This window comes from Filicampus tigris, chromosome 3 (genome assembly GCF_054856515.1).
Source record: "Filicampus tigris isolate MCC_2025a chromosome 3, RoL_Ftig_1.0, whole genome shotgun sequence".
Lineage (NCBI taxonomy): Eukaryota > Metazoa > Chordata > Actinopteri > Syngnathiformes > Syngnathidae > Filicampus > Filicampus tigris.
In genome coordinates, this window is record NC_141219.1 from 13,436,630 (window position 1) to 13,497,577 (window position 60,948).

The 60,948-nt window shown below is 41.8% G+C and overlaps 4 protein-coding genes across 6 annotated transcripts in view; 2 read left to right on the top strand and 2 right to left on the bottom strand.

The window, feature by feature from the left end:
• ppm1g (protein phosphatase, Mg2+/Mn2+ dependent, 1G) overlaps nucleotides 1-4,141 on the bottom strand; it is a 7,833-nt gene extending 3,692 nt beyond the window's left edge. Inside the window, exons 1-9 of one of the 2 annotated variants that reach the window (XM_086026760.1) lie at nucleotides 4,002-4,141; nucleotides 3,575-3,711; nucleotides 2,694-2,763; nucleotides 2,429-2,514; nucleotides 2,203-2,332; nucleotides 1,980-2,091; nucleotides 857-1,062; nucleotides 579-763; nucleotides 372-503 (exon numbers count right to left, since the gene is read on the bottom strand). In XM_086026760.1, the coding sequence (XP_085882886.1) occupies nucleotides 372-503; nucleotides 579-763; nucleotides 857-1,062; nucleotides 1,980-2,091; nucleotides 2,203-2,332; nucleotides 2,429-2,514; nucleotides 2,694-2,763; nucleotides 3,575-3,685 (1,032 nt within the window). In that variant the 5' untranslated portion in view covers nucleotides 3,686-3,711; nucleotides 4,002-4,141. Of the gene's footprint in view, nucleotides 1-371; nucleotides 504-578; nucleotides 767-856; nucleotides 1,063-1,979; nucleotides 2,092-2,202; nucleotides 2,333-2,428; nucleotides 2,515-2,693; nucleotides 2,764-3,574; nucleotides 3,712-4,001 lie in introns of both variants that reach the window. The other variant, XM_086026759.1, reaches the window with a different exon arrangement.
• Nucleotides 4,142-5,539: 1,398 nt separating this feature from the next.
• mis12 (MIS12 kinetochore complex component) lies at nucleotides 5,540-8,120 on the top strand. Its single transcript, XM_086025654.1, has 2 exons — nucleotides 5,540-6,026; nucleotides 7,684-8,120. The coding sequence occupies exons 1-2, from the start codon at nucleotides 5,634-5,636 to the stop codon at nucleotides 7,933-7,935; spliced, it is 645 nt and encodes a 214-aa protein (XP_085881780.1). The 5' UTR covers nucleotides 5,540-5,633; the 3' UTR covers nucleotides 7,936-8,120.
• A 20,960-nt stretch (nucleotides 8,121-29,080) lies between these two features.
• dldh (dihydrolipoamide dehydrogenase) lies at nucleotides 29,081-36,331 on the bottom strand. The gene is made up of 12 exons (XM_086025541.1): nucleotides 36,278-36,331; nucleotides 35,816-36,124; nucleotides 35,167-35,227; nucleotides 34,384-34,641; nucleotides 33,036-33,096; nucleotides 32,792-32,922; nucleotides 32,495-32,664; nucleotides 32,197-32,413; nucleotides 31,910-32,086; nucleotides 31,093-31,831; nucleotides 30,729-30,990; nucleotides 29,081-30,497 (listed from the first exon to the last, which is right to left on the bottom strand). Exons 1-12 carry the CDS (start codon nucleotides 36,329-36,331, stop codon nucleotides 30,492-30,494), a joined length of 2,445 nt encoding a protein of 814 aa, XP_085881667.1. The 3' UTR covers nucleotides 29,081-30,491.
• An 8,902-nt stretch (nucleotides 36,332-45,233) lies between these two features.
• Nucleotides 45,234-60,221, top strand: fam120b (family with sequence similarity 120 member B). 2 transcript variants are annotated; one of them, XM_086026227.1, is made up of 15 exons: nucleotides 45,234-45,340; nucleotides 45,612-45,731; nucleotides 46,467-46,657; nucleotides 46,800-46,933; nucleotides 47,018-47,140; nucleotides 48,589-48,780; nucleotides 48,885-49,149; nucleotides 49,239-49,422; nucleotides 49,520-49,621; nucleotides 50,160-50,332; nucleotides 51,561-51,653; nucleotides 54,961-55,167; nucleotides 56,265-56,406; nucleotides 59,461-59,713; nucleotides 59,794-60,221. In XM_086026227.1, the coding sequence occupies exons 2-15, from the start codon at nucleotides 45,614-45,616 to the stop codon at nucleotides 59,816-59,818; spliced, it is 2,202 nt and encodes a 733-aa protein (XP_085882353.1). In that variant the 5' UTR covers nucleotides 45,234-45,340; nucleotides 45,612-45,613; the 3' UTR covers nucleotides 59,819-60,221. The 2 variants fall into 2 exon arrangements, with proteins under 2 accessions (XP_085882353.1, XP_085882354.1); XM_086026228.1 differs by lacking the exons at nucleotides 54,961-55,167; nucleotides 56,265-56,406; nucleotides 59,461-59,713; nucleotides 59,794-60,221 and adding an exon at nucleotides 53,438-54,784.
• Nucleotides 60,222-60,948: the final 727 nt, after the last annotated feature.

Consider the following 60,948-nt stretch of genomic DNA (forward strand, 5'->3'; position numbering starts at 1 on the left):
AACTAGTGGCAGAACCCCTTACGCTGCTCACAACAGTTGCGTCACGTCGCTCGGTGTGCGGCGGGCCAAAGGACGGCAGAAGGATATACAGCGGAACTTATGTGAAGTGTGACTCATGATGACATCCCCTATTACTTGTTAGTGTTTTATTTGTTGTTCGTTTTAGGTTGTTACTTTTTGCACACTTGGAAGAAGAATATAATTGTACTTAATCATAATTTTGCCTGTCATATTGTTGAGGCTTGGCGGGGCCTATTTTGAAGCACAATTTAAGAAAAACAACCTCGATAAATCGCAATTAGACAGATAAGACAAAAGGTGTCAAACTGTTCCATAAAAAACAAATTGGAATCTTTCTTCCGGGGACACACCTCCTCTTTGCCGTTCATCCCCGGTAGAATCATTTCCTCCTCATCTTCATCCTCAGAGTCTTCCTCCCCCTCTTCAGTGTCCTCCTCTTCCAGCTCACTGCTGTCAGCCTCCTCCCCCTCTTCACTGCCATTCTGAACAAGAACAACAACATCAGCATGTGCTTCTACTGTCTTGACCAAACCAAGGATTGGACTTTGTTCCCTCACCTCTTCATCGCTGCCCTCCTCCTCCTCCTCTTCACCCTCCCCTTCAGACTCCTCACTGTCATCGAAGAATCTGGACTTGGAATCGCCTTCAGTTTTGGAGGACGAAGAACACGAGGGGCCCGCGTCCACTTCAGCTTTAGTGGCCTTCTCTTCTCCATTGGAGCCACCTGAGCCGTCGCAGTCTGCTGCTGTGGAGGTGCCACAAGCACTCAAGTCCTCAAAACTGAAAGTGCTTTTGAATGAGACACAAAGCGATGACCGGGATCAAGCGATCCTACCTGAGCCGCAGCCTTCGGCGCTAATCGTTCTGCGGCAAGCCCGCAGCTTGGACCCGCATTCCACTCCGTCGCCGTCCTTCTCCGTTCCATTGCTCTCCTCCTCCACCTCTCCGTTCACAATCTCCTCCTTCTTTGGTCCTTCCTCACCTTCCCCCTTGTGTCCAGAGGCCTCCGGAGACTGGCCCGAGGCCTTCTTAGCGGTTGTGCTGGAAACAACAGTATGATTGCCAATGAGAGCAAGCCATTTTCGACATTTTAGATTGGTCAATGATGGAGAGTCTCTGCCACCAAAATGCACAGGTGAAGTCAGTGAATGGTGCAATTGATTATTGCAATCTGCTTCTACCTTGACAGTCATGCCATGTTTTTGTAAATAAAACATACCAGTAAACAGTACAGTATATTCTATGTGGAGCCTCAGAACATACTAAAGGGTCAGTTTTCTCATTGAAACTCATCAATAGAGATATGAGGTGTAGGTTTATAATTCTTAATGCAGAGTAGTTTATGACTATATACACACACACACAGTGGAACCTTTAAATTTGAACGCCACTTTGATATGTCAAAGGACAGTTCGGTGAGCATAGAAAGCATGTTTTGAGTTTCTTTGGCATTTTTTGAGACCGAAAATTACACAATGATAGCTGTGTTTAGTTTTAACGTGGAGCACAAAAAATAAACTCTTCTATATATTTATATCCACAAACATCATCTACCAAAGGGTGACGACACATTTTAATGCTTTTAACCGTAACAAGTTGTTTTTCACAATTTTGAGGGACAAGAATGATCAAATTGTGCTGTGACTTCATGCTCTCGTACACATTTCTAAATTGCTTGGTTATAAAATTAATTTTACACGTGTGCAAAGAATGTTAAAATGTTACTAAAAGTAGTAAAAGGTTTTATGACAGCAACAGAATCACCCTGATGGGTATTAGTTCTATGTATATTATTTCCTAGTGTGGGAGGGTGATGTAATCAGAGGCCAATCAGCGTCACAGTGGTGATGTGTCCAACCTTAGTGGTTGCCCAATGCCTCAATGGATATCAAAATGTAGTTCAGATTGTTTCAAAAGTGATCAATTGAATATTCCTAAAACAAAGACATTGAGCTTACCTGCTAGCGGCGGTTTGCTTGTTAGCACTCTTATTCTGTCCGTAGCGTACGAGCAGCTCCTCGATGGTCATAGTTGCCTCCTCGTGAAGTAACGCCGCCTCCTCTGTGTCCACTGGATGAAGAACAGAAAAGACAGAGAGAGAGAGAGAGATTTTGTCATTAGTAGCACTCTACACCAAGAAACAGGGAGCTGAAACCCCTGGTTATTTTAGGATGCACTCACCGTCGTCCTCGTCTGCCACTTTTTTAGTGGGCGGCTCCTCGATGGGGCGCCCGGCGATCTGCACCAGCTCCTTGATGACGTCCTCTGTGGTGATTCTGCAGTCGATGGCCAAGAAGGCATCCTCCAGTGCCTGGAAAGAACACACACCAAAAAAAAAAGTATTTGAGTGAACTCAAGTGAAAAGCCCCTGTTCTGAAAAATATACTTCTCAGAAAACACTCCCAACCTTTTGTAGTTTGCCATCTTTGTAGGTTTTCTGCTCCTTGATGATATCAGGAAGGTATTTTGAGCAGTAAAGAGCCACCTCTTCTCCTAAAAAGGAAGAGCGGGTCATAAAATCTCAGCAACGGTGATAGAAGAAAGACAAAAACAGTGGAGTAACTTAATATGATTATGACTGTAGTGTTTAACAGCATTGAATAATCTTCAGTGGTGTGTGTAAAATTAAATTGTGGTTAGTGGAAATGAACAGTGTGTTCAACTACACTTACCTCCATGTCCATCATACACAGAAAACATAGCGGTCTCCTCGTCAAACTCGGGGATACAATTGTGAGCATCCTGTTCAACACACAAACACACACAAAATTAACATTAACCTAGACTTGAATGCTGTACAGTATTGGATATCGACTACAAGACTTTGCAATCAGATCATAATCCACTACAGTCACCTTGACTGAATCAAAAATGGATAGTCTAAAATGCTTAATGTACATGTAAAAAAGCTTAGCGTCACTTTGTCAGAAAACTGCAATGAATCGTCACCAAAATCCACATGCATGTGTCTACTCATGCCCACTTCTCTGGAAATATCAGAACAGTTGCTGCAGTGTTTTGATTTTTATGGGCATTAAGCCTAATTCTCACCAGACATTCACGACAGAGAAAAAGCTAAATGTCTCTTAATGTTAGAAAACTACGACCAAATGTCATCAAAATTCATGTGCACATCTCTACCTGTGCCCACATCAATCTCTGAAAATATCTAAATAATCACCTCAAAATCTAAGATTTTATAGACATTAAGCGTTTTCCTCATTAAGCTGTAGTGAGCACCTGTTGAGTGGAAGACGTCAATGTCCATAAAATCCGAAATATTGGTGTGATTGGTTTGATATTTTCAGAGTTGGATGCGAGTATAGGTAGAGATGTCCACATAGGTTTTGGTAAACACTGACCGAACATTTCTGACATCAAGGAAAACATCTTACGCCCATACAATCCAAAATATTGGGGTGATTGTTGATGTCGGAGATTGATGTGGGTAAAGTAGAGATAAGTAATTTCTAATTTTAGTGACGATTGGTCGTAGTTTTCTGAGATTAACCGACGTTAAGTGTCCGTGTTTGATTCCGCGGTGGGGGTTCACCTCCATGGAAACCCGCCAGCCCTGCATAGCGGAGAAGCCGTAGCTCATGGTGCTGTTGCCGCCATCTGAGGAAGTCTTGGTCGTGTTCGGTTGCGACAGATAAGCCCCCATGGTTGCCGGTTTCTCTGGCTTCACACCTGGAGAGAGGACGGCAGGCAATAAACATTTCATTTAGCTTCACGGGTCTGGCTCGGCGCATTCAGTCTTGCCCTTTTTACGGTTGCTAGCTAGCGTTAGCAACACAACAACAAAAAGTGGATGCTCGTCGGCTAGCTAACATTACGATGCTAACAAGAACCGGCTAAACTTCCACAGCGCAATCTTTGCCCCCCCACTCCCCGTCATACAAGCATCTACGCACTAAGCACGGAAGAGCTGATGATGACATTCAATCGCACACATTATTCTGACAACAGGGTGATCTTACACGTGGATTCAGGAGAGGGAGATTCACATAGGAAAGGCTACACGTGTGGAAGCGAAAAGCCGCTACGAGGAGACAATCCGAGAAAAGGAGCACGGAAAGAGTACGAGGTGACACCGCGCATGTCCCTTTTTCCGGCAAGCAGGGGGCGTGTCTGGAGCCCTGCGTCATGCGTGACGTTTATAACGCTTGCCGCTAGGAGGCAGCGGACTGAAAGTGTGACCTTGCCATCTATGCAGGGTACAGTTGAGCAGTGAATTCTCAAAGTGTGGTACGAGTACCACTAGTACATGGGTGTCAAACTCTGGTCCTCAAGCTCAAGGGCCACTATCCTGCATATTTTAGATGTTTCATTCCTCCATTACACCTGATTCAAATGATCAGCTCATCAGCAAGCTCTGCAGGAGCCTGTTAACGATCCTGATAATTTGAATCACGTTTGATGGAATTGGGAAACATCTGAAACATGCAGCATCATGGCTCCCGGGAGGACGCCTGTGCACTTGTGGTATGTGGGCTCCTTCTAATGTTGGGGTCTCAAGCTCATGGCTCAGGAGTCATTTGCGGCCACAGGATTTTATTTTGCGGCCCCCTACTTGACATCAAAGTTTAATGTGAATGCGGCACCCACTTTTTATGCTGTGTTGTTACCCTGGGCGATTTGTGTGTGTGTGTCTGGGGGGGCATGTGTGAATGTGTGCATGTTTGGGTGTGTGTGTGCATGTGTGCGTGCGTGTGCTTTTAAATCACTTATGGGCTATCATAGCTCAGGCTCATAACAGCTTTTGGCAAAACATACTTCTGAAGGGACACCAAATAGAAGGGTGAAAAAAACCTGTCACCCACAGTCCCAATCATATGTCTTTTATAAAACCTGCTGTGAAAAGAAAGATTGGCGACGAGACCAGCCAATTCCAAGAAAAACAGGAGAAAGAATGTTTTTTTGTTGTTGAGTAAAGGAGCACCCCGACAAGCCTTGATTGCACAAAGTTGAAGTGCCTAAAATTCAGACGTGATTACTCATCTAGACATGCTGAGGAGCATGCAGTACCATGGAGATGAAAGAGAGGACCGGGCCACCAATCTTGTTCCCGTTTTGAAGAGCACTTAATGTTCTGAACTGTTACTACTTGTAAAGATTGGATTAGTTGTACTTTTTTGAACACTTGAACCCCTTTTTTTGTGGAATACTTAATGACACACACAGACTCAGCGGCGCCCACATAAATCAGCTTGAGAACCCTGCTGAACTCATATCACTGGCCAAGTACATTTCAGTTGTATTTGACTTTTAGTTCAATACATTTATTTATACATTACATTACAATTACAATACATTACATGTATTTAGGAACACGTTTTATTTAAATATGATGCGCAATACATCTCAAATGAATCATTTTTAAAAAAGAATAAGCTATTTTGCTATATTCAAGTCTATGGTGGTACTTGGAGAGCTAGTGGTACTTGGTAGAAAATAATTTGAGAACCACTGCAGTAGCGCGTTCCTCTCTCAGTTACAATGCCATTCGTCGTCGCTTGGTTGCAGTAGAGCGCAATATTGTTGTCCACCTACTGCCAACTTAACCAAGAAGAAGGAAAGACGAAGGCGAAGCGGGAAAAGTAAAAACAAAGATGGATGTCGGAGAAGATGCCTGCGAGGAGACCGACATTCTCCCCGCGTCGTCTTTAGAACTATACGAGTCGCAGTTTTTCGGCTTCACGCCGCAGACGTTCATGTTTCGTCTCTCCAGCGCCTTCCTGGACTGTCTGAGCGACATATTGAACGTGGTGGAGAAAGTATGTGTGCGACAATTGAGTCAAGGTGAGTCGGACGCGACAACCGAGGAGCAGCTCCGTGTCCGGGCGAGAAAGTGTAGCCGCAAACTGCAAGCGTTTGTGGGGGATGGCTTCAACCAGCTGTCGGAGCGGATGGAGGAGCTGCTGGTCACCCGCTGTTTCTCGGTTCCGCCCAAGGTCCTATTGAAGGAGGACCAGGGTCACATGAAACATGCCCCGGACATACAGGCGAGTCATATCAGTTCAACGAGAAACTCCAGACTCTAGAGTAGATGTCTGTTTGCGTTTGTTTATTTATTTATTTATTTATTTATTCATTCATTCATTCATTCATTTATTCATTCATTCACTCACTCACTCACTAGTGTTTCAACTAGTGGGCCTGCTGGGAACATATCCTTGAAAAAAATATGTTTGGGTTGTTTTCCACTTTAAGTGTTGTGTCCCCCTACACATAAAAATTATAGGGTTAGTCCAAACACGTTATTCTGGCTAATATTGCGTTTGTGGAATATGAATTAACCAACAAAATCCACCCGTGTTTATCCATCTCATCTCATCCCAGTGACATCACACCTGCTCGCGCCTCAGGTAAAGGCCAATCAAGGCTCAGCTTGCGAAAGTCACATGACCAAACTCATAAAACAGGTGAGCCATGATTGGTTGTACGTGATGTGGTATAATTTTCAGTTGACAGCAAGTGGCAAAATGGCCGCCCCGAGATGGATATTTGCTGCTTAATTCATATTCAACAGAGCTGAACTGTCACAAAGTTATGGTCTGCATATTTAGCCAACCCACGTGGTGCCAGTCCGGTTTAATGACTTAGTTTCTGGTCATATAAAATAGAGTTTACTGCTGAATTAAACAAACTTGTCATGTCTTCCATGCATAATTTTGAATGTTATGAGGCTGGACGTCCGCAGCTGAAGAATGACGTTGCTCACGAAGAACACGTCACAGCAAATGAACAAATTTGATTGCACGGTTCATTTTGAACCGAGCTGAGCCGCGGGCGAGGGCGGGCTGCCCAGACCCATTTCTTTCTTCCAGAAAAGAAGTGGGTTTGGCTTCTCAGGCCCGTGTTCCTCATCCCCGACTTTGGGTAGTCACTGGGAACTGTACCGATTATCACAACAACATTGTCCTCCTCATCCCGGGGGCATTTTCAAAACGTCGCTTTTGAAGCCAATAACGTCTGGCGGTTAGTGCCTCGTATAACCACCAACAAGTTCCCATGCTTTGCAGGACATTTTTAACTCATTCACTGCCATTGACAAATTTACTTGTCTTTTCACAGCCCAGCCATTCAATCCCAGGAATTTATTTATGATTTTTTCAATTTTATTTCAAATGTTAGGGTAAAAGAGGGTCTGAAAATGTATGGCAGTAAATGAGTGAAATGTTATGGGGCTTAAGATCGCTTAGAAAGAGGGGTGGTCGCGTGCACATTCAAATAAACCACACTGGGAAACGAAAGCCGTTGTAACAAATACTACCACAGTACTTCCGGTGCTTTATAGGAACTCACTCCCATAATTATTTCTACATGAGTGTCCTCTGGAATGAGGTGGATAGATTATCTTGTGACATAACTCACTGTCATGTTGAAGGTCGACGCATTGTTTTGTTCCGTCCTCCTGTTCTCAACCGCCAACATGCCGCACAAACAAAAAGCGATAACTTGATTGAAACCTTGTGTTTTTAATGAAGAAAATTCGAACTGTACTCCAAAAGAACATAATAAAACAAAAGAGAATATAAGGTGCTAATCTGATTTTATAAAGCATTAAAAAGCCTGTGTATCATTATGGATTTTAATTCATTTCTCCTCTGATGATTTAAAGACCTCACATTCTAAACCAATATACTTCCACACGTCTAGGAGATGCTCAGACAGGAGTCGTCGTTGACGGAGCTGCGCAGGGCTCATGAGGCCGAGGTGTGTGCTAGACATGCGCTGCAGGCTGAACTTGAGGAGCAAGCGGAGGTACAGAAGCAGCTGGATGGCTTCCTGGCCTGGCTCAGGGAGGGAAAGGGCATCTTCCAGGAGAGTTTCCAACCGGTGGCGACGTCCGTCAAGAAATTGCAGCAAGTCATTGTGGAGGTGTGCAACAAGGCGCCGAATCCTCGCTGAACTTGCCTATATACTTTAGTTTGATTGTTACCCCGAGACTTTTGCACTCATTTATTTGAACTGAGGGGTGAGAGATTCTGCAAATTTCCACCCTTGTCTAAAAAATGTTTGTACATCATCAGTGACTAATTACTTTGTGCTTAAAAAATAACATTCAATAAAAATTCAAGACCCGTTTATCACCAGCAGAGGGCGTGTACACCCAACCATTCAAACCAATGAATACGTTCTATTGGAGTAATTGGGAGACAACGACACCTAAGTGTGTTACTTATATTGAGTCTGCTCCGTAATTTAGTTTTGGTCGTCGTCATTGCTGAAAATCCTGCAAAAATTGAATGCCGGAAATGGAAGCAAGGTATACAGTGGTTTGCAATTTTGAAGGAATCATTGTCTAATTTTCGAGCCTGATATGATCAATAACATTTTTGTTCGGTCTCTGTGCATCCCTTTACCAAATGTGCCCAGTAGTTGGGAATTGCTTATTTTAGAGTCTTTAATTAACCTACCATGCATGTTTCTGAAATGTCCGCTGAGAAATAATCATACAAGCATAGGATGAACATGCAAACTCCATGCATAAAACCTGAGCTGAGATTCAAACCAAGAATCTTTGACTGTTAGGCAGAAATGGCTACAGAATATTGGCCAGAGACTGCAATTTATGGATTTGGGATTGATTTCAGTCAAAAATCGGAGGCAAAATATGACCACGTTCCAGGTGCTGTGCTAGCAACACAAATTCAAAATGTCTTAGAAAGTGAGGAACAAGTTGAAAGAAATTGATTATAATGACCACAAATTAAGAAAAAGTTCAATTTCTCTGAAACCAAAGTTGACTAAAGAAAGACACAATCCGTAATATAAAACTCCTTGGAGGTCAAATGGAAACTCCAGAGGAACAGTTCTCTTTCATCATTTGCCAAGTAGCCAGCCCCCTCCCTCCTACAGTTTACAATGACTGAGTGTGATTGTAAACCTCCACCATGTGAAAATCATGTAGATCTGTTTTGTGATTCAACTTTACAAAAAAAATACAATGACTTTGAAGACTACTACTTAATTAAATTATCTACATGGATGTCCGTGCTATGACTCCATTCTTTTAAATAAGTTCTGTTTCCATTTGGGATCTCTCATGCCAATCTGCCCTCTTAGGCTACATATCGTCGCTGTCCTGTGAAAAACACTTATGTCCATTTTTTTTATTTTGATTATTTTCACGCGAATGGTGTTTCCGTATTGCAGACATTGCATTAACATGAAAAAAAAAAAATACAATATTGGACATGTATTTATTGTTTTTCACAGGACAGCGACGATATACTAACTCTACAGACTATAAAGACTGATAATCACTGTTACAGAAAACAGACAAATACTACAAGATCAAATTTTGAGGCCAGCACGGCAAGAGGAAGAGGTAGCATAGGTGGGAAGAGCTTTGTGCTCAAGGGCCACATTTGATTTTTAAAATGGCTATAAGGACCAAGTCATTCCTAGATGTGGTGTGTGGCATGTTTGTACCATAACAGTACAGTATAATACAATTTGGAAAATTCTACAAATAATTCCATAGCATTTTTAAATTGTATTTATCAGTTCAGTTGTTTAATAAATAAAATGTGTTTGACGCATATTTGAAATTGATTATTTTATTAAATGTTTTTACTTACAATAGCTGAGCTAACACATTTAATTACATAAAGCAGAAAAAACATGAATAGTAAAAAATAATGAAAAACACCCCAAAACAGCACGTATTCTTTATAATTGACAAACATTCACGCCACTAGAGGGCAGCCTTTATTTATAGTGTAATAGGCATCATGTCACTATCCAATATGGCCACAGCAATTCCTGCAGAAAGCATCATAATTACGGCAGTACAAGACAAGCAGCTACTTTATTTTCTAAGAGAAGCAATGTGAAAACCAGATTTTTTTTTGTCTTATAGCCACAGTTGGCGTAAGAAAGGTATATAAACACAGGTCAAACGTAAACATTTGTTTTTACCACAACAACATTCCTGGAAGTGCACAAGAGAGAGAGGATCCAATGTGGCTGTATTCAAAATGAAGTAATCACGTTCAACCTCATGTTAATGGTGTCAGCAATGAGCACACATCTCAAGTGCCATGTTAATACATTTCTGGTGTTGTAGTTGGCCCTTCCTGACATTCTGTTTTGATTCCTATCAAAAGCCAGAAGGTTCCGTGCTAACGCTGATTGCTATTTCAAACTGTTCATAATTCCGTCTAACTTGTCTAAGGCTCTAGTTCCAGATGAAGAAAAACAGCCCCAAAGCATGATGCTGTCGCCACCATTCTACACTGTAAGTAAGTTGTTTTTTTCGATGTTGGACAGTTTAGTTTGTTCCAAATATATGTACTGGAATTATGGACATTAAGTTCAATTTTGGTTTCATAAGATCCTATCAAAATTGCCCAAACACCAGTACACAACATTTAGGCTCCTGCTGGAAAGCAAATACGTCAGAAAAATGTCACGGGTAAGAGCAGAACCCAAACGCAGTACACTAGACCGCAGCAGTCATTTCAAAGAAATGCACTGGACAAGGAACACAGTTCAATAAGTTCAGACCAAGAGTCTCATGGACTTGGTAGGTGTTCCAGGGCCTGGACATATAATGTTCTGCAATTGCACTGATACAACAACAGAGAAACTCACACTGCAAATGTTGCAGCATAACCCCAAACAGCCACGGGGACACGCATGCAGTAAGGGCCAAGGCGGAAGTCGTATTCGGGTCCAGAAGGCTGAGGTGATTACCAGTAAAATGACAAGGCAGGGAGGTCAGAGGCAAGGAGAGCTGAAAGCAGGAGATCAATCAATGGACGAGTCCCAGAGAGTCTTGCATGAGAGCGGAAGAACAATCTGCCAAAGAATCAGTGAGCAGGAGAGGCTTAAATAGTGGTTGTTTGCTTTTTAGAACAGTTGTCCCCTAACCAGTGGTCCGCGGGGCACTTGGTACCTGGCCACACAATCCCCCCCTTGTCTTATGAGACTGGCTACAAACCAAACAAACTCATATCTCAAGGCGCCACTGTACTTTTAAAACATACAGGTAGTGCAATGTTATTACTATTTTTGTCTGGAACTGCTTAAGAGAGTCCCAGTAGCAACATGTTCAAATGTCTTCATCTTTGTGTCATCAAAAATGAGTGAAGACAGCTGTCTTCTGTTGCCCCTGTCTTGTGTGGGTATATGACGATCTCGCAGCTGTAAGCAGCTGTCTTGTAGCCAGCGCCAAGCGATCAAGCAATGTGTACAGACGCAAAAGTGTTGGAAATTGAGGGGAGGCTTGGAAACAGACGGCACAAAAAGGAAAGTTTTGCCATTTCAAATGTTCATACTGCAGTCCTGAAATGAAATGAAATATGTGTTTGTTTTGAACCAGATTGGCCTGTGAAACGCAGCATAACACCGGCATAGAGCTTCCATCCAAACTGTCGGAAAATACAAGGAAGATGAAAGAGTAGCTGTAGAACAAGAAAAAGAAGTGTTTGGCTAACTGTTAGCTTGTTTAGTAGCTACATTGTGTTTGCTAACACTCATATTTATTGTGGCGAATGGCTTTGGAGATGTACACCAGTTGCTCCTCTGTCTTGTTTCCAGCAACAGCGTCAGCCTCAGGTTGCTTCGTATTTCATCACAAAGGACAGAAAAAGGTCAAATTTGGCCCAATTGTTGCTATGCGCGTTATCAAACTCACGACATTGAAAAGATTGCACCTGGCTCGTTCCAGTTGCAATAGAAGACGTTTTGCCTGTCATCCGAGAAGGTTTCATCATTTCATGCACATAAGATAAAACAGGACATCTATAGCCAAACCCAGCTACTGGTATTTATTCCCCAAAAGGCACAACCCTGCCATGAACAGTGTAACTCTTATAAGGATGCAAAAAAAAAAAAAAAGCAATAGATTGGGTGGAATCACCCTTGTTGGTGTTTGAAGTTCGAGTCTGTGAAAAAAGAAATTAGTGTTCAGTGTTGGTGAAAATAATAGATAAAAACCCAGTGGGCATCTGATTAATTAAACATCAATATGACATCAAAATCATTCAATCTATGTCATATTGATGTGGAATTGACATCAGATGCCCACAGGGGGAACCGTGTTTCCTTACAGAGTGACATCTACTGGCATGCACATTTCAGCCATCGTATGTGTGTCAACTGACCTGTAAGTGCAGCCCTTCAAGAATGTAAAGATACATTTAAAACCGGCGTTACGTGTAATCGTACCCCTTAATCTGCTCTTTCCATTGGTAGAACTTCATATCCCATTCAACATCTGGCAGCCCTGACAGTGTGCTGTATGTGTTGGTGAAGACTGGTGTGTACCTGTTGGAACATGTGAGTGCACTTGTGCGTGCGTGCGTGTGTAAGGATGTGTGAGTGAAGACAGCATATGGACAGTGCCCTCCCTTCCTGTTAGGAGGGGAACAACGTCGCTGTCTGTGAACTGCCGCTTGACCCGTGACCTCATAGGATCACACATACACAAAGAAAGAGCGATGCACATATAAAGCTTGATACCTACACATGTACACTGCCAGCCAGCTGTCCCCTCTCAGCCACTGTCCGGGGATAGAGACAGCGAGGAGCGAGAGTGACACCCAGCAAAGCAGACGCGATTGTTTTCTCAGGCTGCATGAATGAGTCTGGAATTCCCTCGGATTCTTTTAAACCCACGTGTCGCCCAGCAGGGAAAGCGACACGCACACAGTAGACCTCTCTTCCTGTTTCGATCATCTTTTCCAAATGCTTCGCCCCGAGGAGGTTAGAGGGTCACTTAAAGCAGCTCTTAGGGGCTCGTATCATTTCAGTGTCTTAGAGTGATCCACCTTAAAGTTCTTATGATGATATGTTTCTTAATCTTTGTGATGATGCAAAGTCATAGACCAACCCCACTACAAGTGAAATCCACAATATGGAAATACCTTCTTTACATACTCCCTAGGCATGTTTTTATTGCATTCATGGCACATAATGATTTTTTTAGGTCTTTAAAAACACTTTCAAAATAGCACAAACACATCTATACACATATAATATATTGAGAGCTGGCAAGAGCACTGGATAAACACAAAAATATTGTACCAACAGTGTACTGATCTGTCTGTGTTTACAGTAAACAAATCCCGTATTTCCCCCCCCAAATTAACAATGTATTATCTCACAATAATATTTCCTATTTTTATTCGTTCAAATGTATTTTTAAATTAAGTAGTAAGTCTCCATCTATTGGTCGACAGTGAAATCGCACCTAAAATTGATAACAGTTTGACCACAATAGAGTATTTAACTGTCAAAAAGACATTGTGACAATAAGATAAAATTAACTAAGACAATTTTGCTAATCGGTTGACGAAATGCACGGTCACCCATTTATTGATTGACTTGCCAAAAATATCCTTATAGAAAATGGCTGCATTACAAACATATTTGACTTATTTGATCAAAAAACAATTCTGTAGCTCAAAGCTGAAAATTTGGGTCCGTTTAGCTCAACCCAAACAAAGAGGTTAATTGTACCTTCTGACATCTAGTCTACTGGAAGAGCATTAAAATGGTCTGCCCGTCATTATACGTAGCTGGCATAGACAAATGAACAAAGACATTATTTGTCGGAAATAATTTTCGAAGCAATTAAGTGAAATTGGATAATTTCCCGCGACAGACCTGATGATCTGTCAAATCCCTGCTGGGGTGTATTTATTTTATATTGTGTTTTGAATTGAATTAGGCAAAATGAAGTATACACTGTCAACTAATATAAGGCCAGAAGAACAACGAGACAGCAAAGGCCAACATCCATGCAGTCCTTCAGGCATCTTTATTCTCTTCAATACAACACTAGCAAAAGGAGATTAGAAAGAGAGCTTCTCCATTGGAATTCAAATCGAATTTCAAATAAAGTAATTACATTTCCCACAGTTAATCAAGGAGATTTTGAAAATGCCCATTGCTTAAAAATAAGGATTATTTAAAATGTTTAGAATCATAGATTCGTCCGGTAACACCTGGTCGCCTAATTGGCTCGCTCTTTCAAAGTGACACAGATTCTCCCACCTTCCAGGTTGAAACATATCCTCCACATACCTTTGGCCCTGAACAGTGGTTAAAAGAATAGTACCAAAAAAACTGAGTGAGTTGAATATTGAGGGTGTGAAGAAGGAGATAAGGAGAGGATAGGTTAAAAGAAGAAAGGAGGTGAAGAGGAGCAGAGCAGCAGCTGGCAGGTGTCAGGAGTCACAAATGACCATCTGTCCATCGAGTGCCATCTCCATCTAATACGCATATTTGCACATAAACACATACACAAGCACACGTTTCGCCTTCCTGTTCCCTGTGGTGATAAAATACAAGTTTGAGTTCCAGTCTGGAACAAATCTGCACCTGAATGTGCCGTATGGGTGTGTGAGCATGTGCGTGTGTGTGTGTGTGTGGCATTTTGCTCTCGCGGTGAACCCCTCAAACTTCCTCAACGACTAACCGATACCGACACACACACTGTGTTGACCCCTGACATTTCAACTTAAGCCCGCTCCCTGGGGAGTTTGTATGATTGCGAGCGCTGCCTGGATGTCAAATATCCATGTAAGCAGCGTGGACAGTGTAGTGAAGCGGGGCAAGGGGTGGGGAGAGAGTGGGGGCAGCTAGAAGCCCTTTCGGAATTTTTAAATGGGGCTAAATGCCGTTTAGCTATTGCACAGGAAAAAACAAACTTTAGAGTAATATGTTCAAGAAACAAATGCTGACACTTTTTTTAAGTTAGTGTGAGTTAATTTTGTTACAGATCCAGATAGAGGAATTTGTTTTCACCATTTGACTGGTATTAGAATCATTCCTCACCACAGATACAGATTCCAAATAGTAGTCTCATCCTCCGCGGATTGTAAACATATTTCCTGTACTACACTGCAACCTAATAAAACACAAACACACACACACACACACACACACATACACATACACATATATATATATATATATATATATATATATATATATATATATATATATATATATATATATATATATATATATATATATATATATATATATATATATATATACATATATATATAAGTATATATATATATATATATATACATATATATATAAGTAAATTACCAGAGGTGTGCTTTCTATCAGACTGATGGACTGGTCCATCAATCCGTCACTGACGACGGCCGTTTTGCCGACGAATGACGGGACACCTTCTGAAATAGACGGACTGACGAATTACGGAAAAGGGTTTTCATCCGTCAATGTAATCATCACTAACCGCGTCCGTCAGTGACGGGCCATCAGTCCGTTTCCCTGCCGTTTTTGGGGGGGACCGACTGACGGACCTACGGACTTCTGACTGACGGCTTTAAATGACGGACTGACTGATGGATGGACAGACTGATGATTACAATTCAGTTCGTCACAAAAAAATGACAGACTGACGAATGAGGGACGGGTACCGTGACCGATGACGGATGACGAACCAGCAAAATTTAGTAAAATTCCCATCTCTGTTAATTATTAATAAACTAGTGGCCAGTGACTGATTACTCACAAAATACTAACTGTAGAACCCCGCGCACTTTACAACAGTGCCATTTGGCCGCGTCGCTCGGTGTGTGGAGGCCCTAATTGTATTTTGCCACGATAGCTTTCACCTCTAACAATGAGACTGCAATATGATGGAGTAATACTTGATAGTGATCACTTATTGGGGGAAAAGTGGAATGACCCCTTTGTGACAGTCATCTGCAAGAAACTTTGAAGGCAGCCCGTATATAATACGCAGTGTATTTTTTCAATTTCTCTTATTCCTAATCAGATAATTTCACTCCCCTTTTAACTGTCCCTCCCCCACCTCCCCCCTCCTTCCTTCCACATCCAGTGGACAGAGGGCGGATGCAGGCAAACACTTCCTCACTCCATGAAGTTACTTCCTGTCTCTGGGAATCCATTTCCTGTTCGCTGTTACTACAACAGCATTCCTCGGGACGTCGGTGAGTGTGTGTTTTTCCTTTAAGTGATGGACCGTTATTCCAGTCTCGGTATTAGTGAATGTACAACTCTCATCTAAAATGTTTGTCAAACAGAAAAATACAAAAAAAAAAAGCTAGACAATCCATTCAATAAAATGTATTGTTTCTTAATCGTAAGTAACAAACGGGTAGCTCCAGTCTACCAATTGAGTAAAATTATTTGTAAATTTAATGAACAGAGGGCCTAAGGGAAAGTAAAAAAAATAAAAATAAACTGACACCTTGCATTGATTGAGAGAATGAAGTAAAGACATGGAGAAAAATAAAAAGCAAACTTGGCAGCAAACAGGCATAGTTTGCTTTAGTGTGAACACAACCAGGCTACATTACATATGTACACACACATACACAAATACACGCACACGCAGAAGTCTCGCTTCTAATCAGCGGCATGTTATCAGGGAGGCATTGGTGCTTATTCAGAGGGTTGAACCCACTGACACATACACACAAGAGACACAAGACATACTTTACTTAATGCACTTGAAACTTTTGAATATTGTATTCAGATTTAGACGTGGCAAAATATCTTTTGGCGGTGACAGTCAAGACTGAGCATTATTATTGATTTCTTTTCATTCATTTCTTGCAGTGGATCTCGTTATATTTTGCAGGTATACTGAATGCAGTGGATGTTTAGTCATAAACTGAATAGTGGCACGGTGTATGACAAGTGAGCACATTTCTTAGGTTGAAGGTTTGAATCGGGGTTCTGGCCTTTGTGCAGTTTGCATGTTCTGCCCGTGCTTGCGTGGCTTTGCTCCAGCTTCCTCAATTCTAGAAAACTTGCACGGTGTGTTCATGGAAACTCAAAGTTTGTCCTTAGGTATGAGTTGGCTTTTGGTTTTTATTTTCCATGTGATTGGCTGGCAACCAATCAAGGGCGTGCATCGCCACTCACTCAAAGTCAGCTGAGATTGGCTCCAGCTCACATGCGACAGTAATGATCATAATCACTTGAGTGGCATAGAAAATAGATGGATGGATAAACTAAGTAGGAGACACGGCATTAAATGATTTTTTTTTTTTTTTGAGTACCTATTAAATCAAATTGTTTCCTTCACTGTTTGCTCTTAGCATATCCCAACATGCTCATCAACTATAGTTGAGAATGGTCAAGCATAGCCCTGTAATCATCCGACAGGAGCGTCTGTAGTAAGGCTGCTGGTGTGTTTGTTCATTGTTGGTGCAACCACCTCTCTCCCATCTGCTGCCACCCATTAGCATGGAAACAGGACCCGGAGCATTTTCACACATACACACACTGGCCATTAATCAAGGAGTCAGACCCTAAGTCCATTCCCACACATACACACCACACAGATGAAGACAAAGAGCGTACACACGGACGCAAGCGTCTAATCACGGACACATCCCAGTGCACACTTTACTCCATCACGACCACACCTCTTCTTTCAGTAGAGCCGACCTGGCCAACCCAATTTACTTACTTAAGGGACAACTGTTCCCTCGCGGCACTGTCGCAAACACAAGGGGATTTGTTCCCATCAGCTGTTTGGTGTTTTTATTTATTTATTTATTTATTTATTTATTTTATTGCACGAATGTGGTAGCCTAGCTGGTTGTGACAACACGAATGGGCACATTGGAGAGTAGGGTACATTTAAAAGAAAAGAAAAATGCGGACGGTGAGCAGGTAACGACTGAATTTAGATGCGGGTAGATATCGCTGTTGGAATAAAACAAAAAGCAAGACACATTCCATGGACAAAGGCATCAGGATCGCCTGGCCTCTAGAGGATGTGAAAATGGAAGACAATTTGGAGTTAGTGCTGTAGTTCTTGACGATTTTTCTACAAGATGTTGGGAGAGTGTTTGGGTGTCCATTTATGAGGTCATAAGTCACAGATGCTTGACCCGATAGAGGTCATGGCTCGCCATCTCTGTTGTAGTTCATCCCAAAGGTTTTTCATCTTGGTGTTCCACACCAACCCAACCCAAGCACACTGTACTCTGTCGACCTTGTTTGTGCTACAGGAACAAAAAACAGCCTTCCTTGCGCTGTTGCCATGAAGTGAGAAGCAAAGAATTCCTCATACAGTCTTGATTCAGACTCAGGAATAATTGGAGATTTGGAGGATTATTTGCTTACTTTTACAGTATCCCACACACGTGGCCAAACCAGACTCAACTGTTGCACACTGCCGGGTTCTGCCTCTGGTTTTCATTAGTTTAGCTTTGATTCAAAATGTAATGGCAATGGCGTCGCAAAGTCACGGATGCGACGGCCAATCTAACTTTCCGTGTGGTATCAAATGAGTTTTAACAACAAAAACAGGTATGAAGTGAGATCCAGCCGGCTGCCACCAAGCTAAGTGTGTGTGCGTGTATATAAAGTCTCTGTCGCCAAAATGAATGCAAGCTTTTACAACCCAAAAATACCTTTCTGGATACGAAGCGACATCCTGCTGGCCACCACCAAGCCGTATCAATGTCAAGCTTATTTTTGTCATGGGCCACATTGTAGTTACAGTTTCCCTTGGAGGGCCATTATGACTGTGAAACCATATAAATGTTTACTATTCACCTCTTCATGGTATTACATATACACAACTTGATGGATATCTCGTTTTGAAATCAGAAATCAAGGATAATAGTTTGTTCAATAAGTTACTGCAAAAAGGGGGTTTGGTACCAAAACATGCCTGTAATACCTCAATGTTATTATTTATTAAATATGACAATTTGAATTTTTTTGTAGGCCTACAGATTGCGGCAAGAATCAGGGAGGTTGACACGCATGATTTGCTTTCGCGGGTTACATAAAATGATGTGGCGAGCTGGATCTGGTCCTCGGACCTTGAGTTTTACAACTGTGCAATACATGATATTTACAGTACATATATTGTGTCTTACCATAATACTTTACAATATTTATAATTTCACATGCACTTCTGGCTGAAAAAGCTGAAGTGTGGAGAGTCTCTGTTGCGTAATCGACCAAGTACAGTCAATGAAGGAGGTGATAATTTCCGGCAGCTTCTCAAATATCCACACTCTCTCGTTTTAGTGTTTTCGATGTTTATTTGACGTTATTTGAGTAAAACTAAGTGGTCTAGCTCAACCCATGACTGATTGTTTCATTAACTCATCCAGTGCCAAAGACATATTTATTTGTCTTTTCACAGTCCAGCCATTCAATCCCAGGAATTTATTTATATTTTTTTCAATATTTTTCAAACGTTAAGGTAAAATAGGATCTGCAAATGTCCGGCACTGAATGAGTTTTAAGAGGTGTTTCCCAATATTTTTGTCAAAGTCTCTTTTTCACACATCTGACTGAAGAGTCTGTGTTGGCTGGCGCAAATGTTCTCACAAAGCAAATATATTCCGTCTCAAACCCCATGGCCATAAATCGCAGCGGCACTTTTGTCACGGCTCAACCACTCCACTTAGTCATGACTCCGCCCACTCCGCCTGGCTAGATTAGGGCCTTGAGGGCCCTTTTTTAGATGTGACACTAACGTCCATTTAGACGTGGGGCTGTGGCCGGTGGTCAAAGTCCAAAGGTCAAAGTCACTGTGGCCTCGCAAAAAAACATGTTTTTGGCCATAACCGCCAAATTCATCCACTGATTTTGACCGCATTTCACATTAATACCCGATATGGTCAAATGATGAGGTGATAGCATTGTATATCCTAAAGTTCAAGGGTCAATTTGACTGTGACATCATAATGTTCTGGATTTTTAGGGCTTCTTTTCAACGCTTAACCCATATAAAGTACTATTGCGTGAATTCAAAGTGTTGCCTCACATATATTATGCATGTAAAGTGATTTAAGTCATGTTTAGTCATTACTCCAGGAGCCCATCATTTTAGCAGCACCATCTTCCTCAAAAGTCTGACCTATTTATCATGAGAATGCAAAACTTAAAAAAAAAAATGTGTAAGTTTACAAAAGCTATACATATCAATCTTTTTGTCTAATTTGCGGTCAATGCATTGGGAGTGCTAAACATGAAGAAAAAAAATGTATTTGCTGCTTTTGCTGTAGCAGGTTTTGTACAGTTAGTTTGTTGGTTTGTACCCTGTAGATCCAGATACAATTCCTTGCAGTTTTGTGTCAGAATGGCGCGAATCAAGCAGTCCACCCTGGAAACATAATGGCAGTGTCCATCAATTTTTTCGCTACTGTCCCAATTATTGGGCTACATCCGACGGAGGCTGCATTTGAAGGCAGATGACATAACACTCATTGAAAATGAGTCTTTTTCTTTGTGTTTTTTGGAAGATACATCACTGCAGTGTTGCACAGACTATCCATATCCCAAGATTCTTCCAAATCCAACTTGTATAATCAATTTCCTGATTGGTTGATTAAGTGATTAACAAGTGTGTCTGGAAATGTTCATCATCATACCCGGGCTAAATATCGCAGATTATTTGTCATGTGATCGACTTAGTTTTTAGTGATATGAAGGAACAAAATAGGGAGAATTGTGAGTAAAAGTTGTCAATTTATGGATAACTGCATACAAGATGGGTGATGGCTTAACATATCCAGGAAGTATTCCACACCAATAAGAAAGTTGACCACAATCCATATACAGGTCTCTTCTCACCTGCTGCTCACTAAGAAATACAAATGCAAACCTTAAGAGCTAGATAGACATCTGTTCTCGCTCTGTCTCTCTCTCCCCTCCTGTGTGTCCTCTGTGGCAACATCTGCTTCCTCCACTGCTCGTTCCCATCATGCAGTGGGCGTGCCCTTTGTGTTGCCTTGTGCGGCCTCATTGTTCTAGCCAATCATTGTCCCTTGCCAAGCTGTTCCCACGATGCACCACTAATGGCCAGAAGGCGCTGATGGAAGCTGGTGTCTCTGAAGGAATGACTTCGTCTTTACAACCACTTTAATCCCCCAGGGAGAGATGACAATAAACAACACTTCAAAAAAGAAAACATAAACCAAGAAATTGAATCACCTCCGATGTTGACCAACTCGCCAGAAGGTTCAGGTGCTTTTGGTGATGTACGGATCAAAAACATTCGATAGTGTCATGTTCTGTTGATATTAGTTGAGTATGAGTAAAACAAAAAGTAAAGGAGGAGGGGCAGAGCCAGAATCAGTAAGTCAACAAGAGAGATGGAGCTCTGGGAAAAGATCAGAGTCGAGTCCCTGGGGAATGGCGACAGATGAAGTCGCTGAATAAGCTGTCTGTCATTGTGCGACTCGGGCTGCTGTGGTCACTTCGTTTGTTCACAAGCAACAATGGAGCACGGCTGAGAGAGAAATCTTTATTTTCCCACAAGATTTAGCACTAAAAATCTGGAGCCATTTATGCTGTGCATGGGGATTTGGCCTGGTGACAAGTTGTGATTCTAATAAAATAGTAAATAGTCGCGAGAGGTGCCCAGTCAATGTTATTCTGTATTTGAGTCATCTTCCATTACACCACACAAATTCATTTCTATTTGTAATCTCCATTCAGTTCATTCACAATATGAAATACAACCTCTAAGGTCAAACACAATGCGTTCCATGCTGATGATTGACTTCCAATTTGTTCTTATTTAAAAAAATAAAGTACACATAGGGTTCCATTTTTATTCAAATTTGTCCGAGAGACAAGCTGTCAAAATCATGGAGCCTTTCTTAACAGTACATTTAATTACACAAATCATGATGAGCGTGCATAGGGTGGGAGCAGGCAAGTAGTCTTGGATCCGTGATGCTGTCTTTGCTGTGTACTTTCCATTCTTTTTTTATGATGATTGTCAAATTAGTAGTCAACCTACCTAGTATCTACCTACACACATAATCTATCTGTATAAATTATGGTGTTAATAATTCTGGATAGAAATGTAAAATTTGACATCAAGCAGATCCATTATCTGTTCTGTGGATATCATCACAAAGTGCTTGTTTTGGTTTTTAGTGTAAAATGGCTTACTCTAACTTGGATCTATCGCGGTATTGGGGCCAAAGGTAGAACCCAGGGTGTTTTTCGTTGCCATTAATACTTGCTAGCTAGGATGGTGTGCTTTCTTTTTAGCTAGCAGTTAGCCGGCTAGCTCTCATTCGGGGCACCTCCTTGAAGGTGTCTTTTCAATGAGGCGTATTTCCGCGGAACTGAACTGCGCACATGCAGAGAAGTTATGCGCATAAGTCAAAATGCGGTTGACTATAAACACAGGGTAAAAATCATGAATTAAAAAAAAATAAGTAAATGTGCCATATTAGCAGTTTTAGCTCTTGTTAGGATGCCAGAATAAAGTAAATGGTATGATATTCAAAGATTTGTTCAGAGTCTGAAAATTATGATTTGCTGATAGCTGTCCTGCACGAAATTAACTACAGCTTTGTGCCCAACTCCAGTAGGGGCAGAGGACACCAACAGGTTCAGCTAGTTGATGCCACTGCGCAAATTGCAAAACTGTATAGCTCAACCAAACAGAGGACAAAAAATTTGAATGTCACAAAAATGAATGTGAAGGCGAAGAGTGCTGAATCAGAAATCTTACTGTTTAAAAAAAAAACAGCCATAATACGGAGGTGTCATGCGCCAGCACTTGTGATTCTGAAGGCCTTTGGCAGATTACACTGGCATGGCAACGAATAGAAGCTAAAATATGATTGGACATTTAAAAAAAAAAAATCCAACATACTTTTGGAAGCTGAGCAGCCGCGAGTGGCTATGAAAGGAGGATAGTCTGTTGAAAATAATTTCATAGTTTTATTTGCAAACCCTCGCTGCTATCCATTGGTTGGATGGCTGTATATAGTTTAGAATTTTTTTTTAAAAGAAGTCGTGGCCGCTTCGAAAAACTAATTTTCGTTGGTTCCATTTCTGCCAGAAGCAGCTCCTGGCCTGCTATGAACAGTCAAGTAGAAGAACATGTCAGCGGCAGTTGTTTCCGGGACTATCTTGCTTACTAATACGTCTGAAAAAGTAGGTCACCTTAACCAGATGGGACCAAGTTTCCTCTTTTTGATCCAATCTGTAGTGTCCACTGTGCTTAATTATCTGGTACATATTAACAATGGCAACTATCATGTAGCCATCTTTTTTTAAGCTTGTATGGAGACCTGCTGCTTGGGTCAGGGAGGATAAAACTGGTGGCAAACTCAACTCAACACATGCACCACAGTCAATGCATGATGAATATGAATATATATATATATATATATATATATATATGTATATATGTATATACATATATACATATACATACACATACATACATATATATATACATATACATACACATACATACATACATACATATACATATACATATACATATACATATATATATATATATATATAAAACCCATCGCTGGTGGCGATATCATTGCATTCATTATATATACGACTGACTGCCGCCTTTGTTACTAAGGATGTCAACAAGTCGCAATAATTGAATACCAAAAATGCAATACACCTCTAAAAACAATAGAACCGTAACTATATTACACGCTGTCTGAACAAAAACAACACGTTTATGATGCATAACACAGGCGAAAGTGTTACTTGTAACGGTAACAAAGCATGATGGGAAAGCCTCCTACGATTATTGTACTGTACCTTTGCTGTCTTCAAGTTAGCGTCAGTTGGCTAAGTATTGCACCGGACGTGGTGTGAATAGGTTTCAAAATAAGGGCACTAACAGGAAGTGCAGTGTTAGCTGCCTTAATCTTGCTGGCGTAACAGTGTTTTGCAAACACGCCCTGGTTAGTGTAAAATGTCTTATCCCATGTTATGTATACTTGTCTATTGTTCCCCTTTTGTTCATTTGACCATTTTAACTATTTATGTTCTCTGACTTGTTCAAATGAACACTGATCATGATCTTGTAAGCCCATTCTATTGTAATTTAGATTTTTGATTAAGGCAAAAATGCAGTATGAATATTGTTGGAGGGAAGGGTAATCTATTTTATATTGATACACTAATAAGTTCAATTGTATATCTTCATTAAAACGTGAAGTAAAGTGGGCCGGTCCGTGCCGTAAAACTCCAGGGCTGAAAATTAGTCCCACTCTGGTTTTGAACACAGGCATGGTAAGAACACGCAAACTCCTCACAGGAATGCCGCAGCCCAGATTCAAACCCATGAAATTTAAACACATTTTTGTAAATTGTTTCGTGCTATCTGTGAAAATAGGTTAGTAGGTCATTCATTTTATAGATTCATGCAAAAACAAATGAAAACGTTTTACTCTGCTTTTAAACTAACAATGTCAGACAAGCGCTAATGTAAAACACCTTTAATCCCTTGAAATCATTTTTGTTCATTCTAATAGACCCATCTTTTACCTAAGATACATTCCTTCTTTACGGCCATATGCTTTTTGTTTTACTTGACATCCCATAAATAATGTCTACATCATATGTGTGTGTTTTTTTTTTACTTTTACAATTTCAAGGGACCGTAAAAAAAGGGGCAAATGTAATGCACTGTTCAGGGGAGGAATTCTTCGACATTTTACAAAAACTTTGTGGTTCCATTTTCACTGAAAGTAACAATCACAATGTCATGCAAATACAAAAAATGTCATCTAAGATTTTCTTCGAGGAGAGACACATGAATGGACAGTTTAATCAGATTATAGCAGAGACACACTTAAACAGCCTGTTCTCTGGATTGGATACGGTCCTGCCTACTATCCTCCACAATAAAAGGCGTGTGTGGACTGAGTGAGTGTGCAAGAGAGGGACTAACATAGACAACATTTTTTTTTCATATACTGTAAAACTACTTGTTTGATTTCTGATGCTCGTAATTTGTGCTAATATGCTCTTGATGAATGTTAATGACAAAGATACACTAACAGCCAACAATTCTAAATCAATTTTATTTATATCAGGACATGATACCCCAGAATCATATACAATGTAAATTTACGCAGAGAAGCAACATTAAAAGAATAGAATTGGTAAGAAATAACTTTATTTTATATGTACTGTGAAAGTGATGTGGGCCTTCTCAGTGTATGGTGAAAATAATAAGTAAATCTATAATAAAATTGTCAAAAAGTAACATGGCATGGCAGTAATGCTGTGCTCTTTTGGAGGATGACATTGAAAAACAGTCTAGCAAGCACAATTAGCATATGATGCACAAATGATTGTGCGCCACAAATTCTGCCAGGCAACAACAAGTACCATGGCAAATGTGTAATATGAAAAGGAGGGAAAAAAATCTAAAAATGAAAATAAGCAATTTTATGTTGCTCACCCCAGTATATGGATACCATTGTCTTTTAGTGAAGTTTTACAATGTCTCACAGCAAGTGATTTGTCAAAGGAGAAATTGGAATTATAGAATGTAGTACAGTAATTATAAACTACCTTTCCTGGTATGTAGCCGACCTGGAGTGGATATAAAAAGTCTACACACCCTGTTCAAATACCACCCTGTGCAAATACCAGGTTTTTGTGTACAACAAAAGGAGACCAAGATGAATCATTTCAAAACGTTTACAGTTAATGTGGTCTATAACCTGTACAACTTAATTTCTTCCACCTTGTCTAAGACTCTAGTTCCAGCTGAAGAAAAGTAACCCCGAACCCCAAAGCATAACGCTGCCATCGTCATGTTTCACTGTAGACATCGTCTTCTTCTGGTGAAGGGCGGTGTTAAGTTTGTGCCAAACAGACCGTTTGGAATTATGGCCAAAAAGTTTAATCTTTGTTTCACTGGACAATAACATGTTTCCCACGTGTTTGTGAGATTTTGATAATATTGAATGAGGCCTCTGCTCAAAAGTAAAAATAAACATCAGGAAAAACTTTGAATAACATATGAAATTTATTTGGGGTTAATCAGAGGCCCTTTAAAAGGTGGCAGGTGTGTGCTGACTCCGATTCAACACGAGCTTGAATATGATTTGGTTCATTCTTAATACAGGCACAACCTCATTATTTCAGTTTATTTTTCCTGCCCCCTCTTGATTAAAAACAATCAGTTGAGTTGTACAGGTTATAGGTCACATAAAAGGTGCACAAAGTTTTTCAAGGATTTATCTTGGTCTCGTTCTTTTATGTCACAAAAACTTTGTAGACTTTTCATATCCACTGTGTTTAGTTGCCCTGCCATTTTTTTCTAGCTGTAAAACCCACATACACTATGCCCTTCTGTGTGCATTTTAGCATGAAGGACTGAAGCGATGTCCCTCGGAAGTTCAAAGAGGGCTCTTCTCGATGAAGCATATGGCATCCAGTGACCATGGCTTTGTGTGACTATTGACACCAGAGGGAGGATGCGAGTGTGTGCGGCTGTTCAGGGCCGCAGGACAGCCTAGCAACAACAAAGGACAGGCCCTAAGCCTGTCTCCTGCGATTTTCCAACTCAGCGAAAAAGCTATTGTGGCAGTGAAAAAAAAGTTAAGTTAAAAAGCTCACCATGGTATGTGCTAACAACCGCCCGCCGCTTGTGTAATACAAGCAAATACTTTTTGAGCGGTCACAGTCGCAGTCTTTGAGAGGCAAAACATCCCTCTATTGCCCATAAGCGCCGGCCCGGTGACCGCTTCCGCCTGCTGCCGCGCATGGTCATTTGAAATGTGTCGCATGAGTCACATCATTGTGTGAATGCTGTGATAGTCCAGCACATTAACCCAAACCAATTTCACACAAACGTAAGTTGTTTTCTCTGCATTCTGGCCATTGTCTATAACATTCTTGTATTGTCTGCAAAGTTTTACACTGAAAAATTCTCACCACGAAATGAGTATAGGTACAGTACTGGATGAAGTTTTTAGTTGGTAATGTTTGTGTGAAAATAGTTTTTAAAAAGGAAGTCAACCCAAACATATTTTTCAAGAATATGTTCTATGCAGGCCCACTAGTTGAAACAAGCCATTCTGATTAATATTGCGTTTGCGGAATACGAGTTAAGCAGCAAAATCTCGCCATCTCTGGGGCGGCCATTTTGGCACTTCTGTCGACACACATTGCACATTTTCTCCTCTCACCTGTTCCTGACTGGTGAATTATGCACACACACACACGCACGCACACTCGCGTAGCCCTGCCTGGCACCTGCTTCCAGTCCAACACAGCTTCACACACTGAAAACAATGAAAAAGTCTGAAGCGCACAAACAAACTGACAAAGAAGGAAAAGAAGAAAGAAAAAGTAAAAAAGAATAAGAATATGAGAACACAAAGTAGGACAAAAGACAAAAAACTGTGTGTGGGGGGTGTGTGTGGGGGGGAGGGTGGGCGTGTGTGTGTGTGTATGTATATATATATATATATATATATATATATATATATATATATATATATATATATATATATATATATATATATATATATATATATATATATATATATATATATATATATATATATATATGAGCTGTTCATTGAGGTGTGTGTGTGTGTGTGTTTGATTAAGTAGCTCCATGTGGTGAGCGTCAGCCAGGAACGACGAGTTGCTAGAGTGCTCTCTCCATCTCTCCCACACTCACACACACATACACACAGGCAAGCATGCAACTCCATGGGAAGGAATGCTACAAGAAAACCTATGCATCAAAAAACCTACCTGCAACCTCTTTCCCTTAAAGTGGAAATCAACCCAAACATATTTTTTTCTAGAATACGTTCCCAGCAGGCCCACTAGTTTAAACACGGCATTCAGATTAATATTGTGGACTGTGAGTTAAGCGGCAAAATCCACCCGTTTTTAGCCATCTCAGGGGGCGGCCATTTTGTCACTTCTGTAGACTGAAAATGACATCACAGTTGCTCAGGGCTCAGATAACGACCAATCATGGCTCAGCTTCAGAAAACAGGTGAGCTGTGATTGGTCGTTACCCGAGCCCTGAGCAACTGTGATGTCATTTTCAGCTGTCAGAAGTGACAAAATGGCCGCCCCCAGAGATGGCTAAAAATGGGTGGATTAACTCTTATTCCACAAATGCAAAATTTATCGGCACTCCTTGTTTCAACTAGTGGACCTGCACAGAACATATTCTTGAAAAAAATATGTTTGAGTTTTTTTTTTTTTTTTTTTTTTACTCTAGAATCATATTTTTCGTTTTGAACAGATAAAACCAAGGTCAACTTGTATCAGAATGGTTGAAGATGATATGCATTGAAGGCAAAGTTATGGCGTGTGTGTGTTCAGTATAAGCTTTTTAACTGAAGACTTTTTGTTAGGAAATCAAGACATTATTCATAAATGCAAAACTCAGTTGCCTGATTTCAAGCCAGTAGACCCAAGTTATGTACTTGTAAAACCTCACACATTCAAGCAATTCCATCATGGGGATTTACAGAGGCAACATATAAACAGTTGTCACTGTCCAATACTTAACTGAATATGTGCGCATTTTGTTCATCCAATTCCTTTACCTCGTCTTTAGAAGTATTTATAGCACTTCAAGTCACATTAGTTTCTTTGATGAATAAATCTACACACCCAGTGGTCACCAAATGACATGTATATACACATGGACACATTAAGACACACACACGCAGACGCATACACATACGCACATCATAGTCAGACAGGGGCCACCGGGACTAAATCCAGACTGTGGTTTCCCTCACGAGCTATAAATATCCCTCCGCTTTAAACAAGATCGCACACACTCACACCAACACACGCACACGCACGGACACACACACACACACACACACTTTGACAAATCTGTCAAGACACATAAGTAATAGAATCATAAAACAACCTCTGTGTCGTATGCATGCACGGTCACACACATACGCACAAAGAGATGACTCTGGTCTTGCAAATTGGTCTCTGATTATGGGGTGTATCTTTGTCTCATTTAGTGGTTCCACAAGGAGACAGTTTTCTGCCCTGTTACACACAAACATGCACACACGCAAACACATACCACGACACTATCACTTGGCAACCAGAATTCCCTCTACTATTTGTTGGATTGTCTTGACTCAAGCCTAAAATATCTCGTGGGAAATAAATTGTTTCCATTTCTCGTATGCGTTTTTCTCCACGCGTATAAACAGGACTGACTTCTCACAACGTCCTGCCATTACACTTTAGCCAAGCATGAATACGAGCATTTCAACACAGATATACTAATATTTCCTCTTTTATTTTGGAAAAATATTGCGCTGTTTACCAGTAACAAAAATGACAGGCTCTGTACATACAACTTCTCTTTTAAATACAACACAGTCACAGTGGTCTCAAGTGCCTATCACATACATACATACATACATACATACATACATACATACATACATTCATACATAATCTGTCAAATAAAAAAAACAATCAAACTTAAATTACAACACAAAATATCACACCAAGTTGGAACACAAATAATTAAATTAAAAGAACATCTTTGTTTCAATAATAAAAAATAAGATTAAAAACATGAATCGCATGATGCTAACCAACGATGAGCAGGCAAGGGGCGATGGTGGCTAAACGGTGACTGGCTAACAGTTGAAGACGCAGGTGACCTCGACTGTGCTCATAAACGCACGTTACACGCATACACCCCCGTAGTGCAAGGAGGTCTTGGCAGTTGGGATGACTCCTTCATAGTTTGATGGAGACACAAAACAGCGTCAGAGGTTTGGACAAACAACTCTATAGTGGTAATAAAACATCCCATGAACTTTGTTTGATATTAATTGATATCTTGCCAAAAGCATTGCCCTGTGTATTCAAACCTTCAGGGTCAGGGGCCAGTATGGCCCAACAGGATCCATGTCGGATCAATTTGCAGTCTACTGGAGTCTTCAGTTCGGCACGTTCTGCTGAGAACCAGCTCAGCCGACACAGCCCGTCAGTGCTGCAGACTTAAAGATGTGTAGTCGGGCCACTTGTGTTCTTAGTAAAAAATTCTGTTACCTTTTGGGAAATTGGCTACAGCTGAGACGACTGCGCCGTGGCAAGACTTCCAACCCTTGCCATGTCTACACTCTGTCCTCTGCAGCACTACACAGAACGTACGCTGTCATCTATGACAGCTTTGACACTGTACTTTAATAACGACAGCACATAGCACAGTACTACAACACATAAGTTCTCAGTACTCCAAAGGTACTACTCTGTTCATTCAATCAGTACTCCACGGTACTACTATTTCATCATCCAGGTCAACGCCGCAAGAGCAAACGAATGGAATCCCCCTCGATGCCAATATTATATCTGGAGCTCTTCCGTCGTCCTTCAGCAAAAGTCACTGGATGTCATGAGTACTTGGTCCATCATTGTTTCAAACCTGAACAAGGCCTGCACTACTTCAGGTGCTCGGAAGACACTTCGTAGCGCTGAGCATCAGGTGTGAAACCGACGTCCCCGTTTGAGGTCAGCATTGTCCAAAATTCACTGACTCTGCACTGGTTCAGTGGCACCTTGGCTCCAAGATCCTTCGGTAAATTCCAGGGAACAGCAGCAAACCGCAGGAGTAAAACCTCCTGGAGACAAGCTGAGCTCTACTGCTCAGGGTTAGCGAGGACCACCGTCGTCCAGAGGGACGTGGTTGGAACTTGCTCCAGATGGTATCATACCTGAAAGACGAATGACATTTTTGCAACGGTATTAATTTAAAAATGGCATAAGCTGCAAGCTTCACCTTCCACCCTTTTGGTTGGCTTTGTTATCCTGTACAATTCTGTAAATGGTTGTTTTGATTCAAGCTAATCAAATAAAAATCAATCAATCAATTTCCAACCCAACTTGCAACGCGTCTCTGACGCTATAGGTTTTGTCTACTCGGTATGCACGGAATTGTGTCTCACCTCTGTAGCGATTAAACACTCATCTTTCTGGTCCGACATGACGTATACAGACTGGTATTTGGTGTCCGTGGCGCACTGGTACTTGTTCTCACCACTGGCACTGCAGTGATATTCAACGTCACAGCTTGACTGGTATTTGACATCACTGGAAGACTGGTATTTATGATCACTGGCGGCATGCTGGTTCAGATCATAGGATGATTGATACATGGTTTCGCTGCAGCTTGGTGACTCTTCCGTTTGTTTCTCTTCTGATGCTTCACTACAGGACAGATGAAGGTAAATTCGGAATTTAAGTACCAGTGAATACATATTTTCATTCATTTCTGAGCTTGATTTGAGCGTATTTTTAACTACAAGGTACCTGTTTTGTCTTTTCCTGCATATTTCCTCGATATCAGATTCTTCCAGCAGCTCACATTTCACCTCTAGCCCATCATGGCCGTCATGTTTGCGCAATGACACCTCCTCCGGCCGCAGCTCATGGACGAGGTTGTACTCCACACTGGAGTAGCGAGTCTTAAAGCCTTGCTTGTCCGATCCACCAAGTCCATTAAGCCCGCTGATCCCACTCAGACCACCAAGTGACCCGGCCAGCTCGGAATGGTAATCTGCCTTTTTGTTGGTGTTTTTAATGGATGTTGTCATCACAGTGACCAACTCCTTGTCACTGCGGAGGCAGTTGTTGGTGGTCGTCAGGTTGTTCATCGTTTCGTGGCTGTCGCTTCGGACGCTGTCGCTGCGATGACCGTGCCGCTCCTGCAGTTTGACCCGAGCGTAGACCACCAACACGGAGCAACCGATGAGAATCACCAGAACGAGGAAGACGCCAGCGCACACGGCGGTCCAGGGGAAGCCGCCGTCGTCGTTGTCGTCACCGTCAAAGCTTTCGCTTTCCAGTGAGGAATATCGTCTGTCCGGTCCATCCACCACTGGCTGACCCTTGGGAACTTCTGGTAAGAGGAACTGGCAGTTGTGCCCACCGTAGTCTGGCAAACAGGCGCACACATAGCGGCCGCCACGTTCGTGGCAAGTGGCTCCATTGTGGCAGGGATTGTGAGCACAGCGCGAGATGGGGGAACTGCAGTTTTTGCCGGTATACCCTGCACGAGAAGCCAGTTTTAGGAGTCTGCTTGTTGTATACTCTAAACAAGGAAGTCATTTTAAATATGAAATTATACCTGGAGGGCAGGTGCATGTGTAGCCATTTGCTCCCTCCTGGCATGTCCCGCCATTCTGACAAGGAAAAGACAGACAGTGTCCATGGAGGCTGCTGCTGCTGTCCTCACAGTTAGTACCAGAAAAGCCTTCAGTACACTGACAGAGGTACGAGTTCACTAAATCCACACATTCTGCTCCTGCGGAGGGAAAAGTAGGAAGAAGTCAGCATCAAATCACTCATGTTTCATTTGTCAGTTTAGATGTTGGTGACGACGCAGCATTTACAAGAGAGCAAGAGAATACCTACCATTCAAGCAGGGGTTGGATGAGCAGTGGTCAATTTTTTTCTCACAGTTGAATCCAGCGTAGCCCATGGGGCACTGACAGAAGTAGCCCCCCTCCGGGTTGTCGACACAGCGTCCATCATTGAAGCAAGGCCCATCTGCACAGCTACTGGCACTCAACTCACAGTTGTTGCCATAGAAACCAGGTGGGCAGGTGCACTTATAGCTCCCATCTTGGTCCTATATCGCAGAGAAGGTAAACAATTGCTTAATGTCTTGTTTCAGCTCACATTTTTATTGACAGCTGTCTTTGATACTTACGGAGCAGCTGCCACCATTGCGACAGGGGTTTCCAGAACATTCATTGACCTCGATTTCGCAGCTGGCGCCTGTATAACCAGGCGGACAGGAGCAAGTGTAGCTGCCCTGGCCAGTGTTGGTACATGTGGCACCATTGAGACATGGCTTGTGGTGTGTACAGTAGTTGAGATCTGGAAACAGCAATAAAAAAAAAAGATATCAAATAAAATAATTCACAGCACAGATTTATTGCGAGTTTAATCTCTTGGCATACAAGGAACCATCTTGCAACTGAATGCAAAAATCCAAGACACTCACCCTGGTTGCAGAAGAGGCCGCCCCATCCCTCCTGGCAGTTGCACTGCCAGGGTTGTTGGCACGTACCATGGAGGCAGCCCGGGTAACGGATACAGTCATCACAGTAACGACCACTGAATCCCACACGGCACCTGGAAGCCACCATGAATCAAATGCCGTTAGTAACAAAGCCAGTACAAACACGCCCGACCGAGTGTGAGTGTCCGTTAAAAATGGAAGGACAACAAGTCATTTCTCAACTTACTTGCATTCTCCAGGTTTCTCACAGAAGCCATGATCTTCATCGCAGCCAGGAAGACAAATTGCTGCAGAGGGGAAAAAGAAAGCAAAAAGGTGAGTAAAGCAAAATGTACTTGTCCCTTCATCCGCCTTATCTGTTTGATTGTTCCATGGGCTGTTTTGTGGCTTTCCCGCCATGTCCTTTACATGTTCACCTGTTTCTCAGTCTTTCATTCTATACTTTGAGCCACTGATAGGAGACCAATAAAAACGCAGCTGCCACAGCGCAAAACAGTCAAATAGGGGGAGGAATTAGGGTCAGGAGGCCATTCCTGATAAAGACCACTCACTGCAGAGTTTTAGTTTAGACTGTGCTGCACAATTTGCCGGACTTTTTACCTTCAGGACTTAGCTGCTGTGGTGGCTTTGGACACGACACCAAAGGATGGGGGTGGGGGGGGGGCGCTTTGGTTTCTAAAGCCACCATAGCAGCCAACAGGCCCTCTCTATTAACATGGTTGCTCTCCAACACAAAAGCATCCCACACAAAGACGCCTTTCTCCCACTTGACTGTGGGTCTGAAGTCTCTTTTTCTCACCCTCGCCCACCACCCCCTTCTCACCGACCACCATCTCCACAACCATACACCTATGGTGTCCTCTCCAATCTGTTTCTCCTCCCTTTCCCATCATTCTGTCCTATTTCTGCTGCTTCTTTTCCACTGGCCTTCAGCATCCCTCCTTTCCTCCTCCCATCTCTCCTCTCACCCAGCCCCTCGCCCCCACCCCTCTTCCAACCACCTCTCTCCCAGGGCCAGCTGGTCTGTGTGGAGCTAACCACCAGACAGCTGCTCCATTGTCTCCTTGCACCGAGCAGCTGCCCACTGAACAACAATACACAGCCCCGCTTGGCCAATCACCGGCTCGGGCCACAACAATGCGGGACCCCCACTTGGCCAATCGGGGAGGAGGTTTTGGGGGTGAGGAGGCCCCAGTGGTCTAATGGAAGGCACGCGGCGTGTGAATTACTGAGGAGCCACTGCGGCTCATTAGAATGGAGGCCTCTGGTGCTTGGGGATAACTAACTGACGCCTGTTGCACACGGGCCCTGCATTAGGACATAGGGAGGGGGGGGGGGGGGTTGGGGTCCTTGAACAGTAGCGACAGCCAAGTGACTGTTGGAGGAGCTAACTTTATAAATGACTAACTACTGGATGCCATTTGAAGCCATTATCATAGGTCAAGTTTTGAGGCATAGGCACAACTATTGGTGAATTTAAATATTAGGTATTTTAGTAACAATGACAGGAGGAACATCACTGCATCAGTTATATCCCATGCAGGCGGGATGTAAACAAACCAATAAAGACTTACGTTCGGTGCAGTACTGTCCCTTCCAGCCAGAGTTGCAAATGATCTCGCCACGCTCTCCACAGGTGAAGTGTCCGAAGGCATCGTCTCGGGGCCGACAGAACACAGAGCAGCCCTCGCCGTAATAATGCTCGTCACACAGGAAGCGGTAGGAGTAACGTAGCTCCGTCCTGCCGGCTGTCTGCATGTCTTTGGACCATTCGTCCCCCACTGTCAGGTGACGCTGAGTGGTGATGCGGCTGATGAGATGCTCTGGGTTGTCTGTGAAAATCAACCACACGGCAACTCATTGGTCATTTGTTTTTAATGCAAAGTATTCTGCAGAGTATGACACTATTCAAAACACAGCAGTTGTTTTTAAATGGCTGCACATCTGTGTTTTACACAGTGACCAGCACATTTTCCTTTATCAGCACACTTCTGAGCTGCGGTCAGTTTAGTTAGTCATCATTTCAGTGTTATCATTATGTGATAAGACTTGCAGGTGACACCTGCCCAAAGTGTGTTCTTTATCTCACATCTTCTTACAGCCACATTTATGTTTGCCTTACTAATGCAACACAGTGCGTGTGCCATTAAGACCACCCTTAATTCTTTGTTTGCTACCCTTTAAATTTAGAATTTAGTTATTAATTCAGATGTTATTTTCTCGAATGACAAGTTCCATGTTATTCTTTCAATGAGTTAAATGGGGGTAAAAAATGCCATTAAAGAGGAAAACATTGCCACAATTAGCCTGCTGGTGTGTCTTCGGGTTACACTGCTGCTTCTCTTGCTGTTACCCACCTGTTGCCAGGTCGTCCAGGGAGTCTGTGTGCAGAGCCTCAATGATCAGTGAAAATGTCCCCTGGGGGAGAAAAAAAGAGACAAGGAGAGTCAACAGCTGCTCAGCCTGTAGAGCCGCATAAAGGGGGGGTGGGAGGGTGCAATAGGGACGCCTCCCAATAAACTTCATAGCCTCATTGCACGGTCTTGATTAGGGGCCTAATAAGGCTCACGACTACCTGCTTCCCTTTTACGGCCCTGCTACTATCGCACTAGGACTCCGTCGTGAAGCAAACGGGGCGGAATTTCACGCTGCGCTGCCAATGATGTGCCAACTCTGAGGATGTTAAATTTCCCACCACGCCTGGTCGGAGAGAGGCGTTTGGTGAAAACACCACCCGACCGAACCCCAACCCCCTGCGCCCGCGATAACCCCCACCCCACAAACACATACACTCTACTACAATAGACCTTCTCACACACTACTGACAAAGACCCTTTTGGGAGCATCTGCTGCGTTTTACACTCTTAAGAGCAAATGTGCTCCGATGGAACGAGACGACAGAATTAAGAAATCGCTCTGTTTAAATTCACATTTGCGCGTTAATCCTGAACAATGACAACAAATGATTAAACAAAATTAAACACCACTATTGAGTGAGTCACTCACCGGCCATGTGAAGCCGAAATTGAAACGGATCGGGTTGGTGAAGGTGTCCGCGTTGGTCTCGGGCACCTGGAAGGAGTTGGAGCCCAGAACGGGGGTCACCGCTCCGCCATATGTGCAGGGGGGCTCAGGGGACACGTTGGCCTGGTAGTGCTTCAGACAGATCCGGAAGAAAGTTTTGCACTCGCACTGCTGGTGGCCCGGCTGATGAGCCGAGCCCCCGCTGCCGGGGCAACAGTTGGCGTTCCCCGCCACCCCTTTCTTGTTCAGAAACTCCTGCAGCTTTAGCTCAAACACTCCCGAGCACAAAACCTAAAGTCGTAGCACACATCGGTGGTATTAGAAACAAGCAGGCAAACAATCATAAAGTTGTTGTCATTTAGGCGCGTCAATATTTAAAATCTACAGAAAATCGGTGCGTAAAAACGCAGCCGATGCGCCTGATGCTAATCATTGCTACAGTACCTGGCAGGTGAAAAGGGAGAGAGTGACAACCAAGGGCAGACACAGGCGTCCCATTGTGTTGACAGCCCGTTCAAAACAATCGCTCAAAGCTCCACAGGTTGCTACAGCTCAACTCAAAAAAACATGGAGAAAGTTTGATGAGCTCGTCCTTGTAGTCAGAATTCACTTTCCTTATGATTGTCTTCTATTTTCCCATACGAGCCTCTGTTGTTTAATTTACGATATATTTTTTTTTTTGTAAATAAATAATCCGCAATTGATCCTTGGAGGAAATCCCTGATTGAAATAATTCCAAATGATCTTGCGCAAAAAGGTGGGCGTCCTTGTTGTCTTTCCCCACTTGATTGATGAAATGCGTGTCCCGAGCGAGGAAAACAAGTCTCTCTTGGTCTCACTCGGGTTAACAGTGTGTGTGTGTGTCTGATGGCTCTACGCTCCCGTACAGGCTTTTATATCAGACCAGTGTGCGCAGGGTAATAAGATGCAAATAAGCCCCTCTGCTCCTCTTCTTCCCCTCCCTCCACAACCACAAGTCCGCCCCGAGGCCATCACAAAAAAGGGGGGGTTACGGGGGGGGGGGTGCACTGCACACACAACTTTTTTCTAGGCCCACCCCCTCCTCGCTTCTCTCTTTCTCTCAAAGGGACACACCAAATGGCTATAGAGAGCTGTTAAATGTACAACAACCCCTCGCTTCCCCTCCTGATACCCCCACCCTTCTTCTACATTCCGACAAATTTTTGAGCCCACGAAACCATCGCGCACGGCAGCAACAAGCTGAACCGCGGGATGGGCCGATCGTAGATCCAGAATTGGGGCTATACACTCTACGTGAAGCCAACCCGTTGCACCCCCGTGGGCCAAGCTCATGGTCCAAGCGTTCACCTCGGACCATCTGCTGGGCCACATTCCTATAGTGTAAGACCTGGCGTGGCGTACACATGTTCACACTCCACAAGGCCTCTTCTAATGGGTTTATCTTTCGTTTTTGGCGGCAAGATGCACAATTTTACACTTCGGCAATCGCATTCACGCCACTGACTGATGACGTCACACTTGAGGATTTTTTTTTTTTTTTTTTTTTATTCCGCTAACGAATGAAATGCCTAAATACGCTAACCAAAAGTGCGAAAATTCAAACAAGTAGCGCAGGCAAGTCCTCTTCGGTGTTGGACTGCGTCTCTTTTGGTGCAGGCTGTAAAAAGAGACTTGGTGGTGTGTCACTCGCGTGGCTGTCATTAAGGGACTTTGAGGGGGAGAAAGGGGGTTTCTGTGTGTGCGTGTGTGTGTGTGTGCGTGTGTGTGTATGGACGGGGGCACATACAGGGAGTAAAGTTTTTCTCTTTGTGCTTTCAGCTGTATGGTAATTGGGCCAGCAGCACCTGCTCTCCCACAATAATACAACACCAGAGAGAGGGTCTGATCAGGTTTGATAATATCACCGTTTCTGCATGCAATCACATCACAGGACCCAATGCAAATCCCTACACTGCATTTGGGATGTGTGCGTGTTTCCTCAGAGAATTTGCACGTGTTTGCAGGATGTTAATAAGAGCTTATGGCAGCTATTTTTCATCAAAGACTTCATTTTAACATGAGCTGCACGGCTTTATGGATCATCACTGAGGTTTACGTCACTTATGATTTATATAGGATTAAACCCATGACATGCCGCCTCTTAAATTTCAACATGCTTTTTTTCATGGAGTTTTCCACTTACAGTCACTGTCTGTGCAATCACTGGTGACTATATTACAAAAACTGTATCATAAATTCTGCCTAACAAACAATGATGTAATTTTTTATTTATTATTTACACTGTCAGAAACGTATCACTGTGCGTTTTTCATTGTTGTTCTTGTAGTGGTGTAGAACTGCAGTGCATCATACAGACAGTTGTGTGCTCTTATGTAGCATGACTGAACATTATCATTTTCGTAAAGGCAGAATTTCTGATATTGATATTGACATTGATCTTGTGTAATGAATCTTGTTACATCAGGGATTCCTATACTTATTCCACTGTGGACCAAATGCACAAAAATGAAAGAGGAGGCCACTTCTCATATACTTTAGTAAATAAGATCAAACTATAATTCAGTAGACTGTAGGTCAACAAATGTTAAGCGATTAAACTAAATCTAAAATAAATTAATAATAAATAAAACATGATAAATCTCATCTTGTGTTTTTGGTGACAATATCCATTTTTTAAAATAAAAAATGCATGACGTCTTGTATTATTCATCCTCACAAGGGTTGTGGGTGTGCTGAGCCCACAGTGACTTTGGGCAGAGGCGAGGTACACCCTGAACTAGTCACCTGCCAATCACAGGGCACATGTAGACAAACACCTATTCAACTCACAGTCACACTTACGGGAAAATTTGAGTTTTCAATGAACCATGCATGTTTTAGGAATGTGGGAGGAAAACAGATGTAACAGTCAATTTTAAAAGTTTTTCATAAAAGTTACGTGATATCTTGAAAATGTGTAATGTAATATTCAATTTTTGTTACCCTTTTAGTTTTAAAAGTTGGCATTTGGAGACTGCCTTCCACCCTTGACCATGCGTCAGCGTGTGACAAGACATAACTGTTGCGCGGCCATTGTGGTGCTTTAATAAATATAATAAAAGTGATGATAATAATGCGTTCAATGATTCAGAGGATACAATGTAAGCAGTTGTCATATTTATAAATGAAATATGATGACATCTATTAAACACATCTCAGAATCTGTCTGCCTGCACCATGATCAAATCCACCAAAATCGCATCACCTGCGCCACAACTTAAGACTTTTTTTTTTCTCCTGGTCCAAATACAGTCTACTTTCTAACACCAAATTGTCAGGTGTGCCGGGGACAAGTAAAAGAAAACGGTCTTGGTCTGCCAGAACACCCTGCGTGGCACCGCGTGGTCTGCCAAATTCCCCAACACATTAAATAAGACTTGCCCTGCATGGCACAAATATAAAAATGTGCCAGTTTTATACGCTGCGCTGTCTACGAAAATAGGGCCCTAAGTGTTGGACAGAAACCAATCTGTCACCACCTCACTTGTTGTGGCTGTGTTGTTTCAGTGCATATGTGAGTTATTTAGCCTGTGGCTAACATTGACAGACATTTGAGTATATACTTCCTGCTAGTTGTAAACCTCATAATGCTTTGTATCTCAACATATTATGGTAGCCTGAATAAACACATTTACAACACTGAGCTGTTGTGTACATTGTCACATTTCAGGTTGCAAGCATGGCTAGCTAGCTAATTTCACACTTTAGTAGTAGAAATGGGCCAAATAATTGTAATTAAGTAACTCACAATTGTGCCAGACAGATAGCCAGTTACGGACGAAGGCGCTGAGTTGTTATATAGTGGGGGAGGGGTGACTGATGCTGGACACCAAAGTGCATACCTGCCTGGGCCTTGTTTTAGTCACGCCCAAAAAAATTAGGTGAACTGAAATGGTGGGAAACAGTTTAATGCTATATCTCCACAATTTAGAACAGTTTTTGCAGATCCTTTCAGCAATTATTTTCAAACATTCATAATGTATTCTGAAACAAATTTCTAAATTCACTTAACAGGGCCTTTAATTGCATTAATGTGTGCAGATTGCTCCAGACGTGTTTTACTAGTTTTGCAAGTTGGCTTGCTATGGCCAACCAATCAGAGGACAGAAAAATGTTGGCTTTATTATAGGCCTGCTTGCTGGCCCTCTGAGTGAAATTTTAAATCTGATTGGTTTAACAGTCCCATCGCTTATAATTTAAGTTACATCAGCCAGCGCCTCTGATTCAGAAGTCTTTGGATGGATTATATTGACATTGAAACACATACCTACATACCTGTAGAGGCTGAAATCTGTTTGGACAAAGAAGTATCAACATACAGGAGTGGAAGCAGTAAATCCAAGAGAACCGTTTACAGAATTAAAAGACTGTTGTAGGGAATATATTAATATAATATCATGGGGAAAATATAATAGTAAATTGAAGACAGCGCTTAATGTTTAGGCCATCAGAGAAGACATTTCCGGCCCTGATGGCTCGCCACTGCCTAATAATAATAACAATAAGATTGACTAGTCTAAAAGAGGTTATGGTTCCTTTCTTTCTTTCTTTCCATACAGAGAGGCATTTTCGGTCCATTTCGGACCCCACTCAAGTCGCCCAAAAATGGTTCCTCCTTAGTTCTTACCATTGCTCAGGCAAATAAGCAACAATGTGCTTGTAATGTGCCCTTTCATGCGACTTCAGGGGCCTTTAACCTTGAGCTTTAACACCATTATGCTTGCCTGACATGGTGCTTCCATGAAGATACCAGTGTGTGTTTAGCTATATAGGACGCGGATTTCATTTAACCAGTTGATTTTGGCTTGCAGCATTGTAGAGCGTCTCAAAGGGTTACAAAGCTCCTATGTGGCGTGTCGTCAAATCCCTCTCCGGAGGCCTTTTATTATTTCACCTCTGCGCGACTATCGGAGGTGCCCTGTGCACCTCTCCCTCTGCCTCCGTATACCATCAGTCATTCATCACCATGACGCGGCACGCATTTTGCAATTACGCCTGCAATGCGTGACTGGGACGTATGGCGAGTTGGAAAGTACCCCCCAACTCTTGCGCTTATGACCACGTTTCTCCACCCTCAATTCACGCCGCCAGATTCTGGAGTTGTCTACTTGAAGCTCCGCCCACCTCTCTCCTTATTACGCACGTGCGCGAGTTTGAGAAATTGTTTAACTGGATATCGATTGTTTAACTGGAGTGCTTTGCACATTGTCCCTTGTGTGCGCGTGTAGCTACGTGTGCGCGCGCGCGCGTGTGTGTGTTTGTGCGTGTGTGTGGAGCAGGGGGCTCTGTGACACGCACCAGTACAACAAAGGAAGAGGTCTCGCGCCCCGCCGCCCATTCATCCCTTTCTCTGGCCAAGTAATTCCCATTGATTCTTATTGAAGGACGAGTCGCGAGCCCCTCGGGGGAGAACTGTGTGATTTGTGAAGGGTCGCAAGGACAAGACACGCCCCTCCTCGAGCCCGGCCATCTGCTCCCCCAAACACCACAACACCAACTACCAAATGGCACCCCTCTCTCCTCCTCCTCTCATCTCTGTACAAATAATTCCTCTCTTTCAACTCACCTCTCAGAATCCGTGTTTACTGTCTCATCTATTTTATTTTCCTCCACTTTGATTGAATACATTCTGCATCGGAAGCTACCAGTTGCATGTTGGTCAGAGCACAGTGGAGGCATGCAGCGGCGATGGGGTGGCCATATGGCTCGTGTGTGTGCATGTGTGTATGCGTGCCAAGAAATGGATGGATGGATGGATGGCTGTCGTGGGAAACACTGCATCATTGCCATCACACACACTGTTGCACTTCGCATGGCAGCTTGCAGAAATCAAAGTAAGGCCAATATGACATGACCGCAGTGATGATGGAGTGTGACTCACTTGAATTGTTTTGTTATACTTTTGAATGGGTGGGCTTGATACATATACTCACAGCACATCATATTAGGCACACCGGCACAATCTTATGAGATCCAAGCCAAGCCTTTCAACGGTAATAATGCTCAGTTTTGAATAACATGTTCCGAGAAGTATTTATTTAGCATTATGTTAATTGTTGCTATTGTGTTTGCAGTGGTGTGGAAATATATTGAATCATAGCCGTAGTACCTCTCTGACAGTGACAGTCAAAAGTGAGCAGCATTAGCTTTGCAATTTTTTTTTATTGGATGTCATTGGATTAGTGCAGTTGTGCCTAATATCTAGTAACCGGATACTGGCCTCAGCATAACTGATTTGGTGTCAAGTTTCAGCTTTTGATACAGCTCTTGTATTGGATCATGATCTGCCCAACAGTACCCAGTTCCCATGTACCCAGACTGCGTATGTGTCCAAATGGCAAAGCTTTTGACTTTGGAATCCATCAACAGCCCTATTAACTACACTGATTTAAAAAAGTGTGAAACAGGTGTCGGCACCAGGTAGCCCCCAAGGGCCATGAGTGGACTGCGGGACTGTTCTACAAATAACTTATCGGTGATGGGTTGTGATAGTGATTTTCTCAGAATGTTGTGGGAGTGATCATTTAACAATGTAAACACCAACAGAGATTTATCGAAATCCAGTGCTGCTTATTGATATTTATTTAATTCCTAATTCTTGTGTGAAATAATTAAAATGATTAGTGTCTCCACGTAAATGATATCATTAACATAACATTAGCATAAAATATATAACATATAATAACATTATTAAAGGTAATTTGAGCAAATTTGTGTGTATCAAACCGGCAGTCCTTAACATTAATCAGTATCCAAGAAGTTGCTCTCTGTTTTAAAAAGGTTGGTGACCCCTGGTGTAAAACAGTAATCTAAAAAACAGACTTGTATCCCCCCTTTATTTTTTTTAAGATGCAAAGACCTCCAGAGCTGCCCTCTTGGAATATACCAACACCGCCTGTTAACCTGAATCTACAGCAGGTCTGTGAGCATCGTCAAATCAGGTGGGAGTTTTAGTTTTAGATTTGATCGATTGCGTTATTTGCTTCATTTGTAATCAAATGAGTGGGGCTGATTGAATAGCAAAAAAGAAACTTCAAACCTATCTCAAAGAAGAAGACAAGATGAACGTTACCACACTATTGAGGGCCCAATGTTGAATCAAATGCCAGGATTTGTCTTTTTGTGCGTGGTTTTAGCTTCAAAACAAATAGCGCTACAGGCTTTGTTTTCAGTTTTATTATTCTACAAGTCCAGGGCTTGTGTTTTCAAGTGTGTGTAATAGTCTGCTGTTCACAATGGTCAATGATTGTATTTACAACGCCCAAGAGACATAATTTCACAGCATAGCCTGGAAATGATGTTTGATTTGAATCCAAAACAAGCCAAAAACAAACAAAGCCCCCTGCATTGGGAACAAATCACACACTCCCTTGCTCCCTGAGATCCCTGCTCTGCGGCCCCCTGGGGGTCCTTGGCCTTTAGTTTGAGAACCAGTGGCCTCCAGCAGCAGGATTAGCCAGGCCAGCTGCCCACAGAGACCCCAGGCCTTGGACGCTGACACAAGGCCTGACCCCAGGGTGGCTACTATCAGGGACCCTGAGGGGGATTTGGACAGCTCTCGGTGTGTATGTATGTGTGTTGTTCATTGAGTTGGACAACTGTTGAGCCAGCGCAGATTTGGGCAGCGGTGGTCTTTGTATGTGTGTGCGTGCTTGTATGGTCAATTCTTTCCGGGGGTTAACTGCTGATCCAGTACAAATGGGAGGTGTGGGGGGTGGGCTGTCGTGTGCTCCTGGAACATCTGCCTCTGTTTCTCCTGAGTCAAGCTATGGTCAGGAGAGGAGGGTGGGGTGGGGGTCCTGGCCCACAGAGGGGGGTGAATTGAGGGGGGGTGATGGAAGAGGAGAAAAGGAAGAGTCTGTAGAAGTTGTAGGAGGAGGAAGATGACAAAATCCAATGAGAGCTGGATGTGTGCTTGCTGTACATGCGCCCTTCTATTAGTACTTGTGTTCACCTACACCACGAGCGCATGTGGACACTGGCTCCAAAATCAATAGAAATGTGAAAAACTCATTTAGCTCATCAACAAACTATACACCTTAGTAATCACCCACCTGTATTTTGTCCTTATAAATTTATACATTATTCTCTGAAAAAAATTGGTATGTTTCATGTTTTTAACGGTCAATTAAAAGTGGGATTTGTGGAAGAATGTCATATACAGTACTGACGTTCCCCATTCACTTAAAGATGGAAAACGTTGTGATATGTATGTCAGGCCAGTAGCTGGTGATGTCGCTTTGTAAAGCTACACTCTGTCCATGTACACCAACTGTGTGTCCACCCACATTATCCAAAACTGTCAAATGCACAGCTGAAGATTTGTATATGCATGGGTTTAGTAATACGTTTTCAGCCTTTAGACCTCCATGTTAACTGTATCGTCGATACCAGCTTGAATTTTTTCTCTGTCTCTTATAGCAAAGGAAATTAGTAGTATTGAATATTACTAATGGTGGAAGTGGGACAAACGTCTTAAAACAACTCTCATTTGAGGTTGAACTACAGATTCTCATTTTGTGCTTGATATAACAGTTCTACTTTCAGCAATGATTAGGATGAAAACATTTTAAATAAAGGATGAGTTGAAACCTCATCGGTCCTGATCATCAACATCTGTTCGGATTGCCTTGTACCTTTTCTGTCTTGTATTGTTAAAGGTTCAAAAGTGTGACTAACTCTGTTTCCTCAGTCATGTTACTTCTCTCCTTTAGTGTACAGACTGTACACTACTACTGTACGGTACAGTATTAATGTGTCCTGCAGTTTGCAAAACTTTGAGTCTTAGCTGGAAAAGAATACAACTATATGCTATGATTGACACTAAAATGTTTTCACGATATGTCAGCATGGCCGTAACGTTTGAGGGCACACATGGGGGGCAGATTTACAACTGAGCTCCGCCTTCCTTGAAGATCAGTTGACTGTGAGAGGTGGATTGCCCTCCTAGCCCACTGAGCATCTGGCTGGGGAACGACAGATGCTGACAGCTGGACTGACAGCCAGCATATGCCGCTTTCTTTATTTCTGCTAAACTCAGACAATAGAATGAAGAGGGCGGGGGGTGTATTGTGTGGAAGGTAGACCTAATAGCTTGTGACTTCAGAAAAGAGCCTCTATTCTCCTGGAGAGCAATTAGTCTGTCTCTGATCCCAGCCTGTAGAGTTTATGGGTGGACTGAGGCCACAGACCACAATGGTCCATTCATATTCATGCAACATTGAGAAGTTTGTACTTTTCAAATGTAATCTGTTGCATCAGCAGCTACTCTCTTTTATATGAAGTGTGTATGTTTAGATCTGCATGATGTTTTATTTGTGGATTGGCAGCACAGATTCATATCACCCGTTTAAACTGAGTAGTGTGGCCGCATGCGCCGAGCACGTGCGCTTTGTTTTGCAGCGTTGTGACGTCATATATGCGACGGAGGAAGTGAGAGCATACCAAAACAGACAGGACTCTGCTGTATCAGACGTAATTTTTTAAGTAAGTAGTCTGTTAAAGGTGATTTAAAATAGTGGCGGCAACAACAAAGAGTATGTCTTGAGTTCATTTAGAACTGCAAGGACAGTGGCTTTACCGAAACTAATACAACTATAAAATGGTAGCTAAGCTAATAGTTAGCATTAAAAAGAGACGAATCCTAAACAAGGAGCGTCTCATCTCACTCCGGCGTGACGAAGTCAACTCATATCAAGTACAGTTGACGCCTTCTTGGTACCACCAAATTAGTGTTTTGTCTGCTATCCCTCTGTAGAAATGGGAGTTAAGGGTCTCCAATATTTCATGGAACGCTGTTGTCCAGAATGCTGCGTGACTGTCAACCTGAGAGAGATGGCCAGACAACATGTTTCCAAAACAACCGACAACTCTTCCAGTTGAGTGCATCTATAAGGCTCGTCTATATTTTGCAGGGTGTCCTTAAAGTGTTCCTAACCCTATCCCATGTTCAAGAAGTTCCTTTATGCACGTTTCCGTTCCATTGTAATTTTAACAAATACCATCTTCAGTATTATTTCCAACATTTGTAACACAGAATAAGGTTGAAATTTACGTGGACTTTGTACAAAAAGCCACATTGCTGTCAATTGCTCATGTCTGAATGGAGCACGTGCACACTGCTTTATTTCTCCCCTCGAAAACAAATATTTTGTTTTGATTGAGTTGTACAGATTAAAGGTCACATTAATTAATGGTGGAACATTTTTGAAATGATTTATTTTAGTCATTTTTTTTTATATCACAAAAATCGGATGTATAGACTTTTTATTTCCGCTTTATGTTCCGAGGGAAGATTACTGCGTGTGCGGGAAGTGAGTCTCTTTCATGGTACCACTAAATTATTGATGTTGACTTATTGGCACTTCAACTATACAAGAATGTACTGGGCAACCAGAGGTGTGTTGACCACTTTCTTGTGCCACATTCAGTTCCATTTCTGGTTCTTTGCTGATCATTCTGCGGTTGTATTACTTTAAAAAAACAGACAAACATGACTTTAAACTCGGCTTTAGACTCGGTTGAAGTCTGATGAGGTATGTGTCATTTACTGTACCAGTGTATGCGTTTCTACCCTGAACATTCTATTCATTCACATTTCCATTTCGTTCAGATCCCACACTCGTTGTGGATGGCATGGCCTGCCTGTGCCACTGGTACTTGTGTAAAAATTGGGTGTGTGGGGGTCAGTGGAAGGAGTACATGAGCATCCTAAGGAGCTGGGTGGAGACGTTCACCTCTGCAGGAATCCATCTTGTCTTCTTCTTCGATGGCGTGGTTGAGGAGAAGAAGAGACATGAGTGGGTGCGGAACACAACCTTGTCTGTACAGTATTGTTACTGCAATAGGATTTTGACCCCCTGCAATTTCATCTATGTGGTGTCTGCTGAAATATGTTCCCAGTTCAACATTGGGTTTAAAGCTATTGTTTCTTTACTGCTTGCAGGTGAAGCGGCGGCGAAGAGTGAATGGGGAGGTATCTAAAATATTCCGTTACATTAAGTTACATGGAGAGCAACCAGGCAAAGATCTCTTCAGTCTGCCCTCTGGCTTGGCAACATTCACACGCTTTGCCCTCAGGTTTGCAATGTGTGGTCATAATATAATAATAGTAAGAATTGTACACATTATAATATTGATTTTTTTTTTTGGCTGGGGGGGCAGGACATTAGGTCAGGATGTATTTTGTTCAGTACAGGAGGCTGACTATGAGATTGCCTGTTATGCCCGTCGGCATGGCTGCATGGGCATTTTGGGACAGGACTCAGACTTCATCATATTTAACAGGTTGGTTAACCTGAGGCTGTTATTTCTAGTTTGATTATAACGTGATGTGTTCAGAAGAATGTATACAGTACAGTGGTACCTCTACTTACGAACGTCTCTTCATATGAAATTTTCAAGTTACGAAACTCCTCAACAGGATAATATTGCCTCTTGTTACAAAAGAAATTTCAAGATACGAAAGGTAAAAATACAGTATGGGCTGCCACTCGCAGCTCCGGACTTTCCTGAACGCAACATACTTGTAGCTGCTCTGCCGTTGGCTAGCCTAGCATCTTCCTGGCATCCCATTGGCTAAGAAGGACCTCTACCGTATGCATCTATGTGTGCAGATAGACAGGTAGCTAGATAGATATGTCTATCGTCTTCGTCATTCGCCCCTCCGGCCATGAGGTGTTCCGATAGTTTTACGTGAATTAGAAACGAGGAAAAGAAAAAAAAAAAGGAGAAAATCGTTTTTTTTGTCCATACAAAGCAATAGATAATAGAAAAGTAAGAAAAAGAGATGCGTTTGGTTGATCTCGCCAAAGAATATGACTGTAATGTATCAACAGTCGCCACGTTATGAAATCAGTTCTTTACAAAACGCCAGGCAAAAAACACTTCTGAGAGAGAACATGAACCAAAGAGGGCAAAAAGCGATGAGGACAGCAATTCAAAGGTAAATGACCATCATTTTTATTCTTTACTTTATTCTTTGTTTTTTTACACTATGCACAACTCTCATTTATTGTGCAATAATCTAATTGTAACGTGTTTGTTATATGTTTTGATGCATTTTTATGCTTTATAAAACATTTATGTCTGAATATTGGGGGGCTTGGAACGGATTAGGGCATTTACATGGAAAACGCGTCTCTACTTTTTCTACTTAAGAAATTTGTTCCAGAACCAATTAATTTCGTAAGTAGAGGTACCACTGTATATGAAAATGTATACCTTTGTTATTATTCTGATGTCTCCAAATGTTTCCATGCCATAGTGTAACAAAAATATGTTCTTCACAGAAAAATACAAAGGTCAAAATCCTGCTTTTATTTCAAGCAAATATTTTTCTACTTGTCACAGTGCGAAATATGTTTTCATCTTCATCCAGCAGACAAGAAGAAAGTGTTTCTTTGGGGTTCGGATGAAGAAGAAAATAAGCACAAAAATCTAAAAGCATTTGCAGAAACATGTTCAATTGTGATGACTTGAATGAATTTGAAAAAAGACAGCCATCAAATAGCATCATTCCATACAAATTCCTCGTGAGAAAAACATGGTGCGACCAACGGGATTTTGTAGAGCATTGCACAAATGTCCCTTTAGTTTGACTTTTTGCATCTTAACTATCTATGGTCACGGATTCATCCCTTGTGTCACTGACAAGTCAAATTGACCGTAGAAAATGGAAGAAAATGCAGAACAGATGCCAGATTTAAATATATAATTTGTGTTCTTCTTCAAAGCGTCCCTTACTTATCAGTGGCAAAACTGCACTTAGACCGCCTCACCACTGTCCTGTATGACCGAGGGATGCTTTGCCGAGCCATTGGATTGAATGTTTCTCAGTTACCGCTACTGGCCTGTCTCCTCGGCAATGATGTGGTGCCGGAAGAGCGCATGCAGGCTATCAGGAACAATGCTATGGCAGCATACAGGTGTGAGGCTGGTTGTCTGTCTTCATCTGTAATCCTCACCATTAAAATACTGTATTGACTTCATAAACGGCACAAAACATGTTGTAAAATCGACTTTTTCTCAGGGAGCCATATGACGCAGCCTACTCTGGTGCTCGTCAGGGGCGTATGGTGTTAGCTGTATCCCAGTTTGTCAGCTCTTTGTGGGACACGGAGGGGGAAGAGACTGGGCTTATCCCCCAGACTCTGAAACTACCTGCTGCAGATAAACAGCTCCTGGAAAAAGGAATTTGCTCCTATTTACTGGCTGAACCGGAAGTTCCTCAGCAGGATGCCCCACCTCCTGTTACAACTACCTTTGAGAAATATGTCAGTCCAGAAATATTAAAGGTATGTCCTGTACCTTGCCAAAATGTTTACATCTATAATCACTTTGCTGAGTGTCAACCATTTTTCTCTCTTTGCTTGTCTCTCTGTAGGCTTGTAGAGAAAAACATGTATCGGCAGAGGGTTTCATGGTTCACAACGTCCTGTGCGAAGGAGTGATCGAATGTAGTAATAGCCTGGAGGACGAAGAAGATCAAGAACTGTTGCCTCAGGCTCTTGTCTTTAAGTCCTCACGACAACACATCTATGGTCTGCTACTGCTCAACAGGCGTGATGGTAAAATAACACACACATAAGACACACACACAGAGTAGCCTCACATCCATGCGACTCCCGTATGCAAAGTTATTGTCTAAACATTTTGTGTTTCCAGACAGCACTGCGGAACCTCCAGCCATCAGAGAGTGGATTGTCTATCCAGGCAACCCTTTGAAGGAGCCCGATATGGTCCTCCCTTTGCCAGTCTGCATCCCATGTAAAGTACCCGCAGTCCTTGTGAAAGGACCCCTCAGCTACTACACTCTTTAAAGACCCTGTAAAGTCAAATCAGAGATTTTTTTTTCTAAGATAATTGCTGAAAACATGCAAAGACTGAGAACTATGTAGTACTTAATTGTAGCGTTAAAACTGTTTTTCATCATTTCAGCATGGTCGCTTTAGTGTGCCTCATTGTTGACTGTCACTGCACGCATGACACGGGGTTTGTGTTGTACACGTACAACAAGTTGCCGAAAAAACAACAACAACGAAAATACTTTGAGAAGTACAGACTGTAATTGAGGGATATCAGCTTTATCTTGTTTTATCACAACACATTCTGTTTTTGCTCAGGCTCTGGAGAATAATTTCATATCAAAGTGTGCGTTGTTTAGTTATCCGTTCAATTTTAATGACAGTCATTGGCCACTGTAATCACTACAAGCTGAATTGTTCGAGCCCAACATGCCGCATGCGTTCATTGTTTTTGAATCCCGAAACAAACATCTTAATATTTTATCTATCTGGTTTTGTAGGTGAGCAGCCCAGTCTGGACTTGCTGTGGTTCAGTTCTGGCCCCGACGTTTCCGCCCTTCGTCTGATGAGCTTTTTCTCAATATTTGACTGCCAAGAGTTTGCAGAATTGTACGGAGTTGTTGAAGACTTTCTTCTAGCTGCTCTTTGTCTGGTCACCTATATTGCCCTCCAGGTAGTACCTAGTAGAAGACTTTAATTGTTTTATAGCAGTAATGTCTTAAAGCCTAATTCATGTTACTTTCATTACTTATGGGATTTAAAAATTAGCTTTCACATCAGAAGCATCATTTTAAAAACGAGCTAAAAAGTGAAAGTTATAACATGACACTCAACCGGGCTTTCAGTTTGGGATATGATCAGTATGCTGCAGTCGTTCCGCTCTTTTTGTCAACATGTGATGTGATGTTAAACAGATCTCATTAACTCATTAATTGCCATTGAATGAGTTAATCAATATTTATTTAACTCATTCACTGCCAAGGACATATTTATTTGTCTTTTCACAGTCCAGCCATTCAATCCCAGGAACTTACTTATTTATTTTTGAATATTTTTCAAACGTTAGGGTAAAAGAGCATCTGAAAATGTCTGGCACTGAATGAGTTAATGCCGTGTTCTGCGGTGTTGTGGCTGACTTGATGACCGCCATTATCACCCAGAGACCAATTTAGCTATAGACACGTCAACAACCGCTCTGATAACCACCCAAGAACTTCTTTCGTTTTGACTACATTGTTTCTTTATAATAGGTTTCAAGTGTTTTGTTTGACCTTACCAGTAGGCCACCAAAGATGAGATTTGTATTTGTTTTTGTATCGCGTATTATTTATAACAACTTTTCCCTAAAACAATTTAAGTGGTAACAAGATTCTTTAATGATTGCCAAAAGGAAATTACAGTTTATATTTTTCCCCCTCAACATTTTACATACAGTTAGGTCCAGAAGTATTTCGACAATGACTGTTGTTTTTTCTTAATTAAGATTTTTCCTTTATGTGCCACAATACTATGAAAAAAAAACATCACAACAGAAGGGCAGCTTGTTTGAGGGTCTGTTAGACGAGTAGACAAGCAAAGATGAGCGGATGGGCCAACAGACAACAGTGGCTGTTGTTGTCTGACGGCCGCCGCATTCACATTCGCTCACTATTTGTCTGTTTGAATAGCTCCGGGGTTTGTTTGTTTTGAACACGCCACACACACACACACACACACACACACATATACACACACACACTGGCTGCTTTCTTTGCTACATTCATGGATTGTTGCTTTCCCTGTTGAGGACAGACCAAACAAACAGACCCACTCGGAAGACACACTGGGATGGGATTGAATTAGAAAGCCATTTATTATACGTGGCCACATATTTGACCATCTTCCTCTTACTCTCTTTGTAGGTACCATCTTTATGTTCACAGGATGTGGATGCTTACCTGAGTCAGGCTGTGTGTCTGAGGCTCAGATCTCTGCAAGAGCTTCAACAGATCAAGGTCAGCAAAGGACTCGCTGTATGCCACTCACTCAATTTGTGATACGTAACCCTGTGTACTTTACAGTAAACACGCTTCCAGTCAAGGAAAATGAAAATGGAAAAAAAACCGTCGAAAACACAAATAGGCTCTTGAATGGGGATCTCGTCGAGGAAACAAACAGCGCAATTAGAAGTGGGGTTGTTATGTAAATGGTGTTGTTTGTATTTTTCTTTTGTCTGTCTGTTTATCGCGTCTGTATCTGTCTGTCTCGTCTCTAGACTATTCCAGACAGCTCTTATGTTGATGAAGTGCAGTTCTCGTTCACCAAAAACTAGATCCGTGATATTTTAAGTGTTACTTCTCTGACGATGTCATTCTCAATCAAAATTGAGTATTATTCTTTGCAAAGACTTCATTAGGGCTCTTATAATAAACGGCAGATTGTTACACTGTACCTAATGTAGTGACCAGTGAGTACAGGCAGCACAAGCTTGATGTTGCTGTCAGGAGCAATCCTTCCTGTTTACTTTTTTGAAAAGCTAATCTATAAAGTCTGTGGTTTGGGCCTCATCTGTTGTATAATTTACAATTATTTACAGTTGTTTGAAAAGTCACGATTCTTGCCTGAGAGGGAGCTTAAAGTGTCTAAGCAGCTGTTCCTCAAACCAGTCACTGCCTTGTTGTTGACCCTTTTATTTTCTCCCGCTTAATTACCGTACTTATTTTGTGTTTTGCCTCTTCGTCTTTTGGCTACACAGTAATTAGGGCAGTGTCGTGTATTTAATAGGTGACCTCTGGAAGGGGTTGGAGGCTCTTGAAGGGTGGAGGCCTGAAAATGATCAGTATAGATTTACCTGCACAAGCACGCACAGACAAAAAGAAGGCACTTGTATAGGTTCTCCATTGTGGCAGATCTGTATGTGTGTGCACGTGTGTCCATCTTTGTGTCTCTCTGTCTGTTTTGCCCATTCTTCTTGGAAATGTATAGTTTTCAGAAGTCACTATCATGTATGTTCACATTCATGTAGAATGAGACCAGCCATTTGTGTTTATTTTTAAAGAGGAAACTCAACCCAAACATATTTTTTTCAAGAATATGTTTGATGCATGCCCACTAGTTGAAACAAGGCATTCTGATAAATATTGCGTTTGTGGAATAAGAGTTAGCCCACCCGTTTTAGGCCATCTCTGGGGACGGCCATTTTGTCACTTCTGTCGACGGAAAATTACATCACAGTCGCTCAGGGCTCAGCTAACGACCAATCACAGCTCACCTGTTTTCTGAAGCTGAGCCATGATTGGTCGTTATCTGAGCCTGAGCATCTGTGATAAAATGGCCGCCCCCTGGGATGGCTAAAAACGGGTGGATTTTGCCGCTTAACTCGTAGTCCACAAACACAATATTAATCTGAATGCCGTGTTTAAACCAGTGGGCCTGCAGGGAACGTATTCTAGAAAAAAGTATGTTTGGGTTGCTTTCCACTTTAAGAGAAAGAGGTTGCCGGTAGGTTTTTTGATGCATAGGTTTTCTTGTAGCATTCCTCCCCATCCCATGCAGCTGCATGCTTGCCTGTGTGTGTGTGTGAGTGTGGGAGAGATGGAGAGAGCACTCTGGCGACAGTCACCCGTCTGTCCTGGCTGACGCTCACCACATGGAGCTATTCAATCAAACACACACACACCTCAATGAACAGCTCATATATACACAGACACACACAGAGTTTTTTGTCTTTTGTCCTACTTTGTGTTCTCATATTCTTATTCTTTTTTACTTTTTCTTTCTTCTTTTCCTTCTTTGTTAGTTTGTTTGTGCGCTTCAGACTTTCTCATTGTTTTCAGTGTGTGAAGCTGTGTTTGACTGGAAGCAGGTGACAGGCAGGGCTGCGCGAGTGTGCGTGCGTGTGTGCATAATCACAGTTATCAGCGCTATCTGCCAAGGGACAGGTGAGAGGAGAAAATGTGCACACAGTGGACATCTGCCTGCTGTCATTGACTCTGCTTTTTGCCTCAATGGTAATTTACCGCATAATGCAACAGTCCGTTGGAACATTGGAAATTGGAGCAAGTCACATTAGTTAGCTGGATTTATAATGATGTCTTAGATGAAGTAACACGGGTGTTTCGCAGTTTAAAGTATTTTAACTTCAAGTAAAAGTATAGGAAGTGTGTTCTGTGTGGTGATACTAAGGCACATATTCATTATAGAGTATGTATCTTCACATTCTATTGATATTGTTATATCACTGTAAACAACAGAAGATTTTGGTCCATGTTAAAGTGAAAAAAAATAGCATCACAGTTCCTCAATTGGAAAAAATAAATACATTTAACAAATGAAATGAAATGTATATGAGACAGCAGTTATTGACCACTACTACTGTCATAAATACCTTTGAAGAGGATAAGCAATATAGACGGTGTTTTTTCTACTTTGCATAATTGTGTTTGTTCTAAAGTGATAAAGAAAAACAATGTTTGATTTGATATTTGTATATATCGTCGCTGTCCTGTGAAAAACACTTATGTCCATTTTTAAAAAAAAATCTTTTTACATGAATGGGGTTTCCGCGTTACAGACATCTCATTAATGTGAAAGTAAAAAAAAAAAAATTCAAAATTCTGTGTATTTTCACAGGACAGATATTTGTTAAACTTAAAAACCGATCTTGAAAAGGTACCGGTATATAAACCCAAAGGTCCATCGTCAGTGGATTTTGGGCCTCTTCGAATAGTCTACTCTCCTAACCTTAATACCACCTTTCCTTAACCTTTGTCAAAAACATCACTGGGTCAAATAGAGCTGAAACAGTGCTTCCTCTCCACAATTGGAGAAGACAGCACTGTTTAAAATGAATCCTCCACTTTTCCTTACTGACATTTTGGAATTGGTTGGTGTTCTGTTTCTTTAATTAAATATTGCTGCCGTAAAAAAATTACAGGTAACATATCTCCTTTCTTGTCATAAAGGTTGGTCAGTAGAAAGCAATCGATATAGGTGGATTAACGGTTGCATTGAGGCACCTTTCCTAATTTTTTTTTTTTTTTTTAATTCGAACGACCTTTCCTACAAGTACTTCCGGGCCATCTCGCTCGGATAGGAAAAGAAAGGAAAGTCCCTAAGCAAAACCCTGAATCCTCAGGGCCTCCCCATTGTCCTAGACTGAGGTATGTGCTGAAGGAATGAAAAGTGACATGCAGCAAACTCACGCTGCTTCTTGTCCAATGTGCTGTGACATGATCAAACAAAGAATCAGGCACCCAACTAAAAATATGATGTGTGTGACCAAGCAAATATAATTGCAAACTTCTTTTTTTTCCCCCTCAGCTGCCTTACCTCTGCAGCCGAGCAGTCCAACTGGGCTCTCTCTACATCCGAGGACTGAGCTACATGCTGGGGGCCAACTGTGCCAGCGGCTGCCCACTGCCCAACGCTGCCTTCATGCCCTGGCAAAGCTTCGATGGACAACTCTTCCACTCGAAGTACCTTCTGGCACATAGCGGCACTGAGCAAATAGTGCTGCTGGATGACCATGTGAGTGGCAACAGGGAGACTATTGGTTGAAATTCGCTCATTTGCTGTTTCCTTAGGTACACCTGCACAGTCTAAAGACATCCGGAGCTCAAAATTCTGCCTTTGCAAAATGTATGTCCAGTTTTGATTGACACTGTCAATTGTTATTGACTCAATTCCCCCGCAGTCATGAACAGGACAAGCAGTAAAGAAAATAAATGGATTTCAGGGCAACTGGGCAGCCTGGTGAGATAATAGCTAGCATGTCTGCCTCACAGTCGAGAGGTCCTGTGTTTACATGTTCTATCCACGCTTGCGTGGGTTTCTTCCGTGTACTCTGGCTTCCGCTAACATTAAAAAAAACATGCAGGTTAGGTTAATTGAAGACTCCAAATCGTACTTAGGTGTGAATGTGAGTATGAGTTGATGTGTGTCTATGCAATATGTGCCTTTCAGTTGAATGGCGACCCGTGTAGTGTACTGCGTCTCTCGCCCTGAAGTCAGCTGTGAATGGCTCCAGCTCACCCGCAACCCACGAGGACAAGTGCTTTAGAAAATTGATGGGTGTGCAACTATTTCTGCATCCTGGACAGTGATGTAGAGAAATGATGCAATATGGCTGTGTAAAAATTGAAGACACACTATAACAGCTAATATGTGATTGTACTTTTCACTGCAAATAAATGGCCACTTTTATTTTGTGTAAAAAATAAAAGCATAGTCTAAGAGGACGCTTAATACAGTGGTCCAAGTAGAAATTTTAGCTTACTATGAAGTTTTTTTTCTTATTATTTTTATATAGCATGGCCTGTATAGTGTTGCTGATAAAAGTTCTAATGATGACCCAAGACTTAAATACAACAGTTACTGAATTGAAATTACAATGAATTACTTACACAAACACCTCTCACCCTTTCAAACTACAACTACAAAAAAAAATCTTCAAATTTTTTTCTTTTACTTATATCTTAAAATAGTTTTTCTTTAGATTGTTCAGGTGTGTTCTTTGATGTGTCCAATGTGTGTGTATGTATCAATTTTAAGAAAAATGATCACCTGGTCACAATTCAGGCACAATCAACAGCAATGTTTTTTGTTATTGTCTGCTCCCCTTCCAGCAATCCAGTCTCGCCTTGTTTCTCCATCTGAGAGAGAAACATGTAGAGGTTTGCAAGAAGAGAAACAGAGTCTTGCAGTCTCAATCCAAAATTGGTGCGCTCGGGCAAAGTCAAAGTCACCGATACAGTGATGGACCCACAGGTGACATATTTCACATCTTTTCTCTTATATCTTTTGTCATTCACCAATTTTCTCTCTCTGAAACATATTTGCTCTGTGTGAGTTTCAGTTTTATGACTATGCATTTTAACGTTTAACTGTTAGAATTCTGTGGCTCAAATTCTGGTTAAACTTGTAAAGAAAGAGTCTCATGATTTTATTTTGAAAAGACCTCACGTTTGAGAATAGTTTGAACAATGTACGCTGGGGCGGAAAATACTCATGGAGCAAAGTGGAGAAACAGCATTTTAATCTGACAATTGATCCGCGGTTGTAGTTCTCTGGTAGCCCTCAGTGAACCACATTACCCAGAGGGCCGTGCTGTAACCAGCTCCATGTGTGCTGTGGTCTTTTACACACGCATACACACTCCTGAAAGCACATGTGCACGCCTGAATCCAACACTTGCTTTGTCAGTAGACTAGTAATAGCATGTTTCTGTTTATAGGCTGGGAGCACTCTATTTTAAGACACACAACAACAATGATTACAGGCTTCTCTCTCCATCTCAAACCCCCCATCAGTCCCCACTCGGCCCTCGACTCCCCTTTACCTCACTTGTTCCCATACGTTAATCCTTTTATCTTCTCTCTCCTTTCTTTACCTCCTCCTTTCCAGCAGCATTTTCACACCTCACCATCTCTTACTTTCTGTCCGTAGAATTAAAAAAAGAAACCAAAAAAAAAAACAGCTTTATAAACAACAGGGAAGAAACACAGGACAGTTTTAACCCCAAAATGTCTATAAACTGTCATTTTTGTGCCTTGTTTTATCCTTCCAATTGGCCATGACACTATATTTGTACAATGCTCAACATAAATGATTTGTAAATAAGTAAACTTATCAATTTCTCAGTGAACACAAGAACATTCAATTTTAATGATGATTAGCCTCACCTTTGGTAAAATTGTCATGAATTTGATTTTTTGATTTTTTTTTAATCGAAAATTTTGTAATGCTAGACTTAACCCTCAGTGAAATATACTCATTGTTGTATCAAATACATTTTTATAAAAGTAAAATTTTTGCATACATATTGATCAATTTTGCAGTACAGGTATAGTTGATCAAGGAAAATCAATCAAAAAATACATTCTAAAAAGTTTTGGAACAAATCTGTTGGGGAATATGTACTCATTTGTTGACCACTATATATGAGCAACACAGTACTGCATAGCGTAAAATTTAGTCCGTTTTCAACAATGACAGAAAAAGTTTTCACTGTTTATTCTAATCCCGCCCCAAATCCACCCCCCCCCAAAAAAAAAGCACTTTACTCCACCCACAGTTCAAGTGAAGCTCGAATGAAACTGTAAGTGGGAAAAAAATGGAAAACTTCTGTAATTCAAATAAAACTGTGACCCGTGTTGAGTAAAGTAAGTTTTGATTATAATGCTCCTCTTTACTCCAGTGAAATAATCGGGCTCCTTGATGCATTTCACATAACTTAAGTTTGTTGTCAAAAATAAAAGAATACATATTATTATGAGCAGACTTGAACTCTCCGCCACTTGGTGGTCAGTCATCGGGCACGAGTCAGCAGCAGCCTCGTGAAATATGAACCCGTCGTTTTCATGCAACTTTCGGTGAATGTTTTTTTTTAAAGCAGCAGCCTGTGCCAAGTTGGTTTACCCCAAACTGTCTGCTCTGTACTCAAGTCAAGCTCTGTGGGTCTCAGGAGGATGTTTCTGCTTGCACAAGATGGAGGGCCGTGCCCTCGCTATTCCCATCATTACTTCAGATGTGTGTGCGTGTGTGTGTTTGCGTGTATTTGTGTACGAGAGTGATGTGCTGGCGGTTTGTGGTGTCGTAGCAGGCCTTGCTTGGCTCGTGTTTGTAATCAGGCCCGATTTAGTCTCCTCAGCAAATATCTCTCTCCATCCCAAATTACTCTTTGACCATGAATCTACTGTGCTCTAAATGTTCTCCTCTCTCTTTTATCCAATAAGGACAAAGTGACATCCATATCGATGAAGGTTGCTTTCGGAGCAACTACTGTGCATTGTGGGGTACATTCACATATTTTCTCATTGCCATTCTTTATTTTATACTACCTTTAAGTCTTTAATCTACAGCAAGTTAAAATAGAAGCAAGTGGGAAATTGGCCCTATAGCTTCCAACATTCCGAAAGATCCATTTTTTTTTTTCTCTAAATTTCATTCAGCCAAACATTTGCTAAATCATAGGCCCCTGATATTGTCACAATCGCCTCGTTCATTCCAAATGTTTTCATCCACATCAAACTCATCTAAGTATGCCTTTAAAGACCTTGCATTGTGTACTGGGAACAGGGAAGGGCCTTTTACCATTCTGTTCCCACAAAGTTGGAAGCATAGAATTGTGAAGATTAAAGGCCTTTTCACACTGCACTTGCCAGAGCGCAGCATGCAGTTGAGGAACCCATTCATTGTGTATGTGTTGCGACAGCGTGGCGACGGCACGCCGTGTCACGATGTGTCATGCCGTGACGACATGCAAGGTGAGTGGTTAACCGTTGCGGTGCCGCCCCCCCCCCAATTGGAGAATGTCCAATTCAGCGAGTGGTGTCGCTCTGATGCATCCAATAGGAGAGGGTTAGCGGAGTGATTTCAGAGTGAACAGCAAAAGATTTTGGAGGTATTCCTCTGTAATGGAGTAAATGAAGAAAGTAATACTAAATGCAGTGTCTGTTAGAGCTTTGGGAAACAGGAGAAATTACATACAGTCTACTTCATGCCCTAACCAGTGGGAAAAGCCTCCAGGCCAGGGTTATAGTAATTTTAGATTATTCATTATAGTTGGTTTTGTTTAATGTTCCTGTTTTTTTTTCTAATTAAGTAATTCAGTTACTTAAACAAAAATCGAAAATATTTCGTTTTAGTTCAGTTTAGCTCACATACATCATGTACATGATTGTTTTTTCCGCATGTCACTTCTGAATGATCTCACTGCTGATCGTTGTCTTTGTCGCGTTGTTTATTGATTATGTTGTCTTGTCCATTGAAGAATTAAAAAGATGCGAGGCAATAGATGAGTTTCTATACTTGTACCTTCAGCTGACAACAGGCGGGAGAGGGGCGAGACATCATTCAGAGGATGGAGGAGGGCGATTGGACAGCGAGGTGATGGAAACAGCAGAGCCAAACTACAGGAGAGACCAATGCACAGAGGAAGAGGAGGAGACCAATATTCCCACCCTCGCTATCACCCTCCCTCCATGGATGGAGGTGCTCAGAACATGAGCTCTTGGCCCGAACAGAGTCGGAGTCGGTGGCGCCCCGGCAGAGGGCGATACCAGCCAGCTCCCAGGTAGCATTGCCGGAGGTGTTTATTAACGGAAGACTCATCACATTCTTTCATGCTCCCTCATTTGGACTTCTTCCTCTCAGATGGCGTCAGCCTCCTGCGCCGTGAACGTAACTCCACCCTGACTGAGAGGAGAGGAGGATTAGAGTGCAGGACTTGAAGAGTTAAGAGGGTAGGAAAGAGCTGATGAAAGGCATCACAGAATCAAGTTTCTCTGAACAAACTGATTAGCCATCAAGAATGTTTGTCGAATGGATGCAGTGGGTGAAAATGGGGGGATTAAGCAAAGAGAACTGAGGGATAAAGGACATTGAAATTTGGCATTTTATTTTGTTTTGAGTTGTTTTTCTTTTTTTTTTTTAATGAAGAAGAAACATCCAGTGGCATCACTCGCCACTGTTCAATCTTGTGACAGAAAACAAAATATACAGTGTCAAGAAATAAAAAAATATGTATTTTTTTTTTTTTTTCAATTTTAAAATTAAAATTTTAAAACAGGCACTGAAAAGAGGATTGGTGCTTAATCGTCAAACCGTTTTTTACCCTATTGTAGCATCCATTACCACGTATACAATCTATTATAAAGTCCACCATTATGGTCTATAAATTGACATGCTGCCGATCCCAAAACTCAGACACAAACACATTTAAATTCAAACTACAAAATAATAGTCAAGTTATGAGCTCCAAATGTGTAACTTTTTCTCTGTTTTTCTGCTACATGTTCATCAGCAGAGGTGGGTAGAACAAGCAAACATTGCACTCAAATAAGAATACGGTTACTTTGGAATAATATCACTCAAGTAAAAGTAAAAAATTATTCCTCCACATAATTACTTAAGTATTATGAAAGTAAGTAAGTGAAAAACTGGTGAGTAACTTTTGATGTATTTTTTTTAATCAGCATGGACATCAAACTGAGCAAAATATCAAATTGGAACATGCAAAATCTGATATTGCCTAACTATATAAATTCAACGAAAACAAATATACATTTAATCTTAATAAAATAGCATAATTTAAAGCAAATTCAGCCCCAAGAAATGATCTTAAAATAACTTTAGTTGTCGACACTGGTGAAACAGCTCAATAGGCTCACTAGGCCAACAGATTACATAGAAACAGGAACAGGGCAGAGCTCAGTGCATGACATAACTGTTTTGTTCTTTTTGGTATTCTGTAAAGTAATCGCAGATTAAATGTGAGGTCAAAGAGTGTTGTCTTTTCTTCCATATGTA

Bases quoted from the DNA above. Each gene is read 5' to 3' on its own strand.
- mis12 (XM_086025654.1), top strand. From the start codon at position 5,634: ATGGATGTCGGAGAAGATGCCTGCGAGGAGACCGACATTCTCCCCGCG. The intron at 6,027-7,683 runs GCGAGTCATATC...CCACACGTCTAG, and splicing joins AACATGCCCCGGACATACAG to GAGATGCTCAGACAGGAGTC.
- dldh (XM_086025541.1), bottom strand. From the start codon at position 36,331: ATGGGACGCCTGTGTCTGCCCTTGGTTGTCACTCTCTCCCTTTTCACC. The intron at 32,923-33,035 runs GTAAGTTGAGAA...GGTGGCTTCCAG, and splicing joins GAGAAACCTGGAGAATGCAA to GTGCCGTGTGGGATTCAGTG. The intron at 31,832-31,909 runs GTATAATTTCAT...CTTCTCGTGCAG, and splicing joins CACATGCACCTGCCCTCCAG to GGTATACCGGCAAAAACTGC.
- fam120b (XM_086026227.1), top strand. From the start codon at position 45,614: ATGGGAGTTAAGGGTCTCCAATATTTCATGGAACGCTGTTGTCCAGAA. The intron at 46,934-47,017 runs GTTTGCAATGTG...CTGGGGGGGCAG, and splicing joins TTCACACGCTTTGCCCTCAG to GACATTAGGTCAGGATGTAT. The intron at 59,714-59,793 runs GTAGCATTGCCG...TCTTCCTCTCAG, and splicing joins CGATACCAGCCAGCTCCCAG to ATGGCGTCAGCCTCCTGCGC.